Source organism: Chiloscyllium punctatum, chromosome 24 (genome assembly GCF_047496795.1).
Source record: "Chiloscyllium punctatum isolate Juve2018m chromosome 24, sChiPun1.3, whole genome shotgun sequence".
NCBI lineage: Eukaryota > Metazoa > Chordata > Chondrichthyes > Orectolobiformes > Hemiscylliidae > Chiloscyllium > Chiloscyllium punctatum.
In genome coordinates this window covers 15,423,437-15,495,525 of record NC_092762.1, presented here as the reverse complement: position 1 = coordinate 15,495,525, position 72,089 = coordinate 15,423,437, and the positions used below count along the sequence as shown (strand labels likewise).

The window sequence follows — 72,089 nt, the reverse complement described above, 5'->3', positions numbered from 1 at the left end:
CACTTGGACACTTCGGTCAAATAACCATGAGCTGCTAGACATTACTACAATTTCGATTCTTGCTTTGCTAAATGATTTCACACATTGCTCGAAACAGGACGACTTTCACGTTTACACGGAACACGAAACACACCTGACTACAGGGAAAATGCACAAAGCTGAGCAGGCCGTGTTCCACATCAAACCGTGCAGCATTTATTCAGTCACTGTGTCTGTTTTGCAGAAGAAGGGTTAAAAGAATGTTTTCCACCCTAAAACCGGAGGTCGCATTGCAATCCGAGAACGACAGATCACATTGTGAGCATGCTGTGACCTCGGGGCCGGTCGAGACGCCACTTTCCGTGCCTTTTACTTTAACCGTGCAATTTGCTGCAGAGATGTTCACTCCTGGACATGAGCCACGTGGATACCAACTGAGTCGGAAACCTGTGCGGGAATCGACGAGAAGCGATTCAATAAATTTAGCTAACTTCCATGGTGCTTATTGGAAATGCAGTTTCTGTTCAAGTCAATCGAAAAGGCAGTTTCTGAACATAGTAACAGAAATCAAAAGGTAATTACCTCACCCCACCCCCACTCCGGAAGAGGTGCTAACTGCCCTTGAGTGCTTTTTGATCTCGATGTGAAGAGCTCACACGCCTCTGAGTCACCTTCAAGTCTCTGTTTGCGGAGTGAATCACAAAGAAGGACTTTTACCAGAGCTGCAACCGCCTCACTTCCCCACTCGCTCTCCCCTTTTACATTTTCCTGCTCGTCAGTGATTTAAAGAAAACCAAATGGATGCGATGTCATTCTGTAGCCTCTCTGTCGATTCCTCCGTTTCAGTTCCAACATGGCTTAGATCTCGGGGCGCACCTTAATATTAGCGGCGCTATGAAAGCACAAGTTCAAAGGTTCCTCTGAGAGTGTAAATTATTTCATTGCTGTTGCTGATTGAATGAGCCACTAACGTGCGAACTGCCCCAAAATATGATTCAGGAATCTGGTACCAACTCTCGCGCGTTGAATAACGACAGACAGCTTCCAAATGAGGCCTTTCAGAGACGACTTTGGGGTACATTTGACAGACAGACAAGTTCAGGAATCCGTGGTGCGCTGTGACACCAGCGCAGCAGCTTCTTCCCTGCCTTTGAACCGGGCCGCCTGCGCAAGGAATGCAAATGCGGTACTGCTATTCGTGGAAGGATCAGAACGCGGCAAGGACACTCTCAAACAGAATGGCATATGCATCAGAACCAGGTTGGAGAAAAACTTTATAATGCTTTACACAGTAATTAAATGGAGTTGCCTTACATTTCACGACGAGAGCAGATTCTTTCAAGCAAATTCGAAGGCATGTTTGCAGATGGGAAAGCAAGCAAGAAAGCTCCGTTCTTGTCCATGTAAAAGGCTGCAGTTGACGAACAAAGCAGTTTCGGCCCAGCTTCGAACTGGGGACCTTTCGCGTGTTAGGCGAGCGTGATGACCACTACACTACAGAAACCAACTGCGGTCGCCGCACTGCGGCGCAGTGGCATCCAGCACTGAAAGTTGAAGCCATTCTCCGTTTCACCTTTCTGTTTCCAATCGCTCGTTGTTGTCCAGCGTAATTGACATCTTGAAAACGTTAAAAAAGACACGTGAAATTGATGACAATATATAGACAATGATTTCGTCAATGTTTGGACCGTAGGGCGAGGTGGAATAAGCTGGGACGACTTTCCCTGCAGCGTAACGGCTGCGATATGATCTTATGGAAGGGTTGTAAACTGAGTATTTCTGTGTTTTACCCAAATTGGGGTGAGTTGAAAACTCGAGAGCATAGGTTTAAGGTGAGTGGGCTGAAATTGACAAACGACCTGAGGCACATTTCCCACACAGAAGGTTGTGCGTGTATGGAATGAGCTCCCAGAGGAAGTGGAGGAGGCTATTACACTCAGAAAATTGCAAAGGTAATCGGATGAGTTTCTGGACAGGATGGGTTTAGAGGGATTGGGGCCAAATGCTGGGGAACGGGACATGTTTAATTTTGGTTATGTGGTGAGCATGGATGAGATACACCTAAATATCTGTTTCCACGCCGTGTACCCCCATAACGTCTTGTTGCTAACACTGGCTTTAAAGGATTACTTTTTAGCGGAGTTTTCCATCGCAGTCTGTGGCACAATCGTTTAGTCTGTTCGACTGCTCACGGGAAAGGTAGTATTGTGAAACACTGCAGAAACGAACGACTTCCTTAATTTTGCCCCGACTGACCATACTCCGTGAAATTTTCCCAGACCTCAATTGAGGAGTTTTGCTGCTCGAAGTTACCTCAGAAACCCTGTTAACTCGTAATGTGCTGAGCGAATCGCAAAACAGAAAGCATTTTTCACGGAACACAAACAAAACTGGCATGCCGAATGCATTTTCAGACAGAGAGATGCATGAATGCTAAATGTGTCACAGTCCGAGGGCATGAGTCATAAAGTAATCTCACAACTAACAACAGGGCAATTCCAAACTACTCTTTCAAACATACTGCAGCGTTAGTGCACCACCACTTTCCAGACAATGCTGAAAAGAGAGATAGAAAGAACATCATAAGAACGGGCCATAAAAAGTGAATTTCACCAATCACAGTCTCGATTAGATTACCTTTTCCTTCTGATGTCTCCAGGACGGAAATGAAGGAAATGGGAGAAATTCAATAACATATGACACCGAAATTCATTGGAACGATTTTCCCATTGGACAGAAAACCAAATAACGACGAGTCGAGTCACCGCAGGACTTTGTTTCACAACAGCGATGAAATAATAGTCTCCATTCGGTTCCAGTAAAAGCACAAATTGCCTGGAACAGCAGAGGTGTTTGCGATTTTCCGCGCGGGAGGCGAACGCGATCATGACAGCAGAGACACTTGGACACTTCGGTCAAATAACCATGAGCTGCTAGACATTACTACAATTTCGATTCTTGCTTTGCTAAATGATTTCACACATTGCTCGAAACAGGACGACTTTCACGTTTACACGGAACACGAAACACACCTGACTACAGGGAAAATGCACAAAGCTGAGCAGGCAGTGTTCCACATCAAACCGTGCAGCATTTATTCAGTCACTGTGTCTGTTTTGCAGAAGAAGGGTTAAAAGAATGTTTTCCACCCTAAAACCGGAGGTCGCATTACAATCCGAGAACGACAGATCACATTGTGAGCATGCTCTGACCTCGGGGCCGGTTCGAGACGCCACTTTCCGTGCCTTTTACTTTAACCGTGCAATTTGCTGCAGAGATGTTCACTCCTGGACATGAGCCACGTGGATACCAACTGAGTCGGAAACCTGTGCGGGAATCGACGAGAAGCGATTCAATAAATTTAGCTAACTTCCATGGTGCTTATTGGAAATGCAGTTTCTGTTCAAGTCAATCGAAAAGGCAGTTTCTGAACATAGTAACAGAAATCAAAAGGTAATTACCTCACCCCACCCCCACTCCGGAAGAGGTGCTAACTGCCCTTGAGTGCTTTTTGATCTCGATGTGAAGAGCTCACACGCCTCTGAGTCACCTTCAAGTCTCTGTTTGCGGAGTGAATCACAAAGAAGGACTTTTACCAGAGCTGCAACCGCCTCACTTCCCCACTCGCTCTCCCCTTTTACATTTTCCTGCTCGTCAGTGATTTAAAGAAAACCAAATGGATGCGATGTCATTCTGTAGCCTCTCTGTCGATTCCTCCGTTTCAGTTCCAACATGGCTTAGATCTCGGGGCGCACCTTAATATTAGCGGCGCTATGAAAGCACAAGTTCAAAGGTTCCTCTGAGAGTGTAAATTATTTCATTGCTGTTGCTGATTGAATGAGCCACTAACGTGCGAACTGCCCCAAAATATGATTCAGGAATCTGGTACCAACTCTCGCGCGTTGAATAACGACAGACAGCTTCCAAATGAGGCCTTTCAGAGACGACTTTGGGGTACATTTGACAGACAGACAAGTTCAGGAATCCGTGGTGCGCTGTGACACCAGCGCAGCAGCTTCTTCCCTGCCTTTGAACCGGGCCGCCTGCGCAAGGAATGCAAATGCGGTACTGCTTTTCGTGGAAGGATCAGAACGCGGCAAGGACACTCTCAAACAGAATGGCATATGCATCAGAACCAGGTTGGAGAAAAACTTTATAATGCTTTACACAGTAATTAAATGGAGTTGCCTTACATTTCACGACGAGAGCAGATTCTTTCAAGCAAATTCGAAGGCAGGTTTGCAGATGGGAAAGCAAGCAAGAAAGCTCCGTTCTTGTCCATGTAAAAGGCTGCAGTTGACGAACAAAGCAGTTTCTGCCCAGTTTCGAACTGGGGACCTTTCGCGTATTAGGCGAACGTGATAACCACTACACTACAGAAACCAGCCGCGGTGGCCGCCCTGCGGCGCAGTGGCATCCAGCACTGAAAGTTGAAGCCATTCTCCGTTTCACCTTTCTATTTCCAATCGCTCGTTGTTGTCCAGCGTAATTGACATCTTGAAAACGATAAAAAAAAACGACACGTGAAATTGATGACAATATATAGACAATGATTTCGTCAATGTTTGGACCGTAGGGCGAGGTGGAATAAGCTGGGACGACTTTCCCTGCAGCGTAACGGCTGCGATATGATCTTATGGAAGGGTTGTAAACTGAGTATTTCTGTGTTTTACCCAAATTGGGGTGAGTTGAAAACTCGAGAGCATAGGTTTAAGGTGAGTGGACTGAAATTGACAAACGACCTGAGGCACATTTCCCACACAGAAGGTTGTGCGTGTATGGAATGAGCTCCCAGAGGAAGTGGAGGAGGCTATTACACTTAGAAAATTGCAAAGGTAATCGGATGAGTTTCTGGACAGGATGGGTTTAGAGGGATTGGGGCCAAATGCTGGGGAACAGGACTTGTTTAATTTTGGTTATGTGGTGAGCATGGATGAGATACACCTAAATATCTGTTTCCACGCCGTGTACCCCCATAACGTCTTGTTGCTAACACTGGCTTTAAAGGATTACTTTTTAGCGGAGTTTTCCATCGCAGTCTGTGGCACAATCGTTTAGTCTGTTCGACTGCTCACGGGAAAGGTAGTATTGTGAAACACTGCAGATACGAACGACTTCCTTAATTTTGCCCCGACTGACCATACTCCGTGAAATTTTCCCAGACCTCAATTGAGGAGTTTTGCTGCTCGAAGTTACCTCAGAAACCCTGTTAACTCGTAATGTGCTGAGCGAATCGCAAAACAGAAAGCATTTTTCACGGAACACAAACAAAACTGGCATGCCGAATGCATTTTCAGACAGAGAGATGCATGAATGCTAAATGTGTCACAGTCCGAGGGCATGAGTCATAAAGTAATCTCACAACTAACAACAGGGCAATTCCAAACTACTCTTTCAAACATACTGCAGCGTTAGTGCACCACCACTTTCCAGACAATGCTGAAAAGAGAGATAGAAAGAACATCATAAGAACGGGCCATAAAAAGTGAATTTCACCAATCACAGTCTCGATTAGATTACCTTTTCCTTCTGATGTCTCCAGGACGGAAATGAAGGAAATGGGAGAAATTCAATAACATATGACACCGAAATTCATTGGAACGATTTTCCCATTGGACAGAAAACCAAATAACGACGAGTCGAGTCACCGCAGGACTTTGTTTCACAACAGCGATGAAATAATAGTCTCCATTCGGTTCCAGTAAAAGCACAAATTGCCTGGAACAGCAGAGGTGTTTGCGATTTTCCGCGCGGGAGGCGAACGCGATCATGACAGCAGAGACACTTGGACACTTCGGTCAAATAACCATGAGCTGCTAGACATTACTACAATTTCGATTCTTGCTTTGCTAAATGATTTCACACATTGCTCGAAACAGGACGACTTTCACGTTTACACGGAACACGAAACACACCTGACTACAGGGAAAATGCACAAAGCTGAGCAGGCCGTGTTCCACATCAAACCGTGCAGCATTTATTCAGTCACTGTGTCTGTTTTGCAGAAGAAGGGTCCCAAAGAATGTTCTCCACCCTAAAACCGGAGGTCGCATTACAATCCGAGAACGACAGATCACATTGTGAGCATGCTTTGACCTCGGGGCCGGTTCGAGACGCCACTTTCAGTGCCTTTTACTTTAACCGTGCAATTTGCTGCAGAGATGTTCACTCCTGGACATGAGCCACGTGGATACCAACTGAGTCGGAAACCTGTGCGGGAATCGACGAGAAGCGATTCAATAAATTTTGTTAACTTCCATGGTGCTTATTGGAAATGCAGTTTCTGTTCAAGTCAATCGAAAAGGCAGTTTCTGAACATAGTAACAGAAGTCAAAAGGTAATTACCTCACCCCACCCCCACTCCGGAAGAGGTGCTAACTGCCCTTGAGTGCTTTTTGATCTCGATGTGAAGAGCTCACACGCCTCTGAGTCACCTTCAAGTCTCTGTTTGCGGAGTGAATCACAAAGAAGGACTTTTACCAGAGCTGCAACCGCCTCACTTCCCCACTCGCTCTCCCCTTTTACATTTTCCTGCTCGTCAGTGATTTAAAGAAAACCAAATGGATGCGATGTCATTCTGTAGCCTCTCTGTCGATTCCTCCGTTTCAGTTCCAACATGGCTTAGATCTCGGAGCGCACCTTAATATTAGCGGCGCTATGAAAGCACAAGTTCAAAGGTTCCTCTGAGAGTGTAAATTATTTCATTGCTGTTGCTGATTGAATGAGCCACTAACGTGCGAACTGCCCCAAAATATGATTCAGGAATCTGGTACCAACTCTCGCGCGTTGAATAACGACAGACAGCTTCCAAATGAGGCCTTTCAGAGACGACTTTGGGGTACATTTGACAGACAGACAAGTTCAGGAATCCGTGGTGCGCTGTGACACCAGCGCAGCAGCTTCTTCCCTGCCTTTGAACCGGGCCGCCTGCGCAAGGAATGCAAATGCGGTACTGCTATTCGTGGAAGGATCAGAACGCGGCAAGGACACTCTCAAACAGAATGGCATATGCATCAGAACCAGGTTGGAGAAAAACTTTATAATGCTTTACACAGTAATTAAATGGAGTTGCCTTACATTTCACGACGAGAGCAGATTCTTTCAAGCAAATTCGAAGGCAAGTTTGCAGATGGGAAAGCAAGCAAGAAAGCTCCGTTCTTGTCCATGTAAAAGGCTGCAGTTGACGAACAAAGCAGTTTCGGCCCAGCTTCGAACTGGGGACCTTTCGCGTGGTAGGCGAACGTGATAACCACTACACTACAGAAACCAGCCGCGGTCGCCGCCCTGCGGCGCAGTGGCATCCAGCACTGAAAGTTGAAGCCATTCTCCGTTTCACCTTTCTGTTTCCAATCGCTCGTTGTTGTCCAGCGTAATTGACATCTTGAAAACGTTAAAAAAGACACGTGAAATTGATGACAATATATAGACAATGATTTCGTCAATGTTTGGACCGTAGGGCGAGGTGGAATAAGCTGGGACGACTTTCCCTGCAGCGTAACGGCTGCGATATGATCTTATGGAAGGGTTGTAAACTGAGTATTTCTGTGTTTTACCCAAATTGGGGTGAGTTGAAAACTCGAGAGCATAGGTTTAAGGTGAGTGGGCTGAAATTGACAAACGACCTGAGGCACATTTCCCACACAGAAGGTTGTGCGTGTATGGAATGAGCTCCCAGAGGAAGTGGAGGAGGCTATTACACTCAGAAAATTGCAAAGGTAATCGGATGAGTTTCTGGACAGGATGGGTTTAGAGGGATTGGGGCCAAATGCTGGGGAACGGGACTTGTTTAATATTGGTTATGTGGTGAGCATGGATGAGATACACCTAAATATCTGTTTCCACGCCGTGTACCCCCATAACGTCTTGTTGCTAACACTGGCTTTAAAGGATTACTTTTTAGCGGAGTTTTCCATCGCAGTCTGTGGCACAATCGTTTAGTCTGTTCGACTTCTCACGGGAAAGGTAGTATTGTGAAACACTGCAGAAACGAACGACTTCCTTAATTTTGCCCCGACTGACCATACTCCGTGAAATTTTCCCAGACCTCAATTGAGGAGTTTTGCTGCTCGAAGTTACCTCAGAAACCCTGTTAACTCGTAATGTGCTGAGCGAATCGCAAAACAGAAAGCATTTAACACGGAACACAAACAAAACTGGCATGCCGAATGCATTTTCAGACAGAGAGATGCATGAATGCTAAATGTGACACAGTCCGAGGGCATGAGTCATAAAGTAATCTCACAACTAACAACAGGGCAATTCCAAACTACTCTTTCAAACATACTGCAGCGTTAGTGCACCACCAACTTTCCAGACAATGCTGAAAAGAGAGATAGAAAGAACATCATAAGAACGGGCCATAAAAAGTGAATTTCACCAATAACAGTCCCGATTAGATTACCTTTTCCTTCTGATGACTCCAGGACGGAAATGGGAGAAATTCAATAACATATGACACCCAAATTCATTGGAACGATTTTCCCATTGGACAGAAAACCAAATAACGACGAGTCGAGTCACCGTAGGACTTTGTTTCACAACAGCGATGAAATAATAGTCTCCATTCGGTTCCAGTAAAAGCACAAATTGCCTGGAACAGCAGAGGTGTTTGCGATTTTCCGCGCGGGAGGCGAACGCGATCATGACAGCAGAGACACTTGGACACTTCGGTCAAATAACCATGAGCTGCTAGACATTACTACAATTTCGATTCTTGCTTTGCTAAATGATTTCACACATTGCTCGAAACAGGACGACTTTCACGTTTACACGGAACACGAAACACACCTGACTACAGGGAAAATGCACAAAGCTGAGCAGGCCGTGTTCCACATCAAACCGTGCAGCATTTATTCAGTCACTGTGTCTGTTTTGCAGAAGAAGGGTCCCAAAGAATGTTCTCCACCCTAAAACCGGAGGTCGCATTACAATCCGAGAACGACAGATCACATTGTGAGCATGCTCTGACCTCGGGGCCGGTTCGAGATGCCACTTTCCGTGCCTTTTACTTTAACCGTGCAATTTGCTGCAGAGATGTTCACTCCTGGACATGAGCCACGTGGATACCAACTGAGTCGGAAACCTGTGCGGGAATCGATGAGAAGCGATTCAATAAATTTTGTTAACTTCCATGGTGCTTATTGGAAATGCAGTTTCTGTTCAAGTCAATCGAAAAGGCAGTTTCTGAACATAGTAACAGAAGTCAAAAGGTAATTACCTCACCCCACCCCCACTCCGGAAGAGGTGCTAACTGCCCTTGAGTGCTTTTTGATCTCGATGTGAAGAGCTCACACGCCTCTGAGTCACCTTCAAGTCTCTGTTTGCGGAGTGAATCACAAAGAAGGACTTTTACCAGAGCTGCAACCGCCTCACTTCCCCACTCGCTCTCCCCGTTTACATTTTCCTGCTCGTCAGTGATTTAAGGAAAACCAAATGGATGCGATGTCATTCTGTAGCCTCTCTGTCGATTCCTCCGTTTCAGTTCCAACATGGCTTAGATCTCGGGGCGCACCTTAATATTAGCGGCTATATGAAAACACAAGTTCAAAGGTTCCTCTGAGAGTGTAAATTATTTCATTGCTGTTGCTGATTGAATGAGCCACTAACGTGCGAACTGCCCCAAAATATGATTCAGGAATCTGGAACCAACTCTCGCGCGTTGAATAACGACAGACAGCTTCCAAATGAGGCCTTTCAGAGACGACTTTGGGGTACATTTGACAGACAGACAAGTTCAGGAATCTGTGGTGCGCTGTGACACCAGCGCAGCAGCTTCTTCCCTGCCTTTGAACCGGGCCGCCTGCGCAAGGAATGCCAATGCGGTACTGCTTTTCGTGGAAGGATCAGAACGCGGCAAGGACACTCTCAAACAGAATGGCTAATGCATCAGAAGCAGGTTGGAGAAAAACTTTATAATGCTTTACACAGTAATTAAATGGAGTTGCCTTACATTTCACGACGAGAGCAGATTCTTTCAAGCAAATTCGAAGGCATGTTTGCAGATGGGAAAGCAAGCAAGAAAGCTCCGTTCTTGTCCATGTAAAAGGCTGCAGTTGACGAACAAAGCAGTTTCGGCCCAGCTTCGAACTGGGGACCTTTCGCGTGTTAGGCGAGCGTGATGACCACTACACTACAGAAACCAACTGCGGTCGCCGCACTGCGGCGCAGTGGCATCCAGCACTGAAAGTTGAAGCCATTCTCCGTTTCACCTTTCTGTTTCCAATCGCTCGTTGTTGTCCAGCGTAATTGACATCTTGAAAACGTTAAAAAAGACACGTGAAATTGATGACAATATATAGACAATGATTTCGTCAATGTTTGGACCGTAGGGCGAGGTGGAATAAGCTGGGACGACTTTCCCTGCAGCGTAACGGCTGCGATATGATCTTATGGAAGGGTTGTAAACTGAGTATTTCTGTGTTTTACCCAAATTGGGGTGAGTTGAAAACTCGAGAGCATAGGTTTAAGGTGAGTGGGCTGAAATTGACAAACGACCTGAGGCACATTTCCCACACAGAAGGTTGTGCGTGTATGGAATGAGCTCCCAGAGGAAGTGGAGGAGGCTATTACACTCAGAAAATTGCAAAGGTAATCGGATGAGTTTCTGGACAGGATGGGTTTAGAGGGATTGGGGCCAAATGCTGGGGAACGGGACATGTTTAATTTTGGTTATGTGGTGAGCATGGATGAGATACACCTAAATATCTGTTTCCACGCCGTGTACCCCCATAACGTCTTGTTGCTAACACTGGCTTTAAAGGATTACTTTTTAGCGGAGTTTTCCATCGCAGTCTGTGGCACAATCGTTTAGTCTGTTCGACTGCTCACGGGAAAGGTAGTATTGTGAAACACTGCAGAAACGAACGACTTCCTTAATTTTGCCCCGACTGACCATACTCCGTGAAATTTTCCCAGACCTCAATTGAGGAGTTTTGCTGCTCGAAGTTACCTCAGAAACCCTGTTAACTCGTAATGTGCTGAGCGAATCGCAAAACAGAAAGCATTTTTCACGGAACACAAACAAAACTGGCATGCCGAATGCATTTTCAGACAGAGAGATGCATGAATGCTAAATGTGTCACAGTCCGAGGGCATGAGTCATAAAGTAATCTCACAACTAACAACAGGGCAATTCCAAACTACTCTTTCAAACATACTGCAGCGTTAGTGCACCACCACTTTCCAGACAATGCTGAAAAGAGAGATAGAAAGAACATCATAAGAACGGGCCATAAAAAGTGAATTTCACCAATCACAGTCTCGATTAGATTACCTTTTCCTTCTGATGTCTCCAGGACGGAAATGAAGGAAATGGGAGAAATTCAATAACATATGACACCGAAATTCATTGGAACGATTTTCCCATTGGACAGAAAACCAAATAACGACGAGTCGAGTCACCGCAGGACTTTGTTTCACAACAGCGATGAAATAATAGTCTCCATTCGGTTCCAGTAAAAGCACAAATTGCCTGGAACAGCAGAGGTGTTTGCGATTTTCCGCGCGGGAGGCGAACGCGATCATGACAGCAGAGACACTTGGACACTTCGGTCAAATAACCATGAGCTGCTAGACATTACTACAATTTCGATTCTTGCTTTGCTAAATGATTTCACACATTGCTCGAAACAGGACGACTTTCACGTTTACACGGAACACGAAACACACCTGACTACAGGGAAAATGCACAAAGCTGAGCAGGCAGTGTTCCACATCAAACCGTGCAGCATTTATTCAGTCACTGTGTCTGTTTTGCAGAAGAAGGGTTAAAAGAATGTTTTCCACCCTAAAACCGGAGGTCGCATTACAATCCGAGAACGACAGATCACATTGTGAGCATGCTCTGACCTCGGGGCCGGTTCGAGACGCCACTTTCCGTGCCTTTTACTTTAACCGTGCAATTTGCTGCAGAGATGTTCACTCCTGGACATGAGCCACGTGGATACCAACTGAGTCGGAAACCTGTGCGGGAATCGACGAGAAGCGATTCAATAAATTTAGCTAACTTCCATGGTGCTTATTGGAAATGCAGTTTCTGTTCAAGTCAATCGAAAAGGCAGTTTCTGAACATAGTAACAGAAATCAAAAGGTAATTACCTCACCCCACCCCCACTCCGGAAGAGGTGCTAACTGCCCTTGAGTGCTTTTTGATCTCGATGTGAAGAGCTCACACGCCTCTGAGTCACCTTCAAGTCTCTGTTTGCGGAGTGAATCACAAAGAAGGACTTTTACCAGAGCTGCAACCGCCTCACTTCCCCACTCGCTCTCCCCTTTTACATTTTCCTGCTCGTCAGTGATTTAAAGAAAACCAAATGGATGCGATGTCATTCTGTAGCCTCTCTGTCGATTCCTCCGTTTCAGTTCCAACATGGCTTAGATCTCGGGGCGCACCTTAATATTAGCGGCGCTATGAAAGCACAAGTTCAAAGGTTCCTCTGAGAGTGTAAATTATTTCATTGCTGTTGCTGATTGAATGAGCCACTAACGTGCGAACTGCCCCAAAATATGATTCAGGAATCTGGTACCAACTCTCGCGCGTTGAATAACGACAGACAGCTTCCAAATGAGGCCTTTCAGAGACGACTTTGGGGTACATTTGACAGACAGACAAGTTCAGGAATCCGTGGTGCGCTGTGACACCAGCGCAGCAGCTTCTTCCCTGCCTTTGAACCGGGCCGCCTGCGCAAGGAATGCAAATGCGGTACTGCTTTTCGTGGAAGGATCAGAACGCGGCAAGGACACTCTCAAACAGAATGGCATATGCATCAGAACCAGGTTGGAGAAAAACTTTATAATGCTTTACACAGTAATTAAATGGAGTTGCCTTACATTTCACGACGAGAGCAGATTCTTTCAAGCAAATTCGAAGGCAGGTTTGCAGATGGGAAAGCAAGCAAGAAAGCTCCGTTCTTGTCCATGTAAAAGGCTGCAGTTGACGAACAAAGCAGTTTCTGCCCAGTTTCGAACTGGGGACCTTTCGCGTATTAGGCGAACGTGATAACCACTACACTACAGAAACCAGCCGCGGTGGCCGCCCTGCGGCGCAGTGGCATCCAGCACTGAAAGTTGAAGCCATTCTCCGTTTCACCTTTCTATTTCCAATCGCTCGTTGTTGTCCAGCGTAATTGACATCTTGAAAACGATAAAAAAAAACGACACGTGAAATTGATGACAATATATAGACAATGATTTCGTCAATGTTTGGACCGTAGGGCGAGGTGGAATAAGCTGGGACGACTTTCCCTGCAGCGTAACGGCTGCGATATGATCTTATGGAAGGGTTGTAAACTGAGTATTTCTGTGTTTTACCCAAATTGGGGTGAGTTGAAAACTCGAGAGCATAGGTTTAAGGTGAGTGGACTGAAATTGACAAACGACCTGAGGCACATTTCCCACACAGAAGGTTGTGCGTGTATGGAATGAGCTCCCAGAGGAAGTGGAGGAGGCTATTACACTTAGAAAATTGCAAAGGTAATCGGATGAGTTTCTGGACAGGATGGGTTTAGAGGGATTGGGGCCAAATGCTGGGGAACAGGACTTGTTTAATTTTGGTTATGTGGTGAGCATGGATGAGATACACCTAAATATCTGTTTCCACGCCGTGTACCCCCATAACGTCTTGTTGCTAACACTGGCTTTAAAGGATTACTTTTTAGCGGAGTTTTCCATCGCAGTCTGTGGCACAATCGTTTAGTCTGTTCGACTGCTCACGGGAAAGGTAGTATTGTGAAACACTGCAGATACGAACGACTTCCTTAATTTTGCCCCGACTGACCATACTCCGTGAAATTTTCCCAGACCTCAATTGAGGAGTTTTGCTGCTCGAAGTTACCTCAGAAACCCTGTTAACTCGTAATGTGCTGAGCGAATCGCAAAACAGAAAGCATTTTTCACGGAACACAAACAAAACTGGCATGCCGAATGCATTTTCAGACAGAGAGATGCATGAATGCTAAATGTGTCACAGTCCGAGGGCATGAGTCATAAAGTAATCTCACAACTAACAACAGGGCAATTCCAAACTACTCTTTCAAACATACTGCAGCGTTAGTGCACCACCACTTTCCAGACAATGCTGAAAAGAGAGATAGAAAGAACATCATAAGAACGGGCCATAAAAAGTGAATTTCACCAATCACAGTCTCGATTAGATTACCTTTTCCTTCTGATGTCTCCAGGACGGAAATGAAGGAAATGGGAGAAATTCAATAACATATGACACCGAAATTCATTGGAACGATTTTCCCATTGGACAGAAAACCAAATAACGACGAGTCGAGTCACCGCAGGACTTTGTTTCACAACAGCGATGAAATAATAGTCTCCATTCGGTTCCAGTAAAAGCACAAATTGCCTGGAACAGCAGAGGTGTTTGCGATTTTCCGCGCGGGAGGCGAACGCGATCATGACAGCAGAGACACTTGGACACTTCGGTCAAATAACCATGAGCTGCTAGACATTACTACAATTTCGATTCTTGCTTTGCTAAATGATTTCACACATTGCTCGAAACAGGACGACTTTCACGTTTACACGGAACACGAAACACACCTGACTACAGGGAAAATGCACAAAGCTGAGCAGGCCGTGTTCCACATCAAACCGTGCAGCATTTATTCAGTCACTGTGTCTGTTTTGCAGAAGAAGGGTCCCAAAGAATGTTCTCCACCCTAAAACCGGAGGTCGCATTACAATCCGAGAACGACAGATCACATTGTGAGCATGCTTTGACCTCGGGGCCGGTTCGAGACGCCACTTTCAGTGCCTTTTACTTTAACCGTGCAATTTGCTGCAGAGATGTTCACTCCTGGACATGAGCCACGTGGATACCAACTGAGTCGGAAACCTGTGCGGGAATCGACGAGAAGCGATTCAATAAATTTTGTTAACTTCCATGGTGCTTATTGGAAATGCAGTTTCTGTTCAAGTCAATCGAAAAGGCAGTTTCTGAACATAGTAACAGAAGTCAAAAGGTAATTACCTCACCCCACCCCCACTCCGGAAGAGGTGCTAACTGCCCTTGAGTGCTTTTTGATCTCGATGTGAAGAGCTCACACGCCTCTGAGTCACCTTCAAGTCTCTGTTTGCGGAGTGAATCACAAAGAAGGACTTTTACCAGAGCTGCAACCGCCTCACTTCCCCACTCGCTCTCCCCTTTTACATTTTCCTGCTCGTCAGTGATTTAAAGAAAACCAAATGGATGCGATGTCATTCTGTAGCCTCTCTGTCGATTCCTCCGTTTCAGTTCCAACATGGCTTAGATCTCGGAGCGCACCTTAATATTAGCGGCGCTATGAAAGCACAAGTTCAAAGGTTCCTCTGAGAGTGTAAATTATTTCATTGCTGTTGCTGATTGAATGAGCCACTAACGTGCGAACTGCCCCAAAATATGATTCAGGAATCTGGTACCAACTCTCGCGCGTTGAATAACGACAGACAGCTTCCAAATGAGGCCTTTCAGAGACGACTTTGGGGTACATTTGACAGACAGACAAGTTCAGGAATCCGTGGTGCGCTGTGACACCAGCGCAGCAGCTTCTTCCCTGCCTTTGAACCGGGCCGCCTGCGCAAGGAATGCAAATGCGGTACTGCTATTCGTGGAAGGATCAGAACGCGGCAAGGACACTCTCAAACAGAATGGCATATGCATCAGAACCAGGTTGGAGAAAAACTTTATAATGCTTTACACAGTAATTAAATGGAGTTGCCTTACATTTCACGACGAGAGCAGATTCTTTCAAGCAAATTCGAAGGCAAGTTTGCAGATGGGAAAGCAAGCAAGAAAGCTCCGTTCTTGTCCATGTAAAAGGCTGCAGTTGACGAACAAAGCAGTTTCGGCCCAGCTTCGAACTGGGGACCTTTCGCGTGGTAGGCGAACGTGATAACCACTACACTACAGAAACCAGCCGCGGTCGCCGCCCTGCGGCGCAGTGGCATCCAGCACTGAAAGTTGAAGCCATTCTCCGTTTCACCTTTCTGTTTCCAATCGCTCGTTGTTGTCCAGCGTAATTGACATCTTGAAAACGTTAAAAAAGACACGTGAAATTGATGACAATATATAGACAATGATTTCGTCAATGTTTGGACCGTAGGGCGAGGTGGAATAAGCTGGGACGACTTTCCCTGCAGCGTAACGGCTGCGATATGATCTTATGGAAGGGTTGTAAACTGAGTATTTCTGTGTTTTACCCAAATTGGGGTGAGTTGAAAACTCGAGAGCATAGGTTTAAGGTGAGTGGGCTGAAATTGACAAACGACCTGAGGCACATTTCCCACACAGAAGGTTGTGCGTGTATGGAATGAGCTCCCAGAGGAAGTGGAGGAGGCTATTACACTCAGAAAATTGCAAAGGTAATCGGATGAGTTTCTGGACAGGATGGGTTTAGAGGGATTGGGGCCAAATGCTGGGGAACGGGACTTGTTTAATATTGGTTATGTGGTGAGCATGGATGAGATACACCTAAATATCTGTTTCCACGCCGTGTACCCCCATAACGTCTTGTTGCTAACACTGGCTTTAAAGGATTACTTTTTAGCGGAGTTTTCCATCGCAGTCTGTGGCACAATCGTTTAGTCTGTTCGACTTCTCACGGGAAAGGTAGTATTGTGAAACACTGCAGAAACGAACGACTTCCTTAATTTTGCCCCGACTGACCATACTCCGTGAAATTTTCCCAGACCTCAATTGAGGAGTTTTGCTGCTCGAAGTTACCTCAGAAACCCTGTTAACTCGTAATGTGCTGAGCGAATCGCAAAACAGAAAGCATTTAACACGGAACACAAACAAAACTGGCATGCCGAATGCATTTTCAGACAGAGAGATGCATGAATGCTAAATGTGACACAGTCCGAGGGCATGAGTCATAAAGTAATCTCACAACTAACAACAGGGCAATTCCAAACTACTCTTTCAAACATACTGCAGCGTTAGTGCACCACCAACTTTCCAGACAATGCTGAAAAGAGAGATAGAAAGAACATCATAAGAACGGGCCATAAAAAGTGAATTTCACCAATAACAGTCCCGATTAGATTACCTTTTCCTTCTGATGACTCCAGGACGGAAATGGGAGAAATTCAATAACATATGACACCCAAATTCATTGGAACGATTTTCCCATTGGACAGAAAACCAAATAACGACGAGTCGAGTCACCGTAGGACTTTGTTTCACAACAGCGATGAAATAATAGTCTCCATTCGGTTCCAGTAAAAGCACAAATTGCCTGGAACAGCAGAGGTGTTTGCGATTTTCCGCGCGGGAGGCGAACGCGATCATGACAGCAGAGACACTTGGACACTTCGGTCAAATAACCATGAGCTGCTAGACATTACTACAATTTCGATTCTTGCTTTGCTAAATGATTTCACACATTGCTCGAAACAGGACGACTTTCACGTTTACACGGAACACGAAACACACCTGACTACAGGGAAAATGCACAAAGCTGAGCAGGCCGTGTTCCACATCAAACCGTGCAGCATTTATTCAGTCACTGTGTCTGTTTTGCAGAAGAAGGGTCCCAAAGAATGTTCTCCACCCTAAAACCGGAGGTCGCATTACAATCCGAGAACGACAGATCACATTGTGAGCATGCTCTGACCTCGGGGCCGGTTCGAGATGCCACTTTCCGTGCCTTTTACTTTAACCGTGCAATTTGCTGCAGAGATGTTCACTCCTGGACATGAGCCACGTGGATACCAACTGAGTCGGAAACCTGTGCGGGAATCGATGAGAAGCGATTCAATAAATTTTGTTAACTTCCATGGTGCTTATTGGAAATGCAGTTTCTGTTCAAGTCAATCGAAAAGGCAGTTTCTGAACATAGTAACAGAAGTCAAAAGGTAATTACCTCACCCCACCCCCACTCCGGAAGAGGTGCTAACTGCCCTTGAGTGCTTTTTGATCTCGATGTGAAGAGCTCACACGCCTCTGAGTCACCTTCAAGTCTCTGTTTGCGGAGTGAATCACAAAGAAGGACTTTTACCAGAGCTGCAACCGCCTCACTTCCCCACTCGCTCTCCCCGTTTACATTTTCCTGCTCGTCAGTGATTTAAGGAAAACCAAATGGATGCGATGTCATTCTGTAGCCTCTCTGTCGATTCCTCCGTTTCAGTTCCAACATGGCTTAGATCTCGGGGCGCACCTTAATATTAGCGGCTATATGAAAACACAAGTTCAAAGGTTCCTCTGAGAGTGTAAATTATTTCATTGCTGTTGCTGATTGAATGAGCCACTAACGTGCGAACTGCCCCAAAATATGATTCAGGAATCTGGAACCAACTCTCGCGCGTTGAATAACGACAGACAGCTTCCAAATGAGGCCTTTCAGAGACGACTTTGGGGTACATTTGACAGACAGACAAGTTCAGGAATCTGTGGTGCGCTGTGACACCAGCGCAGCAGCTTCTTCCCTGCCTTTGAACCGGGCCGCCTGCGCAAGGAATGCCAATGCGGTACTGCTTTTCGTGGAAGGATCAGAACGCGGCAAGGACACTCTCAAACAGAATGGCTAATGCATCAGAAGCAGGTTGGAGAAAAACTTTATAATGCTTTACACAGTAATTAAATGGAGTTGCCTTACATTTCACTACGAGAGCAGATTCTTTCAAACAAATTCGAAGGCAAGTTTGCAGATGGGAAAGCAAGCAAGAAAGCTCCGTTCTTGTCCATGTAAAAGGCTGCAGTTGACGAACAAAGCAGTTTCGGCCCAGTCTCGAACTGGGGACCTTTCACGTGTTAGGCGAGCGTGAAGACCACTACACTACAGAAACCAACCGCGGTCGTCGCCCTGCGGCGCAGTGGCATCCAGCACTGAAAGTTGAAGCCATTCTCCGTTTCACCTTTCTGTTTCCAATCGCTCGTTGTTGTCCAGCGTAATTGACACGTGAAATTGATGACAATATATAGACAATGATTTCGTCAATGTTTGGACCGTAGGGCGAGGTGGAATAAGCTGGGACGACTTGCCATGCAGCGTAACGGCTGCGATATGATCTTATGGAAGGGTTGTAAACTGAGTATTTCTGTGTTTTACCCAAATTGGGGTGAGTTGAAAACTCGAGAGCATCGGTTTAAGGTGAGTGGGCTGAAATTGACAAACGACCTGAGGCACATTTCCCACACAGAAGGTTGTGCGTGTATGGAATGAGCTCCCAGAGGAAGTGGAGGAGGCTATTACACTCAGAAAATTGCAAAGGTAATCGGATGAGTTTCTGGACAGGATGGGTTTCGAGGGATTGGGGCCAAATGCTGGGGAACGGGACTTGTTTAATTTTGGTTATGTGGTGAGCATGGATGAGATACACCTAAATATCTGTTTCCACGCCGTGTACCCCCATAACGTCGTGTTGCTAACACTGGCTGTAAAGGATTACTTTTTAGCGGAGTTTTCCATCGCAGTCTGTGGCACAATCGTTTAGTCTGTTCGACTTCTCACGGGAAAGGTAGTATTGTGAAACACTGCAGAAACGAACGACTTCCTTAATTTTGCCCCGACTGACCATACTCCGTGAAATTTTCCCAGACCTCAATTGAGGAGTTTTGCTGCTCGAAGTTACCTCAGAAACCCTGTTAACTCGTAATGTGCTGAGCGAATCGCAAAACAGAAAGCATTTAACACGGAACACAAACAAAACTGGCATGCCGAATGCATTTTCAGACAGAGAGATGCATGAATGCTAAATGTGACACAGTCCGAGGGCATGAGTCATAAAGTAATCTCACAACTAACAACAGGGCAATTCCAAACTACTCCTTCAAACATACTGCAGCGTTAGTGCACCACCAACTTTCCAGACAATGCTGAAAAGAGAGACAGAAAGAACATCATAAGAACGGGCCATAAAAAGTGAATTTCACCAATAACAGTCCCGAATAGATTACCTTTTCCTTCTGATGACTCCAGGACGGAAATGGGAGAAATTCAATAACATATGACACCGAAATTCATTGGAACGATTTTCCCATTGGACAGAAAACCAAATAACGACGAGTCGAGTCACCGCAGGACTTTGTTTCACAACAGCGATGAAATAATAGTCTCCATTCGGTTCCAGTAAAAGCACAAATTGCCTGGAACAGCAGAGCTGTTTGCGATTTTCCGCGCGGGAGGCGAACGCGATCATGACAGCAGAGACACTTGGACACTTCGGTCAAATAACCATGAGCTGCTAGACATTACTACAATTTCGATTCTTGCTTTGCTAAATGATTTCACACATTGCTCGAAACAGGACGACTTTCACGTTTACACGGAACACGAAACACACCTGACTACAGGGAAAATGCACAAAGCTGAGCAGGCCGTGTTCCACATCAAACCGTGCAGCATTTATTCAGTCACTGTGTCTGTTTTGCAGAAGAAGGGTCCCAAAGAATGTTCTCCACCCTAAAACCGGAGGTCGCATTACAATCCGAGAACGACAGATCACATTGTGAGCATGCTCTGACCTCGGGGCCGGTTCGAGACGCCACTTTCCGTGCCTTTTACTTTAACCGTGCAATTTGCTGCAGAGATGTTCACTCCTGGACATGAGCCACGTGGATACCAACTGAGTCGGAAACCTGTGCGGGAATCGACGAGAAGCGATTCAATAAATTTTGTTAACTTCCATGGTGCTTATTGGAAATGCAGTTTCTGTTCAAGTCAATCGAAAAGGCAGTTTCTGAACATAGTAACAGAAGTCAAAAGGTAATTACCTCACCCCACCCCCACTCCGGAAGAGGTGCTAACTGCCCTTGAGTGCTTTTTGATCTCGATGTGAAGAGCTCACACGCCTCTGAGTCACCTTCAAGTCTCTGTTTGCGGAGTGAATCACAAAGAAGGACTTTTACCAGAGCTGCAACCGCCTCACTTCCCCACTCGCTCACCCCGTTTACATTTTCCTGCTCGTCAGTGATTTAAGGAAAACCAAATGGATGCGATGTCATTCTGTAGCCTCTCTGTCGATTCCTCCGTTTCAGTTCCAACATGGCTTAGATCTCGGGGCGCACCTTAATATTAGCGGCGCTATGAAAGCACAAGTTCAAAGGTTCCTCTGAGAGTGTAAATTATTTCATTGCTGTTGCTGATTGAATGAGCCACTAACGTGCGAACTGCCCCAAAATATGATTCAGGAATCTGGTACCAACTCTCGCGCGTTGAATAACGACAGACAGCTTCCAAATGAGGCCTTTCAGAGACGACTTTGGGGTACATTTGACAGACAGACAAGTTCAGGAATCCGTGGTGCGCTGTGACACCAGCGCAGCAGCTTCTTCCCTGCCTTTGAACCGGGCCGCCTGCGCAAGGAATGCCAATGCGGTACTGCTTTTCGTGGAAGGATCAGAACGCGGCAAGGACACTCTCAAACAGAATGGCATATGCATCAGAACCAGGTTGGAGAAAAACTTTATAATGCTTTACACAGTAATTAAATGGAGTTGCCTTACATTTCACTACGAGAGCAGATTCTTTCAAGCAAATTCGAAGGCAAGTTTGCAGATGGGAAAGCAAGCAAGAAAGCTCCGTTCTTGTCCATGTAAAAGGCTGCAGTTGACGAACAAAGCAGTTTCTGCCCAGTTTCGAACTGGGGACCTTTCGCGTGTTAGGCGAGCGTGAAGACCACTACACTACAGAAACCAGCCGCGGTCGCCGCCCTGCGGCGCAGTGGCATCCAGCACTGAAAGTTGACGCCATTCTCCGTTTCACCTTTCTGTTTCCAATCGCTCGTTGTTGTCCAGCGTAATTGACATCTTGAAAACGTTAAAAAAGACACGTGAAATTGATGACAATATATAGACAATGATTTCGTCAATGTTTGGACCGTAGGGCGAGGTGGAATAAGCTGGGACGACTTTCCCTGCAGCGTAACGGCTGCGATATGATCTTATGGAAGGGTTGTAAACTGAGTATTTCTGTGTTTTACCCAAATTGGGGTGAGTTGAAAACTCGAGAGCATCGGTTTAAGGTGAGTGGGCTGAAATTGACAAACGACCTGAGGCACATTTCCCACACAGAAGGTTGTGCGTGTATGGAATGAGCTCCCAGAGGAAGTGGAGGAGGCTATTACACTCAGAAAATTGCAAAGGTAATCGGATGAGTTTCTGGACAGGATGGGTTTAGAGGGATTGGGGCCAAATGCTGGGGAACGGGACTTGTTTAATTTTGGTTATGTGGTGAGCATGGATGAGATACACCTAAATATCTGTTTCCACGCCGTGTACCCCCATAACGTCGTGTTGCTAACACTGGCTGTAAAGGATTACTTTTTAGCGGAGTTTTCCATCGCAGTCTGTGGCACAATCGTTTAGTCTGTTCGACTTCTCACGGGAAAGGTAGTATTGTGAAACACTGCAGAAACGAACGACTTCCTTAATTTTGCCCCGACTGACCATACTCCGTGAAATTTTCCCAGACCTCAATTGAGGAGTTTTGCTGCTCGAAGTTACCTCAGAAACCCTGTTAACTCGTAATGTGCTGAGCGAATCGCAAAACAGAAAGCATTTAACACGGAACACAAACAAAACTGGCATGCCGAATGCATTTTCAGACAGAGAGATGCATGAATGCTAAATGTGACACAGTCCGAGGGCATGAGTCATAAAGTAATCTCACAACTAACAACAGGGCAATTCCAAACTACTCCTTCAAACATACTGCAGCGTTAGTGCACCACCAACTTTCCAGACAATGCTGAAAAGAGAGACAGAAAGAACATCATAAGAACGGGCCATAAAAAGTGAATTTCACCAATAACAGTCCCGAATAGATTACCTTTTCCTTGTGATGACTCCAGGACGGAAATGGGAGAAATTCAATAACATATGACACCGAAATTCATTGGAACGATTTTCCCATTGGACAGAAAACCAAATAACGACGAGTCGAGTCACCGCAGGACTTTGTTTCACAACAGCGATGAAATAATAGTCTCCATTCGGTTCCAGTAAAAGCACAAATTGCCTGGAACAGCAGAGCTGTTTGCGATTTTCCGCGCGGGAGGCGAACGCGATCATGACAGCAGAGACACTTGGACACTTCGGTCAAATAACCATGAGCTGCTAGACATTACTACAATTTCGATTCTTGCTTTGCTAAATGATTTCACACATTGCTCGAAACAGGACGACTTTCACGTTTACACGGAACACGAAACACACCTGACTACAGGGAAAATGCACAAAGCTGAGCAGGCCGTGTTCCACATCAAACCGTGCAGCATTTATTCAGTCACTGTGTCTGTTTTGCAGAAGAAGGGTCCCAAAGAATGTTCTCCACCCTAAAACCGGAGGTCGCATTACAATCCGAGAACGACAGATCACATTGTGAGCATGCTCTGACCTCGGGGCCGGTTCGAGACGCCACTTTCCGTGCCTTTTACTTTAACCGTGCAATTTGCTGCAGAGATGTTCACTCCTGGACATGAGCCACGTGGATACCAACTGAGTCGGAAACCTGTGCGGGAATCGACGAGAAGCGATTCAATAAATTTTGTTAACTTCCATGGTGCTTATTGGAAATGCAGTTTCTGTTCAAGTCAATCGAAAAGGCAGTTTCTGAACATAGTAACAGAAGTCAAAAGGTAATTACCTCACCCCACCCCCACTCCGGAAGAGGTGCTAACTGCCCTTGAGTGCTTTTTGATCTCGATGTGAAGAGCTCACACGCCTCTGAGTCACCTTCAAGTCTCTGTTTGCGGAGTGAATCACAAAGAAGGACTTTTACCAGAGCTGCAACCGCCTCACTTCCCCACTCGCTCACCCCGTTTACATTTTCCTGCTCGTCAGTGATTTAAGGAAAACCAAATGGATGCGATGTCATTCTGTAGCCTCTCTGTCGATTCCTCCGTTTCAGTTCCAACATGGCTTAGATCTCGGGGCGCACCTTAATATTAGCGGCGCTATGAAAGCACAAGTTCAAAGGTTCCTCTGAGAGTGTAAATTATTTCATTGCTGTTGCTGATTGAATGAGCCACTAACGTGCGAACTGCCCCAAAATATGATTCAGGAATCTGGTACCAACTCTCGCGCGTTGAATAACGACAGACAGCTTCCAAATGAGGCCTTTCAGAGACGACTTTGGGGTACATTTGACAGACAGACAAGTTCAGGAATCCGTGGTGCGCTGTGACACCAGCGCAGCAGCTTCTTCCCTGCCTTTGAACCGGGCCGCCTGCGCAAGGAATGCCAATGCGGTACTGCTTTTCGTGGAAGGATCAGAACGCGGCAAGGACACTCTCAAACAGAATGGCATATGCATCAGAACCAGGTTGGAGAAAAACTTTATAATGCTTTACACAGTAATTAAATGGAGTTGCCTTACATTTCACTACGAGAGCAGATTCTTTCAAGCAAATTCGAAGGCAAGTTTGCAGATGGGAAAGCAAGCAAGAAAGCTCCGTTCTTGTCCATGTAAAAGGCTGCAGTTGACGAACAAAGCAGTTTCTGCCCAGTTTCGAACTGGGGACCTTTCGCGTGTTAGGCGAGCGTGAAGACCACTACACTACAGAAACCAGCCGCGGTCGCCGCCCTGCGGCGCAGTGGCATCCAGCACTGAAAGTTGACGCCATTCTCCGTTTCACCTTTCTGTTTCCAATCGCTCGTTGTTGTCCAGCGTAATTGACATCTTGAAAACGTTAAAAAAGACACGTGAAATTGATGACAATATATAGACAATGATTTCGTCAATGTTTGGACCGTAGGGCGAGGTGGAATAAGCTGGGACGACTTTCCCTGCAGCGTAACGGCTGCGATATGATCTTATGGAAGGGTTGTAAACTGAGTATTTCTGTGTTTTACCCAAATTGGGGTGAGTTGAAAACTCGAGAGCATCGGTTTAAGGTGAGTGGGCTGAAATTGACAAACGACCTGAGGCACATTTCCCACACAGAAGGTTGTGCGTGTATGGAATGAGCTCCCAGAGGAAGTGGAGGAGGCTATTACACTCAGAAAATTGCAAAGGTAATCGGATGAGTTTCTGGACAGGATGGGTTTAGAGGGATTGGGGCCAAATGCTGGGGAACGGGACTTGTTTAATTTTGGTTATGTGGTGAGCATGGATGAGATACACCTAAATATCTGTTTCCACGCCGTGTACCCCCATAACGTCGTGTTGCTAACACTGGCTGTAAAGGATTACTTTTTAGCGGAGTTTTCCATCGCAGTCTGTGGCACAATCGTTTAGTCTGTTCGACTTCTCACGGGAAAGGTAGTATTGTGAAACACTGCAGAAACGAACGACTTCCTTAATTTTGCCCCGACTGACCATACTCCGTGAAATTTTCCCAGACCTCAATTGAGGAGTTTTGCTGCTCGAAGTTACCTCAGAAACCCTGTTAACTCGTAATGTGCTGAGCGAATCGCAAAACAGAAAGCATTTAACACGGAACACAAACAAAACTGGCATGCCGAATGCATTTTCAGACAGAGAGATGCATGAATGCTAAATGTGACACAGTCCGAGGGCATGAGTCATAAAGTAATCTCACAACTAACAACAGGGCAATTCCAAACTACTCCTTCAAACATACTGCAGCGTTAGTGCACCACCAACTTTCCAGACAATGCTGAAAAGAGAGACAGAAAGAACATCATAAGAACGGGCCATAAAAAGTGAATTTCACCAATAACAGTCCCGAATAGATTACCTTTTCCTTCTGATGACTCCAGGACGGAAATGGGAGAAATTCAATAACATATGACACCGAAATTCATTGGAACGATTTTCCCATTGGACAGAAAACCAAATAACGACGAGTCGAGTCACCGCAGGACTTTGTTTCACAACAGCGATGAAATAATAGTCTCCATTCGGTTCCAGTAAAAGCACAAATTGCCTGGAACAGCAGAGCTGTTTGCGATTTTCCGCGCGGGAGGCGAACGCGATCATGACAGCAGAGACACTTGGACACTTCGGTCAAATAACCATGAGCTGCTAGACATTACTACAATTTCGATTCTTGCTTTGCTAAATGATTTCACACATTGCTCGAAACAGGACGACTTTCACGTTTACACGGAACACGAAACACACCTGACTACAGGGAAAATGCACAAAGCTGAGCAGGCCGTGTTCCACATCAAACCGTGCAGCATTTATTCAGTCACTGTGTCTGTTTTGCAGAAGAAGGGTCCCAAAGAATGTTCTCCACCCTAAAACCGGAGGTCGCATTACAATCCGAGAACGACAGATCACATTGTGAGCATGCTCTGACCTCGGGGCCGGTTCGAGACGCCACTTTCCGTGCCTTTTACTTTAACCGTGCAATTTGCTGCAGAGATGTTCACTCCTGGACATGAGCCACGTGGATACCAACTGAGTCGGAAACCTGTGCGGGAATCGACGAGAAGCGATTCAATAAATTTTGTTAACTTCCATGGTGCTTCTTGGAAATGCAGTTTCTGTTCAAGTCAATCGAAAAGGCAGTTTCTGAACATAGTAACAGAAGTCAAAAGGTAATTACCTGACCCCACCCCCACTCCGGAAGAGGTGCTAACTGCCCCTGAGTGCTTTTTGATCTCGATGTGAAGAGCTCACACGCCTCTGAGTCACCTTCAAGTCTCTGTTTGCGGAGTGAATCACAAAGAAGGACTTTTACCAGAGCTGCAACCGCCTCACTTCCCCACTCGCTCACCCCGTTTACATTTTCCTGCTCGTCAGTGATTTAAGGAAAACCAAATGGGTACGATGTCATTCTGTAGCCTCTCTGTCGATTCCTCCGTTTCAGTTCCAACATGGCTTAGATCTCGGGGCGCACCTTAATATTAGCGGCGCTATGAAAGCACAAGTTCAAAGGTTCCTCTGAGAGTGTAAATTATTTCATTGCTGTTGCTGATTGAATGAGCCACTAACGTGCGAACTGCCCCAAAATATGATTCAGGAATCTGGTACCAACTCTCGCGCGTTGAATAACGACAGACAGCTTCCAAATGAGGCCTTTCAGAGACGACTTTGGGGTACATTTGACAGACAGACAATTTCAGGAATCCGTGGTGCGCTGTGACACCAGCGCAGCAGCTTCTTCCCTGCCTTTGAACCGGGCCGCCTGCGCAAGGAATGCCAATGCGGTACTGCTTTTCGTGGAAGGATCAGAACGCGGCAAGGACACTCTCAAACAGAATGGCATATGCATCAGAACCAGGTTGGAGAAAAACTTTATAATGCTTTACACAGTAATTAAATGGAGTTGCCTTACATTTCACTACGAGAGCAGATTCTTTCAAGCAAATTCGAAGGCAAGTTTGCAGATGGGAAAGCAAGCAAGAAAGCTCCGTTCTTGTCCATGTAAAAGGCTGCAGTTGACGAACAAAGCAGTTTCGGCCCAGCTTCGAACTGGGGACCTTTCGCGTGTTAGGCGAGCGTGATAACCACAACACTACAGAAACCAACTACGGTCGCCGCCCTGCGGCGCAGTGGCATGCAGCACTGAAAGTTGAAGCCATTCTCCGTTTCACCTTTCTGTTTCCAATCGCTCGTTGTTGTCCAGCGTAATTGAAATCTTGAAAACGTTAAAAAAGACACGTGAAATTGATGACAATATATAGACAATGATTTCGTCAATGTTTGGACCGTAGGGCGAGGTGGAATAAGCTGGGACGACTTTCCCTGCAGCGTAACGGCTGCGATATGATCTTATGGAAGGGTTGTAAACTGAGTATTTCTGTGTTTTACCCAAATTGGGGTGAGTTGAAAACTCGAGAGCATAGGTTTAAGGTGAGTGGGCTGAAATTGACAAACGACCTGAGGCACATTTCCCACACAGAAGGTTGTGCGTGTATGGAATGAGCTCCCAGAGGAAGTGGAGGAGGCTATTACACTCAGAAAATTGCAAAGGTAATCGGATGAGTTTCTGGACAGGATGGGTTTAGAGGGATTGGGGCCAAATGCTGGGGAACGGGACTTGTTTAATTTTGGTTATGTGGTGAGCATGGATGAGATACACCTAAATATCTGTTTCCACGCCGTGTACCCCCATAACGTCTTGTTGCTAACACTGGCTTTAAAGGATTACTTTTTAGCGGAGTTTTCCATCGCAGTCTGTGGCACAATCGTTTAGTCTGTTCGACTGCTCACGGGAAAGGTAGTATTGTGAAACACTGCAGAAACGAACGACTTCCTTAATTTTGCCCCGACTGACCATACTCCGTGAAATTTTCCCAGACCTCAATTGAGGAGTTTTGCTGCTCGAAGTTACCTCAGAAACCCTGTTAACTCGCAATGTGCTGAGCGAATCGCAAAACAGAAAGCATTTTTCACGGAACACAAACAAAACTGGCATGCCGAATGCATTTTCAGACAGAGAGATGCATGAATGCTAAATGTGTCACAGTCCGAGGGCATGAGTCATAAAGTAATCTCACAACTAACAACAGGGCAATTCCAAACTACTCTTTCAAACATACTGCAGCGTTAGTGCACCACCACTTTCCAGACAATGCTGAAAAGAGAGATAGAAAGAACATCATAAGAACGGGCCATAAAAAGTGAATTTCACCAATCACAGTCTCGATTAGATTACCTTTTCCTTCTGATGTCTCCAGGACGGAAATGAAGGAAATGGGAGAAATTCAATAACATATGACACCGAAATTCATTGGAACGATTTTCCCATTGGACAGAAAACCAAATAACGACGAGTCGAGTCACCGCAGGACTTTGTTTCACAACAGCGATGAAATAATAGTCTCCATTCGGTTCCAGTAAAAGCACAAATTGCCTGGAACAGCAGAGGTGTTTGCGATTTTCCGCGCGGGAGGCGAACGCGATCATGACAGCAGAGACACTTGGACACTTCGGTCAAATAACCATGAGCTGCTAGACATTACTACAATTTCGATTCTTGCTTTGCTAAATGATTTCACACATTGCTCGAAACAGGACGACTTTCACGTTTACACGGAACACGAAACACACCTGACTACAGGGAAAATGCACAAAGCTGAGCAGGCAGTGTTCCACATCAAACCGTGCAGCATTTATTCAGTCACTGTGTCTGTTTTGCAGAAGAAGGGTTAAAAGAATGTTTTCCACCCTAAAACCGGAGGTCGCATTACAATCCGAGAACGACAGATCACATTGTGAGCATGCTCTGACCTCGGGGCCGTTTCGAGACGCCACTTTCCGTGCCTTTTACTTTAAGCGTGCAATTTGCTGCAGAGATGTTCACTCCTGGACATGAGCCACGTGGATACCAACTGAGTCGGAAACCTGTGCGGGAATCGACGAGAAGCGATTCAATAAATTTAGCTAACTTCCATGGTGCTTATTGGAAATGCAGTTTCTGTTCAAGTCAATCGAAAAGGCAGTTTCTGAACATAGTAACAGAAATCAAAAGGTAATTACCTCACCCCACCCCCACTCCGGAAGAGGTGCTAACTGCCCTTGAGTGCTTTTTGATCTCGATGTGAAGAGCTCACACGCCTCTGAGTCACCTTCAAGTCTCTGTTTGCGGAGTGAATCACAAAGAAGGACTTTTACCAGAGCTGCAACCGCCTCACTTCCCCACTCGCTCTCCCCTTTTACATTTTCCTGCTCGTCAGTGATTTAAAGAAAACCAAATGGATGCGATGTCATTCTGTAGCCTCTCTGTCGATTCCTCCGTTTCAGTTCCAACATGGCTTAGATCTCGGGGCGCACCTTAATATTAGCGGCGCTATGAAAGCACAAGTTCAAAGGTTCCTCTGAGAGTGTAAATTATTTCATTGCTGTTGCTGATTGAATGAGCCACTAACGTGCGAACTGCCCCAAAATATGATTCAGGAATCTGGTACCAACTCTCGCGCGTTGAATAACGACAGACAGCTTCCAAATGAGGCCTTTCAGAGACGACTTTGGGGTACATTTGACAGACAGACAAGTTCAGGAATCCGTGGTGCGCTGTGACACCAGCGCAGCAGCTTCTTCCCTGCCTTTGAACCGGGCCGCCTGCGCAAGGAATGCAAATGCGGTACTGCTTTTCGTGGAAGGATCAGAACGCGGCAAGGACACTCTCAAACAGAATGGCATATGCATCAGAACCAGGTTGGAGAAAAACTTTATAATGCTTTACACAGTAATTAAATGGAGTTGCCTTACATTTCACGACGAGAGCAGATTCTTTCAAGCAAATTCGAAGGCAGGTTTGCAGATGGGAAAGCAAGCAAGAAAGCTCCGTTCTTGTCCATGTAAAAGGCTGCAGTTGACGAACAAAGCAGTTTCTGCCCAGTTTCGAACTGGGTACCTTTCGCGTATTAGGCGAACGTGAGAACCACTACACTACAGAAACCAGCCGCGGTGGCCGCCCTGCGGCGCAGTGGCATCCAGCACTGAAAGTTGAAGCCATTCTCCGTTTCACCTTTCTATTTCCAATCGCTCGTTGTTGTCCAGCGTAATTGACATCTTGAAAACGATAAAAAAATACGACACGTGAAATTGATGACAATATATAGACAATGATTTCGTCAATGTTTGGACCGTAGGGCGAGGTGGAATAAGCTGGGACGACTTTCCCTGCAGCGTAACGGCTGCGATATGATCTTATGGAAGGGTTGTAAACTGAGTATTTCTGTGTTTTACCCAAATTGGGGTGAGTTGAAAACTCTAGAGCATAGGTTTAAGGTGAGTGGACTGAAATTGACAAACGACCTGAGGCACATTTCCCACACAGAAGGTTGTGCGTGTATGGAATGAGCTCCCAGAGGAAGTGGAGGAGGCTATTACACTTAGAAAATTGCAAAGGTAATCGGATGAGTTTCTGGACAGGATGGGTTTAGAGGGATTGGGGCCAAATGCTGGGGAACGGGACTTGTTTAATTTTGGTTATGTGGTGAGCATGGATGAGATACACCTAAATATCTGTTTCCACGCTGTGTACCCCCATAACGTCTTGTTGCTAACACTGGCTTTAAAGGATTACTTTTCAGCGGAGTTTTCCATCGCAGTCTGTGGCACAATCGTTTAGTCTGTTCGACTGCTCACGGGAAAGGTAGTATTGTGAAACACTGCAGATACGAACGACTTCCTTAATTTTGCCCCGACTGACCATACTCCGTGAAATTTTCCCAGACCTCAATTGAGGAGTTTTGCTGCTCGAAGTTACCTCAGAAACCCTGTTAACTCGTAATGTGCTGAGCGAATCGCAAAACAGAAAGCATTTTTCACGGAACACAAACAAAACTGGCATGCCGAATGCATTTTCAGACAGAGAGATGCATGAATGCTAAATGTGTCACAGTCCGAGGGCATGAGTCATAAAGTAATCTCACAACTAACAACAGGGCAATTCCAAACTACTCTTTCAAACATACTGCAGCGTTAGTGCACCACCACTTTCCAGACAATGCTGAAAAGAGAGATAGAAAGAACATCATAAGAACGGGCCATAAAAAGTGAATTTCACCAATAACAGTCCCGATTAGATTACCTTTTCCTTCTGATGACTCCAGGACGGAAATGGGAGAAATTCAATAACATATGACACCGAAATTCATTGGAACGATTTTCCCATTGGACAGAAAACCAAATAACGACGAGTCGAGTCACCGCAGGACTTTGTTTCACAACGGCGATGAAATAATAGTCTCCATTCGGTTCCAGTAAAAGCACAAATCGCTTTGGAACAGCAGAGCTGTTTGCGATTTTCCGCGCGGGAGGCGAACGCGATCATGACAGCAGAGACACTTGGACACTTCGGTCAAACAACCATGAGCTGCTAGACATTACTACAATTTCGATTCTTGCTTTGCTAAATGATTTCACACATTGCTCGAAACAGGACGACTTTCACGTTTACACGGAACACGAAACACACCTGACTACAGGGAAAATGCACAAAGCTGAGCAGGCCGTGTTCCACATCAAACCGTGCAGCATTTATTCAGTCACTGTGTCTGTTTTGCAGAAGAAGGGTCCCAAAGAATGTTCTCCACCCTAAAACCGGAGGTCGCATTACAATCCGAGAACGACAGATCACATTGTGAGCATGCTCTGACCTCGGGGCCGGTTCGAGACGCCACTTTCCGTGCCTTTTACTTTAACCGTGCAATTTGCTGCAGAGATGTTCACTCCTGGACATGAGCCACGTGGATACCAACTGAGTCGGAAACCTGTGCGGGAATCGACGAGAAGCGATTCAATAAATTTAGCTAACTTCCATGGTGCTTATTGGAAATGCAGTTTCTGTTCAAGTCAATCGAAAAGGCAGTTTCTGAACATAGTAACAGAAATCAAAAGGTAATTACCTCACCCCACCCCCACTCCGGAAGAGGTGCTAACTGCCCTTGAGTGCTTTTTGATCTCGATGTGAAGAGCTCACACGCCTCTGAGTCACCTTCAAGTCTCTGTTTGCGGAGTGAATCACAAAGAAGGACTTTTACCAGAGCTGCAACCGCCTCACTTCCCCACTCGCTCTCCCCTTTTACATTTTCCTGCTCGTCAGTGATTTAAAGAAAACCAAATGGATGCGATGTCATTCTGTAGCCTCTCTGTCGATTCCTCCGTTTCAGTTCCAACATGGCTTAGATCTCGGGGCGCACCTTAATATTAGCGGCGCTATGAAAGCACAAGTTCAAAGGTTCCTCTGAGAGTGTAAATTATTTCATTGCTGTTGCTGATTGAATGAGCCACTAACGTGCGAACTGCCCCAAAATATGATTCAGGAATCTGGTACCAACTCTCGCGCGTTGAATAACGACAGACAGCTTCCAAATGAGGCCTTTCAGAGACGACTTTGGGGTACATTTGACAGACAGACAAGTTCAGGAATCCGTGGTGCGCTGTGACACCAGCGCAGCAGCTTCTTCCCTGCCTTTGAACCGGGCCGCCTGCGCAAGGAATGCAAATGCGGTACTGCTATTCGTGGAAGGATCAGAACGCGGCAAGGACACTCTCAAACAGAATGGCATATGCATCAGAACCAGGTTGGAGAAAAACTTTATAATGCTTTACACAGTAATTAAATGGAGTTGCCTTACATTTCACGACGAGAGCAGATTCTTTCAAGCAAATTCGAAGGCATGTTTGCAGATGGGAAAGCAAGCAAGAAAGCTCCGTTCTTGTCCATGTAAAAGGCTGCAGTTGACGAACAAAGCAGTTTCGGCCCAGCTTCGAACTGGGGACCTTTCGCGTGTTAGGCGAGCGTGATGACCACTACACTACAGAAACCAACTGCATTCGCCGCCCTGCGGCGCAGTGGCATCCAGCACTGAAAGTTGAAGCCATTCTCCGTTTCACCTTTCTGTTTCCAATCGCTCGTTGTTGTCCAGCGTAATTGACATCTTGAAAACGTTAAAAAAGACACGTGAAATTGATGACAATATATAGACAATGATTTCGTCAATGTTTGGACCGTAGGGCGAGGTGGAATAAGCTGGGACGACTTTCCCTGCAGCGTAACGGCTGCGATATGATCTTATGGAAGGGTTGTAAACTGAGTATTTCTGTGTTTTACCCAAATTGGGGTGAGTTGAAAACTCGAGAGCATAGGTTTAAGGTGAGTGGGCTGAAATTGACAAACGACCTGAGGCACATTTCCCACACAGAAGGTTGTGCGTGTATGGAATGAGCTCCCAGAGGAAGTGGAGGAGGCTATTACACTCAGAAAATTGCAAAGGTAATCGGATGAGTTTCTGGACAGGATGGGTTTAGAGGGATTGGGGCCAAATGCTGGGGAACGGGACTTGTTTAATTTTGGTTATGTGGTGAGCATGGATGAGATACACCTAAATATCTGTTTCCACGCCGTGTACCCCCATAACGTCTTGTTGCTAACACTGGCTTTAAAGGATTACTTTTTAGCGGAGTTTTCCATCGCAGTCTGTGGCACAATCGTTTAGTCTGTTCGACTGCTCACGGGAAAGGTAGTATTGTGAAACACTGCAGAAACGAACGACTTCCTTAATTTTGCCCCGACTGACCATACTCCGTGAAATTTTCCCAGACCTCAATTGAGGAGTTTTGCTGCTCGAAGTTACCTCAGAAACCCTGTTAACTCGTAATGTGCTGAGCGAATCGCAAAACAGAAAGCATTTTTCACGGAACACAAACAAAACTGGCATGCCGAATGCATTTTCAGACAGAGAGATGCATGAATGCTAAATGTGTCACAGTCCGAGGGCATGAGTCATAAAGTAATCTCACAACTAACAACAGGGCAATTCCAAACTACTCTTTCAAACATACTGCAGCGTTAGTGCACCACCACTTTCCAGACAATGCTGAAAAGAGAGATAGAAAGAACATCATAAGAACGGGCCATAAAAAGTGAATTTCACCAATCACAGTCTCGATTAGATTACCTTTTCCTTCTGATGTCTCCAGGACGGAAATGAAGGAAATGGGAGAAATTCAATAACATATGACACCGAAATTCATTGGAACGATTTTCCCATTGGACAGAAAACCAAATAACGACGAGTCGAGTCACCGCAGGACTTTGTTTCACAACAGCGATGAAATAATAGTCTCCATTCGGTTCCAGTAAAAGCACAAATTGCCTGGAACAGCAGAGGTGTTTGCGATTTTCCGCGCGGGAGGCGAACGCGATCATGACAGCAGAGACACTTGGACACTTCGGTCAAATAACCATGAGCTGCTAGACATTACTACAATTTCGATTCTTGCTTTGCTAAATGATTTCACACATTGCTCGAAACAGGACGACTTTCACGTTTACACGGAACACGAAACACACCTGACTACAGGGAAAATGCACAAAGCTGAGCAGGCAGTGTTCCACATCAAACCGTGCAGCATTTATTCAGTCACTGTGTCTGTTTTGCAGAAGAAGGGTTAAAAGAATGTTTTCCACCCTAAAACCGGAGGTCGCATTACAATCCGAGAACGACAGATCACATTGTGAGCATGCTCTGACCTCGGGGCCGTTTCGAGACGCCACTTTCCGTGCCTTTTACTTTAACCGTGCAATTTGCTGCAGAGATGTTCACTCCTGGACATGAGCCACGTGGATACCAACTGAGTCGGAAACCTGTGCGGGAATCGACGAGAAGCGATTCAATAAATTTAGCTAACTTCCATGGTGCTTATTGGAAATGCAGTTTCTGTTCAAGTCAATCGAAAAGGCAGTTTCTGAACATAGTAACAGAAATCAAAAGGTAATTACCTCACCCCACCCCCACTCCGGAAGAGGTGCTAACTGCCCTTGAGTGCTTTTTGATCTCGATGTGAAGAGCTCACACGCCTCTGAGTCACCTTCAAGTCTCTGTTTGCGGAGTGAATCACAAAGAAGGACTTTTACCAGAGCTGCAACCGCCTCACTTCCCCACTCGCTCTCCCCTTTTACATTTTCCTGCTCGTCAGTGATTTAAAGAAAACCAAATGGATGCGATGTCATTCTGTAGCCTCTCTGTCGATTCCTCCGTTTCAGTTCCAACATGGCTTAGATCTCGGGGCGCACCTTAATATTAGCGGCGCTATGAAAGCACAAGTTCAAAGGTTCCTCTGAGAGTGTAAATTATTTCATTGCTGTTGCTGATTGAATGAGCCACTAACGTGCGAACTGCCCCAAAATATGATTCAGGAATCTGGTACCAACTCTCGCGCGTTGAATAACGACAGACAGCTTCCAAATGAGGCCTTTCAGAGACGACTTTGGGGTACATTTGACAGACAGACAAGTTCAGGAATCCGTGGTGCGCTGTGACACCAGCGCAGCAGCTTCTTCCCTGCCTTTGAACCGGGCCGCCTGCGCAAGGAATGCAAATGCGGTACTGCTTTTCGTGGAAGGATCAGAACGCGGCAAGGACACTCTCAAACAGAATGGCATATGCATCAGAACCAGGTTGGAGAAAAACTTTATAATGCTTTACACAGTAATTAAATGGAGTTGCCTTACATTTCACGACGAGAGCAGATTCTTTCAAGCAAATTCGAAGGCAGGTTTGCAGATGGGAAAGCAAGCAAGAAAGCTCCGTTCTTGTCCATGTAAAAGGCTGCAGTTGACGAACAAAGCAGTTTCTGCCCAGTTTCGAACTGGGGACCTTTCGCGTATTAGGCGAACGTGATAACCACTACACTACAGAAACCAGCCGCGGTGGCCGCCCTGCGGCGCAGTGGCATCCAGCACTGAAAGTTGAAGCCATTCTCCGTTTCACCTTTCTATTTCCAATCGCTCGTTGTTGTCCAGCGTAATTGACATCTTGAAAACGATAAAAAAAAACGACACGTGAAATTGATGACAATATATAGACAATGATTTCGTCAATGTTTGGACCGTAGGGCGAGGTGGAATAAGCTGGGACGACTTTCCCTGCAGCGTAACGGCTGCGATATGATCTAATGGAAGGGTTGTAAACTGAGTATTTCTGTGTTTTACCCAAATTGGGGTGAGTTGAAAACTCGAGAGCATAGGTTTAAGGTGAGTGGGCTGAAATTGACAAAGGACCTGAGGCACATTTCCCACACAGAAGGTTGTGCGTGTATGGAATGAGCTCCCAGAGGAAGTGGAGGAGGCTATTACACTCAGAAAATTGCAAAGGTAATCGGATGAGTTTCTGGACAGGATGGGTTTAGAGGGATTGGGGCCAAATGCTGGGGAACGGGACTTGTTTAATTTTGGTTATGTGGTGAGCGTGGATGAGATACACCTAAATATCTGTTTCCACGCCGTGTACCCCCATAACGTCTTGTTGCTAACACTGGCTTTAAAGGATTACTTTTTAGCGGAGTTTTCCATCGCAGTCTGTGGCACAATCGTTTAGTCTGTTCGACTGCTCACGGGAAAGGTAGTATTGTGAAACACTGCAGAAACGAACGACTTCCTTAATTTTGCCCCGACTGACCATACTCCGTGAAATTTTCCCAGACCTCAATTGAGGAGTTTTCCTGCTCGAAGTTACCTCAGAAACCCTGTTAACTCGTAATGTGCTGAGCGAATCGCAAAACAGAAAGCATTTTTCACGGAACACAAACAAAACTGGCATGCCGAATGCATTTTCAGACAGAGAGATGCATGAATGCTAAATGTGTCACAGTCCGAGGGCATGAGTCATAAAGTAATCTCACAACTAACAACAGGGCAATTCCAAACTACTCTTTCAAACATACTGCAGCGTTAGTGCACCACCACTTTCCAGACAATGCTGAAAAGAGAGATAGAAAGAACATCATAAGAACGGGCCATAAAAAGTGAATTTCACCAATCACAGTCTCGATTAGATTACCTTTTCCTTCTGATGTCTCCAGGACGGAAATGAAGGAAATGGGAGAAATTCAATAACATATGACACCGAAATTCATTGGAACGATTTTCCCATTGGACAGAAAACCAAATAACGACGAGTCGAGTCACCGCAGGACTTTGTTTCACAACAGCGATGAAATAATAGTCTCCATTCGGTTCCAGTAAAAGCACAAATTGCCTGGAACAGCAGAGCTGTTTGCGATTTTCCGCGCAGGAGGCGAACGCGATCATGACAGCAGAGACACTTGGACACTTTGGTCAAATAACCATGAGCTGCTAGACCTTACTACAATTTCGATTCTTGCTTTGCTAAATGATTTCACACATTGCTCGAAACAGGACGACTTTCACGTTTACACGGAACACGAAACACACCTGACTACAGGGAAAATGCACAAAGCTGAGCAGGCCGTGTTCCACATCAAACCGTGCAGCATTTATTCAGTCACTGTGTCTGTTTTGCAGAAGAAGGGTCCCAAAGAATGTTCTCCACCCTAAAACCGGAGGTCGCATTACAATCCGAGAACGACACATCACATTGTGAGCATGCTCTGACCTCGGGGCCGGTTCGAGACGCCACTTTCAGTGCCTTTTACTTTAACCGTGCAATTTGCTGCAGAGATGTTCACTCCTGGACATGAGCCATGTGGATACCAACTGAGTCGGAAACCTGTGCGGGAATCGACGAGAAGCGATTCAATAAATTTTGCTAACTTCCATGGTGCTTATTGGAAATGCAGTTTCTGTTCAAGTCAATCGAAAAGGCAGTTTCTGAACATAGTAACAGAAGTCAAAAGGTAATTACCTCACCCCACCCCCACTCCGCACGAGGTGCTAACTGCCCTTGAGTGCTTTTTGATCTCGATGTGAAGAGCTCACACGCCTCTGAGTCACCTTCAAGTCTCTGTTTGCGGAGTGAATCACAAAGAAGGACTTTTACCAGAGCTGCAACCGCCTCACTTCCCCACTCGCTCTCCCCTTTTACATTTTCCTGCTCGTCAGTGATTTAAAGAAAACCAAATGGATGCGATGTCATTCTGTAGCCTCTCTGTCGACTCCTCCGTTTCAGTTCCAACATGGCTTAGATCTCGGGGCGCACCTTAATATTAGCGGCGCTATGAAAGCACAAGTTCAAAGGTTCCTCTGAGAGTGTAAATTATTTCATTGCTGTTGCTGATTGAATGAGCCACTAACGTGCGAACTGCCCCAAAATATGATTCAGGAATCTGGTACCAACTCTCGCGCGTTGAATAACGACAGACAGCTTCCAAATGAGGCCTTTCAGAGACGACTTTGGGGTACATTTGACAGAAAGACAAGTTCAGGAATCCGTGGTGCGCTGTGACACCAGCGCAGCAGCTTCTTCCCTGCCTTTGAACCGGGCCGCCTGCGCAAGGAATGCAAATGCGGTACTGCTTTTCGTGGAAGGATCAGAACGCGGCAAGGACACTCTCAAACAGAATGGCATATGCATCAGAACCAGGTAGGAGAAAACCTTTATAATGCTTTACACAGTAATTAAATGGAGTTGCCTTACATTTCACTACGAGAGCAGATTCTTTCAAGCAAATTCGAAGGCAGGTTTGCAGATGGGAAAGCAAGCAAGAAAGCTCCGTTCTTGTCCCTGTAAAAGGCTGCAGTTGAGGAACAAAGCAGTTCCTGCCCAGGTTCGAACTGGGGACCTTTCGCGTGTTAGGCGAACGTGATGACCACTACACTACAGAAACCAGCCGCGGTCGCCGCCCTCCGGCGCAGTGGCATCCAGCACTGAAAGTTGAAGCCATTCTCCGTTTCACCTTTCTGTTTCCAATCGCTCGTTGTTGTCCAGCGTAATTGACATCTTGACAACGTTCAAAAAAGACACGTGAAATTGATGACAATATATAGACAATGATTTCGTCAATGTTTGGACCGTAGGGCGAGGTGGAATAAGCTGGGACGACTTTCCCTGCAGCGTAACGGCTGCGATATGATCTTATGGAAGGGTTGTAAACTGAGTATTTCTGTGTTTTACCCAAATTGGGGTGAGTTGAAAACTCGAGAGCATAGGTTTAAGGTGAGTGGGCTGAAATTGACAAACGACCTGAGGCACATTTCCCACACAGAAGGTTGTGCGTGTATGGAATGAGCTCCCAGAGGAAGTGGAGGAGGCTATTACACTTAGAAAATTGCAAAGGTAATCGGATGAGTTTCTGGACAGGATGGGTTTCGAGGGATTGGGGCCAAATGCTGGGGAACGGGACTTGTTTAATTTTGGTTATGTGGTGAGCATGGATGAGATACACCTAAATATCTGTTTCCACGCCGTGTACCCCCATAACGTCTTGTTGCTAACACTGGCTTTAAAGGATTACTTTTTAGCGGAGTTTTCCATCGCAGTCTGAGGCACAATCGTTTAGTCTGTTCGACTGCTCACGGGAAAGGTAGTATTGTGAAACACTGCAGATACGAACGACTTCCTTAATTTTGCCCCGACTGACCATACTCCGTGAAATTTTCCCAGACCTCAATTGAGGAGTTTTGCTGCTCGAAGTTACCTCAGAAACCCTGTTAACTCGTAATGTGCTGAGCGAATCGCAAAACAGAAAGCATATTTCACGGAACACAAACAAAACTGGCATGCCGAATGCATTTTCAGACAGAGAGATGCATGAATGCTAAATGTGTCACAGTCCGAGGGCATGAGTCATAAAGTAATCTCACAACTAACAACAGGGCAATTCCAAACTACTCTTTCAAACATACTGCAGCGTTAGTGCACCACCACTTTCCAGACAATGCTGAAAAGAGAGATAGAAAGAACATCATAAGAACGGGCCATAAAAAGTGAATTTCACCAATCACAGTCTCGATTAGATTACCTTTTCCTTCTGATGTCTCCAGGACGGAAATGAAGGAAATGGGAGAAATTCAATAACATATGACACCGAAATTCATTGGAACGATTTTCCCATTGGACAGAAAACCAAATAACGACGAGTCGAGTCACCGCAGGACTTTGTTTCACAACAGCGATGAAATAATAGTCTCCATTCGGTTCCAGTAAAAGCACAAATTGCCTGGAACAGCAGAGCTGTTTGCGATTTTCCGCGCGGGAGGCGAACGCGATCATGACAGCAGAGACACTTGGACACTTCGGTCAAATAACCATGAGCTGCTAGACATTACTACAATTTCGATTCTTGCTTTGCTAAATGATTTCACACATTGCTCGAAACAGGACGACTTTCACGTTTACACGGAACACGAAACACACCTGACTACAGGGAAAATGCACAAAGCTGAGCAGGCCGTGTTCCACATCAAACCGTGCAGCATTTATTCAGTCACTGTGTCTGTTTTGCAGAAGAAGGGTTAAAAGAATGTTTTCCACCCTAAAACCGGAGGTCGCATTGCAATCCGAGAACGACAGATCACATTGTGAGCATGCTGTGACCTCGGGGCCGGTCGAGACGCCACTTTCCGTGCCTTTTACTTTAACCGTGCAATTTGCTGCAGAGATGTTCACTCCTGGACATGAGCCACGTGGATACCAACTGAGTCGGAAACCTGTGCGGGAATCGACGAGAAGCGATTCAATAAATTTAGCTAACTTCCATGGTGCTTATTGGAAATGCAGTTTCTGTTCAAGTCAATCGAAAAGGCAGTTTCTGAACATAGTAACAGAAATCAAAAGGTAATTACCTCACCCCACCCCCACTCCGGAAGAGGTGCTAACTGCCCTTGAGTGCTTTTTGATCTCGATGTGAAGAGCTCACACGCCTCTGAGTCACCTTCAAGTCTCTGTTTGCGGAGTGAATCACAAAGAAGGACTTTTACCAGAGCTGCAACCGCCTCACTTCCCCACTCGCTCTCCCCTTTTACATTTTCCTGCTCGTCAGTGATTTAAAGAAAACCAAATGGATGCGATGTCATTCTGTAGCCTCTCTGTCGATTCCTCCGTTTCAGTTCCAACATGGCTTAGATCTCGGGGCGCACCTTAATATTAGCGGCGCTATGAAAGCACAAGTTCAAAGGTTCCTCTGAGAGTGTAAATTATTTCATTGCTGTTGCTGATTGAATGAGCCACTAACGTGCGAACTGCCCCAAAATATGATTCAGGAATCTGGTACCAACTCTCGCGCGTTGAATAACGACAGACAGCTTCCAAATGAGGCCTTTCAGAGACGACTTTGGGGTACATTTGACAGACAGACAAGTTCAGGAATCCGTGGTGCGCTGTGACACCAGCGCAGCAGCTTCTTCCCTGCCTTTGAACCGGGCCGCCTGCGCAAGGAATGCAAATGCGGTACTGCTATTCGTGGAAGGATCAGAACGCGGCAAGGACACTCTCAAACAGAATGGCATATGCATCAGAACCAGGTTGGAGAAAAACTTTATAATGCTTTACACAGTAATTAAATGGAGTTGCCTTACATTTCACGACGAGAGCAGATTCTTTCAAGCAAATTCGAAGGCATGTTTGCAGATGGGAAAGCAAGCAAGAAAGCTCCGTTCTTGTCCATGTAAAAGGCTGCAGTTGACGAACAAAGCAGTTTCGGCCCAGCTTCGAACTGGGGACCTTTCGCGTGTTAGGCGAGCGTGATGACCACTACACTACAGAAACCAACTGCGGTCGCCGCACTGCGGCGCAGTGGCATCCAGCACTGAAAGTTGAAGCCATTCTCCGTTTCACCTTTCGGTTTCCAATCGCTCGTTGTTGTCCAGCGTAATTGACATCTTGAAAACGTTAAAAAAGACACGTGAAATTGATGACAATATATAGACAATGATTTCGTCAATGTTTGGACCGTAGGGCGAGGTGGAATAAGCTGGGACGACTTTCCCTGCAGCGTAACGGCTGCGATATGATCTTATGGAAGGGTTGTAAACTGAGTATTTCTGTGTTTTACCCAAATTGGGGTGAGTTGAAAACTCGAGAGCATAGGTTTAAGGTGAGTGGGCTGAAATTGACAAACGACCTGAGGCACATTTCCCACACAGAAGGTTGTGCGTGTATGGAATGAGCTCCCAGAGGAAGTGGAGGAGGCTATTACACTCAGAAAATTGCAAAGGTAATCGGATGAGTTTCTGGACAGGATGGGTTTAGAGGGATTGGGGCCAAATGCTGGGGAACGGGACATGTTTAATTTTGGTTATGTGGTGAGCATGGATGAGATACACCTAAATATCTGTTTCCACGCCGTGTACCCCCATAACGTCTTGTTGCTAACACTGGCTTTAAAGGATTACTTTTTAGCGGAGTTTTCCATCGCAGTCTGTGGCACAATCGTTTAGTCTGTTCGACTGCTCACGGGAAAGGTAGTATTGTGAAACACTGCAGAAACGAACGACTTCCTTAATTTTGCCCCGACTGACCATACTCCGTGAAATTTTCCCAGACCTCAATTGAGGAGTTTTGCTGCTCGAAGTTACCTCAGAAACCCTGTTAACTCGTAATGTGCTGAGCGAATCGCAAAACAGAAAGCATTTTTCACGGAACACAAACAAAACTGGCATGCCGAATGCATTTTCAGACAGAGAGATGCATGAATGCTAAATGTGTCACAGTCCGAGGGCATGAGTCATAAAGTAATCTCACAACTAACAACAGGGCAATTCCAAACTACTCTTTCAAACATACTGCAGCGTTAGTGCACCACCACTTTCCAGACAATGCTGAAAAGAGAGATAGAAAGAACATCATAAGAACGGGCCATAAAAAGTGAATTTCACCAATCACAGTCTCGATTAGATTACCTTTTCCTTCTGATGTCTCCAGGACGGAAATGAAGGAAATGGGAGAAATTCAATAACATATGACACCGAAATTCATTGGAACGATTTTCCCATTGGACAGAAAACCAAATAACGACGAGTCGAGTCACCGCAGGACTTTGTTTCACAACAGCGATGAAATAATAGTCTCCATTCGGTTCCAGTAAAAGCACAAATTGCCTGGAACAGCAGAGGTGTTTGCGATTTTCCGCGCGGGAGGCGAACGCGATCATGACAGCAGAGACACTTGGACACTTCGGTCAAATAACCATGAGCTGCTAGACATTACTACAATTTCGATTCTTGCTTTGCTAAATGATTTCACACATTGCTCGAAACAGGACGACTTTCACGTTTACACGGAACACGAAACACACCTGACTACAGGGAAAATGCACAAAGCTGAGCAGGCAGTGTTCCACATCAAACCGTGCAGCATTTATTCAGTCACTGTGTCTGTTTTGCAGAAGAAGGGTTAAAAGAATGTTTTCCACCCTAAAACCGGAGGTCGCATTACAATCCGAGAACGACAGATCACATTGTGAGCATGCTCTGACCTCGGGGCCGGTTCGAGACGCCACTTTCCGTGCCTTTTACTTTAACCGTGCAATTTGCTGCAGAGATGTTCACTCCTGGACATGAGCCACGTGGATACCAACTGAGTCGGAAACCTGTGCGGGAATCGACGAGAAGCGATTCAATAAATTTAGCTAACTTCCATGGTGCTTATTGGAAATGCAGTTTCTGTTCAAGTCAATCGAAAAGGCAGTTTCTGAACATAGTAACAGAAATCAAAAGGTAATTACCTCACCCCACCCCCACTCCGGAAGAGGTGCTAACTGCCCTTGAGTGCTTTTTGATCTCGATGTGAAGAGCTCACACGCCTCTGAGTCACCTTCAAGTCTCTGTTTGCGGAGTGAATCACAAAGAAGGACTTTTACCAGAGCTGCAACCGCCTCACTTCCCCACTCGCTCTCCCCTTTTACATTTTCCTGCTCGTCAGTGATTTAAAGAAAACCAAATGGATGCGATGTCATTCTGTAGCCTCTCTGTCGATTCCTCCGTTTCAGTTCCAACATGGCTTAGATCTCGGGGCGCACCTTAATATTAGCGGCGCTATGAAAGCACAAGTTCAAAGGTTCCTCTGAGAGTGTAAATTATTTCATTGCTGTTGCTGATTGAATGAGCCACTAACGTGCGAACTGCCCCAAAATATGATTCAGGAATCTGGTACCAACTCTCGCGCGTTGAATAACGACAGACAGCTTCCAAATGAGGCCTTTCAGAGACGACTTTGGGGTACATTTGACAGACAGACAAGTTCAGGAATCCGTGGTGCGCTGTGACACCAGCGCAGCAGCTTCTTCCCTGCCTTTGAACCGGGCCGCCTGCGCAAGGAATGCAAATGCGGTACTGCTTTTCGTGGAAGGATCAGAACGCGGCAAGGACACTCTCAAACAGAATGGCATATGCATCAGAACCAGGTTGGAGAAAAACTTTATAATGCTTTACACAGTAATTAAATGGAGTTGCCTTACATTTCACGACGAGAGCAGATTCTTTCAAGCAAATTCGAAGGCAGGTTTGCAGATGGGAAAGCAAGCAAGAAAGCTCCGTTCTTGTCCATGTAAAAGGCTGCAGTTGACGAACAAAGCAGTTTCTGCCCAGTTTCGAACTGGGGACCTTTCGCGTATTAGGCGAACGTGATAACCACTACACTACAGAAACCAGCCGCGGTGGCCGCCCTGCGGCGCAGTGGCATCCAGCACTGAAAGTTGAAGCCATTCTCCGTTTCACCTTTCTATTTCCAATCGCTCGTTGTTGTCCAGCGTAATTGACATCTTGAAAACGATAAAAAAAAACGACACGTGAAATTGATGACAATATATAGACAATGATTTCGTCAATGTTTGGACCGTAGGGCGAGGTGGAATAAGCTGGGACGACTTTCCCTGCAGCGTAACGGCTGCGATATGATCTTATGGAAGGGTTGTAAACTGAGTATTTCTGTGTTTTACCCAAATTGGGGTGAGTTGAAAACTCGAGAGCATAGGTTTAAGGTGAGTGGACTGAAATTGACAAACGACCTGAGGCACATTTCCCACACAGAAGGTTGTGCGTGTATGGAATGAGCTCCCAGAGGAAGTGGAGGAGGCTATTACACTTAGAAAATTGCAAAGGTAATCGGATGAGTTTCTGGACAGGATGGGTTTAGAGGGATTGGGGCCAAATGCTGGGGAACAGGACTTGTTTAATTTTGGTTATGTGGTGAGCATGGATGAGATACACCTAAATATCTGTTTCCACGCCGTGTACCCCCATAACGTCTTGTTGCTAACACTGGCTTTAAAGGATTACTTTTTAGCGGAGTTTTCCATCGCAGTCTGTGGCACAATCGTTTAGTCTGTTCGACTGCTCACGGGAAAGGTAGTATTGTGAAACACTGCAGATACGAACGACTTCCTTAATTTTGCCCCGACTGACCATACTCCGTGAAATTTTCCCAGACCTCAATTGAGGAGTTTTGCTGCTCGAAGTTACCTCAGAAACCCTGTTAACTCGTAATGTGCTGAGCGAATCGCAAAACAGAAAGCATTTTTCACGGAACACAAACAAAACTGGCATGCCGAATGCATTTTCAGACAGAGAGATGCATGAATGCTAAATGTGTCACAGTCCGAGGGCATGAGTCATAAAGTAATCTCACAACTAACAACAGGGCAATTCCAAACTACTCTTTCAAACATACTGCAGCGTTAGTGCACCACCACTTTCCAGACAATGCTGAAAAGAGAGATAGAAAGAACATCATAAGAACGGGCCATAAAAAGTGAATTTCACCAATCACAGTCTCGATTAGATTACCTTTTCCTTCTGATGTCTCCAGGACGGAAATGAAGGAAATGGGAGAAATTCAATAACATATGACACCGAAATTCATTGGAACGATTTTCCCATTGGACAGAAAACCAAATAACGACGAGTCGAGTCACCGCAGGACTTTGTTTCACAACAGCGATGAAATAATAGTCTCCATTCGGTTCCAGTAAAAGCACAAATTGCCTGGAACAGCAGAGGTGTTTGCGATTTTCCGCGCGGGAGGCGAACGCGATCATGACAGCAGAGACACTTGGACACTTCGGTCAAATAACCATGAGCTGCTAGACATTACTACAATTTCGATTCTTGCTTTGCTAAATGATTTCACACATTGCTCGAAACAGGACGACTTTCACGTTTACACGGAACACGAAACACACCTGACTACAGGGAAAATGCACAAAGCTGAGCAGGCCGTGTTCCACATCAAACCGTGCAGCATTTATTCAGTCACTGTGTCTGTTTTGCAGAAGAAGGGTCCCAAAGAATGTTCTCCACCCTAAAACCGGAGGTCGCATTACAATCCGAGAACGACAGATCACATTGTGAGCATGCTTTGACCTCGGGGCCGGTTCGAGACGCCACTTTCAGTGCCTTTTACTTTAACCGTGCAATTTGCTGCAGAGATGTTCACTCCTGGACATGAGCCACGTGGATACCAACTGAGTCGGAAACCTGTGCGGGAATCGACGAGAAGCGATTCAATAAATTTTGTTAACTTCCATGGTGCTTATTGGAAATGCAGTTTCTGTTCAAGTCAATCGAAAAGGCAGTTTCTGAACATAGTAACAGAAGTCAAAAGGTAATTACCTCACCCCACCCCCACTCCGGAAGAGGTGCTAACTGCCCTTGAGTGCTTTTTGATCTCGATGTGAAGAGCTCACACGCCTCTGAGTCACCTTCAAGTCTCTGTTTGCGGAGTGAATCACAAAGAAGGACTTTTACCAGAGCTGCAACCGCCTCACTTCCCCACTCGCTCTCCCCTTTTACATTTTCCTGCTCGTCAGTGATTTAAAGAAAACCAAATGGATGCGATGTCATTCTGTAGCCTCTCTGTCGATTCCTCCGTTTCAGTTCCAACATGGCTTAGATCTCGGAGCGCACCTTAATATTAGCGGCGCTATGAAAGCACAAGTTCAAAGGTTCCTCTGAGAGTGTAAATTATTTCATTGCTGTTGCTGATTGAATGAGCCACTAACGTGCGAACTGCCCCAAAATATGATTCAGGAATCTGGTACCAACTCTCGCGCGTTGAATAACGACAGACAGCTTCCAAATGAGGCCTTTCAGAGACGACTTTGGGGTACATTTGACAGACAGACAAGTTCAGGAATCCGTGGTGCGCTGTGACACCAGCGCAGCAGCTTCTTCCCTGCCTTTGAACCGGGCCGCCTGCGCAAGGAATGCAAATGCGGTACTGCTATTCGTGGAAGGATCAGAACGCGGCAAGGACACTCTCAAACAGAATGGCATATGCATCAGAACCAGGTTGGAGAAAAACTTTATAATGCTTTACACAGTAATTAAATGGAGTTGCCTTACATTTCACGACGAGAGCAGATTCTTTCAAGCAAATTCGAAGGCAAGTTTGCAGATGGGAAAGCAAGCAAGAAAGCTCCGTTCTTGTCCATGTAAAAGGCTGCAGTTGACGAACAAAGCAGTTTCGGCCCAGCTTCGAACTGGGGACCTTTCGCGTGGTAGGCGAACGTGATAACCACTACACTACAGAAACCAGCCGCGGTCGCCGCCCTGCGGCGCAGTGGCATCCAGCACTGAAAGTTGAAGCCATTCTCCGTTTCACCTTTCTGTTTCCAATCGCTCGTTGTTGTCCAGCGTAATTGACATCTTGAAAACGTTAAAAAAGACACGTGAAATTGATGACAATATATAGACAATGATTTCGTCAATGTTTGGACCGTAGGGCGAGGTGGAATAAGCTGGGACGACTTTCCCTGCAGCGTAACGGCTGCGATATGATCTTATGGAAGGGTTGTAAACTGAGTATTTCTGTGTTTTACCCAAATTGGGGTGAGTTGAAAACTCGAGAGCATAGGTTTAAGGTGAGTGGGCTGAAATTGACAAACGACCTGAGGCACATTTCCCACACAGAAGGTTGTGCGTGTATGGAATGAGCTCCCAGAGGAAGTGGAGGAGGCTATTACACTCAGAAAATTGCAAAGGTAATCGGATGAGTTTCTGGACAGGATGGGTTTAGAGGGATTGGGGCCAAATGCTGGGGAACGGGACTTGTTTAATATTGGTTATGTGGTGAGCATGGATGAGATACACCTAAATATCTGTTTCCACGCCGTGTACCCCCATAACGTCTTGTTGCTAACACTGGCTTTAAAGGATTACTTTTTAGCGGAGTTTTCCATCGCAGTCTGTGGCACAATCGTTTAGTCTGTTCGACTTCTCACGGGAAAGGTAGTATTGTGAAACACTGCAGAAACGAACGACTTCCTTAATTTTGCCCCGACTGACCATACTCCGTGAAATTTTCCCAGACCTCAATTGAGGAGTTTTGCTGCTCGAAGTTACCTCAGAAACCCTGTTAACTCGTAATGTGCTGAGCGAATCGCAAAACAGAAAGCATTTAACACGGAACACAAACAAAACTGGCATGCCGAATGCATTTTCAGACAGAGAGATGCATGAATGCTAAATGTGACACAGTCCGAGGGCATGAGTCATAAAGTAATCTCACAACTAACAACAGGGCAATTCCAAACTACTCTTTCAAACATACTGCAGCGTTAGTGCACCACCAACTTTCCAGACAATGCTGAAAAGAGAGATAGAAAGAACATCATAAGAACGGGCCATAAAAAGTGAATTTCACCAATAACAGTCCCGATTAGATTACCTTTTCCTTCTGATGACTCCAGGACGGAAATGGGAGAAATTCAATAACATATGACACCCAAATTCATTGGAACGATTTTCCCATTGGACAGAAAACCAAATAACGACGAGTCGAGTCACCGTAGGACTTTGTTTCACAACAGCGATGAAATAATAGTCTCCATTCGGTTCCAGTAAAAGCACAAATTGCCTGGAACAGCAGAGGTGTTTGCGATTTTCCGCGCGGGAGGCGAACGCGATCATGACAGCAGAGACACTTGGACACTTCGGTCAAATAACCATGAGCTGCTAGACATTACTACAATTTCGATTCTTGCTTTGCTAAATGATTTCACACATTGCTCGAAACAGGACGACTTTCACGTTTACACGGAACACGAAACACACCTGACTACAGGGAAAATGCACAAAGCTGAGCAGGCCGTGTTCCACATCAAACCGTGCAGCATTTATTCAGTCACTGTGTCTGTTTTGCAGAAGAAGGGTCCCAAAGAATGTTCTCCACCCTAAAACCGGAGGTCGCATTACAATCCGAGAACGACAGATCACATTGTGAGCATGCTCTGACCTCGGGGCCGGTTCGAGATGCCACTTTCCGTGCCTTTTACTTTAACCGTGCAATTTGCTGCAGAGATGTTCACTCCTGGACATGAGCCACGTGGATACCAACTGAGTCGGAAACCTGTGCGGGAATCGATGAGAAGCGATTCAATAAATTTTGTTAACTTCCATGGTGCTTATTGGAAATGCAGTTTCTGTTCAAGTCAATCGAAAAGGCAGTTTCTGAACATAGTAACAGAAGTCAAAAGGTAATTACCTCACCCCACCCCCACTCCGGAAGAGGTGCTAACTGCCCTTGAGTGCTTTTTGATCTCGATGTGAAGAGCTCACACGCCTCTGAGTCACCTTCAAGTCTCTGTTTGCGGAGTGAATCACAAAGAAGGACTTTTACCAGAGCTGCAACCGCCTCACTTCCCCACTCGCTCTCCCCGTTTACATTTTCCTGCTCGTCAGTGATTTAAGGAAAACCAAATGGATGCGATGTCATTCTGTAGCCTCTCTGTCGATTCCTCCGTTTCAGTTCCAACATGGCTTAGATCTCGGGGCGCACCTTAATATTAGCGGCTATATGAAAACACAAGTTCAAAGGTTCCTCTGAGAGTGTAAATTATTTCATTGCTGTTGCTGATTGAATGAGCCACTAACGTGCGAACTGCCCCAAAATATGATTCAGGAATCTGGAACCAACTCTCGCGCGTTGAATAACGACAGACAGCTTCCAAATGAGGCCTTTCAGAGACGACTTTGGGGTACATTTGACAGACAGACAAGTTCAGGAATCTGTGGTGCGCTGTGACACCAGCGCAGCAGCTTCTTCCCTGCCTTTGAACCGGGCCGCCTGCGCAAGGAATGCCAATGCGGTACTGCTTTTCGTGGAAGGATCAGAACGCGGCAAGGACACTCTCAAACAGAATGGCTAATGCATCAGAAGCAGGTTGGAGAAAAACTTTATAATGCTTTACACAGTAATTAAATGGAGTTGCCTTACATTTCACTACGAGAGCAGATTCTTTCAAACAAATTCGAAGGCAAGTTTGCAGATGGGAAAGCAAGCAAGAAAGCTCCGTTCTTGTCCATGTAAAAGGCTGCAGTTGACGAACAAAGCAGTTTCGGCCCAGTCTCGAACTGGGGACCTTTCACGTGTTAGGCGAGCGTGAAGACCACTACACTACAGAAACCAACCGCGGTCGTCGCCCTGCGGCGCAGTGGCATCCAGCACTGAAAGTTGAAGCCATTCTCCGTTTCACCTTTCTGTTTCCAATCGCTCGTTGTTGTCCAGCGTAATTGACACGTGAAATTGATGACAATATATAGACAATGATTTCGTCAATGTTTGGACCGTAGGGCGAGGTGGAATAAGCTGGGACGACTTGCCATGCAGCGTAACGGCTGCGATATGATCTTATGGAAGGGTTGTAAACTGAGTATTTCTGTGTTTTACCCAAATTGGGGTGAGTTGAAAACTCGAGAGCATCGGTTTAAGGTGAGTGGGCTGAAATTGACAAACGACCTGAGGCACATTTCCCACACAGAAGGTTGTGCGTGTATGGAATGAGCTCCCAGAGGAAGTGGAGGAGGCTATTACACTCAGAAAATTGCAAAGGTAATCGGATGAGTTTCTGGACAGGATGGGTTTCGAGGGATTGGGGCCAAATGCTGGGGAACGGGACTTGTTTAATTTTGGTTATGTGGTGAGCATGGATGAGATACACCTAAATATCTGTTTCCACGCCGTGTACCCCCATAACGTCGTGTTGCTAACACTGGCTGTAAAGGATTACTTTTTAGCGGAGTTTTCCATCGCAGTCTGTGGCACAATCGTTTAGTCTGTTCGACTTCTCACGGGAAAGGTAGTATTGTGAAACACTGCAGAAACGAACGACTTCCTTAATTTTGCCCCGACTGACCATACTCCGTGAAATTTTCCCAGACCTCAATTGAGGAGTTTTGCTGCTCGAAGTTACCTCAGAAACCCTGTTAACTCGTAATGTGCTGAGCGAATCGCAAAACAGAAAGCATTTAACACGGAACACAAACAAAACTGGCATGCCGAATGCATTTTCAGACAGAGAGATGCATGAATGCTAAATGTGACACAGTCCGAGGGCATGAGTCATAAAGTAATCTCACAACTAACAACAGGGCAATTCCAAACTACTCCTTCAAACATACTGCAGCGTTAGTGCACCACCAACTTTCCAGACAATGCTGAAAAGAGAGACAGAAAGAACATCATAAGAACGGGCCATAAAAAGTGAATTTCACCAATAACAGTCCCGAATAGATTACCTTTTCCTTCTGATGACTCCAGGACGGAAATGGGAGAAATTCAATAACATATGACACCGAAATTCATTGGAACGATTTTCCCATTGGACAGAAAACCAAATAACGACGAGTCGAGTCACCGCAGGACTTTGTTTCACAACAGCGATGAAATAATAGTCTCCATTCGGTTCCAGTAAAAGCACAAATTGCCTGGAACAGCAGAGCTGTTTGCGATTTTCCGCGCGGGAGGCGAACGCGATCATGACAGCAGAGACACTTGGACACTTCGGTCAAATAACCATGAGCTGCTAGACATTACTACAATTTCGATTCTTGCTTTGCTAAATGATTTCACACATTGCTCGAAACAGGACGACTTTCACGTTTACACGGAACACGAAACACACCTGACTACAGGGAAAATGCACAAAGCTGAGCAGGCCGTGTTCCACATCAAACCGTGCAGCATTTATTCAGTCACTGTGTCTGTTTTGCAGAAGAAGGGTCCCAAAGAATGTTCTCCACCCTAAAACCGGAGGTCGCATTACAATCCGAGAACGACAGATCACATTGTGAGCATGCTCTGACCTCGGGGCCGGTTCGAGACGCCACTTTCCGTGCCTTTTACTTTAACCGTGCAATTTGCTGCAGAGATGTTCACTCCTGGACATGAGCCACGTGGATACCAACTGAGTCGGAAACCTGTGCGGGAATCGACGAGAAGCGATTCAATAAATTTTGTTAACTTCCATGGTGCTTATTGGAAATGCAGTTTCTGTTCAAGTCAATCGAAAAGGCAGTTTCTGAACATAGTAACAGAAGTCAAAAGGTAATTACCTCACCCCACCCCCACTCCGGAAGAGGTGCTAACTGCCCTTGAGTGCTTTTTGATCTCGATGTGAAGAGCTCACACGCCTCTGAGTCACCTTCAAGTCTCTGTTTGCGGAGTGAATCACAAAGAAGGACTTTTACCAGAGCTGCAACCGCCTCACTTCCCCACTCGCTCACCCCGTTTACATTTTCCTGCTCGTCAGTGATTTAAGGAAAACCAAATGGATGCGATGTCATTCTGTAGCCTCTCTGTCGATTCCTCCGTTTCAGTTCCAACATGGCTTAGATCTCGGGGCGCACCTTAATATTAGCGGCGCTATGAAAGCACAAGTTCAAAGGTTCCTCTGAGAGTGTAAATTATTTCATTGCTGTTGCTGATTGAATGAGCCACTAACGTGCGAACTGCCCCAAAATATGATTCAGGAATCTGGTACCAACTCTCGCGCGTTGAATAACGACAGACAGCTTCCAAATGAGGCCTTTCAGAGACGACTTTGGGGTACATTTGACAGACAGACAAGTTCAGGAATCCGTGGTGCGCTGTGACACCAGCGCAGCAGCTTCTTCCCTGCCTTTGAACCGGGCCGCCTGCGCAAGGAATGCCAATGCGGTACTGCTTTTCGTGGAAGGATCAGAACGCGGCAAGGACACTCTCAAACAGAATGGCATATGCATCAGAACCAGGTTGGAGAAAAACTTTATAATGCTTTACACAGTAATTAAATGGAGTTGCCTTACATTTCACTACGAGAGCAGATTCTTTCAAGCAAATTCGAAGGCAAGTTTGCAGATGGGAAAGCAAGCAAGAAAGCTCCGTTCTTGTCCATGTAAAAGGCTGCAGTTGACGAACAAAGCAGTTTCTGCCCAGTTTCGAACTGGGGACCTTTCGCGTGTTAGGCGAGCGTGAAGACCACTACACTACAGAAACCAGCCGCGGTCGCCGCCCTGCGGCGCAGTGGCATCCAGCACTGAAAGTTGACGCCATTCTCCGTTTCACCTTTCTGTTTCCAATCGCTCGTTGTTGTCCAGCGTAATTGACATCTTGAAAACGTTAAAAAAGACACGTGAAATTGATGACAATATATAGACAATGATTTCGTCAATGTTTGGACCGTAGGGCGAGGTGGAATAAGCTGGGACGACTTTCCCTGCAGCGTAACGGCTGCGATATGATCTTATGGAAGGGTTGTAAACTGAGTATTTCTGTGTTTTACCCAAATTGGGGTGAGTTGAAAACTCGAGAGCATCGGTTTAAGGTGAGTGGGCTGAAATTGACAAACGACCTGAGGCACATTTCCCACACAGAAGGTTGTGCGTGTATGGAATGAGCTCCCAGAGGAAGTGGAGGAGGCTATTACACTCAGAAAATTGCAAAGGTAATCGGATGAGTTTCTGGACAGGATGGGTTTAGAGGGATTGGGGCCAAATGCTGGGGAACGGGACTTGTTTAATTTTGGTTATGTGGTGAGCATGGATGAGATACACCTAAATATCTGTTTCCACGCCGTGTACCCCCATAACGTCGTGTTGCTAACACTGGCTGTAAAGGATTACTTTTTAGCGGAGTTTTCCATCGCAGTCTGTGGCACAATCGTTTAGTCTGTTCGACTTCTCACGGGAAAGGTAGTATTGTGAAACACTGCAGAAACGAACGACTTCCTTAATTTTGCCCCGACTGACCATACTCCGTGAAATTTTCCCAGACCTCAATTGAGGAGTTTTGCTGCTCGAAGTTACCTCAGAAACCCTGTTAACTCGTAATGTGCTGAGCGAATCGCAAAACAGAAAGCATTTAACACGGAACACAAACAAAACTGGCATGCCGAATGCATTTTCAGACAGAGAGATGCATGAATGCTAAATGTGACACAGTCCGAGGGCATGAGTCATAAAGTAATCTCACAACTAACAACAGGGCAATTCCAAACTACTCCTTCAAACATACTGCAGCGTTAGTGCACCACCAACTTTCCAGACAATGCTGAAAAGAGAGACAGAAAGAACATCATAAGAACGGGCCATAAAAAGTGAATTTCACCAATAACAGTCCCGAATAGATTACCTTTTCCTTCTGATGACTCCAGGACGGAAATGGGAGAAATTCAATAACATATGACACCGAAATTCATTGGAACGATTTTCCCATTGGACAGAAAACCAAATAACGACGAGTCGAGTCACCGCAGGACTTTGTTTCACAACAGCGATGAAATAATAGTCTCCATTCGGTTCCAGTAAAAGCACAAATTGCCTGGAACAGCAGAGCTGTTTGCGATTTTCCGCGCGGGAGGCGAACGCGATCATGACAGCAGAGACACTTGGACACTTCGGTCAAATAACCATGAGCTGCTAGACATTACTACAATTTCGATTCTTGCTTTGCTAAATGATTTCACACATTGCTCGAAACAGGACGACTTTCACGTTTACACGGAACACGAAACACACCTGACTACAGGGAAAATGCACAAAGCTGAGCAGGCCGTGTTCCACATCAAACCGTGCAGCATTTATTCAGTCACTGTGTCTGTTTTGCAGAAGAAGGGTCCCAAAGAATGTTCTCCACCCTAAAACCGGAGGTCGCATTACAATCCGAGAACGACAGATCACATTGTGAGCATGCTCTGACCTCGGGGCCGGTTCGAGACGCCACTTTCCGTGCCTTTTACTTTAACCGTGCAATTTGCTGCAGAGATGTTCACTCCTGGACATGAGCCACGTGGATACCAACTGAGTCGGAAACCTGTGCGGGAATCGACGAGAAGCGATTCAATAAATTTTGTTAACTTCCATGGTGCTTATTGGAAATGCAGTTTCTGTTCAAGTCAATCGAAAAGGCAGTTTCTGAACATAGTAACAGAAGTCAAAAGGTAATTACCTCACCCCACCCCCACTCCGGAAGAGGTGCTAACTGCCCTTGAGTGCTTTTTGATCTCGATGTGAAGAGCTCACACGCCTCTGAGTCACCTTCAAGTCTCTGTTTGCGGAGTGAATCACAAAGAAGGACTTTTACCAGAGCTGCAACCGCCTCACTTCCCCACTCGCTCACCCCGTTTACATTTTCCTGCTCGTCAGTGATTTAAGGAAAACCAAATGGATGCGATGTCATTCTGTAGCCTCTCTGTCGATTCCTCCGTTTCAGTTCCAACATGGCTTAGATCTCGGGGCGCACCTTAATATTAGCGGCGCTATGAAAGCACAAGTTCAAAGGTTCCTCTGAGAGTGTAAATTATTTCATTGCTGTTGCTGATTGAATGAGCCACTAACGTGCGAACTGCCCCAAAATATGATTCAGGAATCTGGTACCAACTCTCGCGCGTTGAATAACGACAGACAGCTTCCAAATGAGGCCTTTCAGAGACGACTTTGGGGTACATTTGACAGACAGACAAGTTCAGGAATCCGTGGTGCGCTGTGACACCAGCGCAGCAGCTTCTTCCCTGCCTTTGAACCGGGCCGCCTGCGCAAGGAATGCCAATGCGGTACTGCTTTTCGTGGAAGGATCAGAACGCGGCAAGGACACTCTCAAACAGAATGGCATATGCATCAGAACCAGGTTGGAGAAAAACTTTATAATGCTTTACACAGTAATTAAATGGAGTTGCCTTACATTTCACTACGAGAGCAGATTCTTTCAAGCAAATTCGAAGGCAAGTTTGCAGATGGGAAAGCAAGCAAGAAAGCTCCGTTCTTGTCCATGTAAAAGGCTGCAGTTGACGAACAAAGCAGTTTCTGCCCAGTTTCGAACTGGGGACCTTTCGCGTGTTAGGCGAGCGTGAAGACCACTACACTACAGAAACCAGCCGCGGTCGCCGCCCTGCGGCGCAGTGGCATCCAGCACTGAAAGTTGACGCCATTCTCCGTTTCACCTTTCTGTTTCCAATCGCTCGTTGTTGTCCAGCGTAATTGACATCTTGAAAACGTTAAAAAAGACACGTGAAATTGATGACAATATATAGACAATGATTTCGTCAATGTTTGGACCGTAGGGCGAGGTGGAATAAGCTGGGACGACTTTCCCTGCAGCGTAACGGCTGCGATATGATCTTATGGAAGGGTTGTAAACTGAGTATTTCTGTGTTTTACCCAAATTGGGGTGAGTTGAAAACTCGAGAGCATCGGTTTAAGGTGAGTGGGCTGAAATTGACAAACGACCTGAGGCACATTTCCCACACAGAAGGTTGTGCGTGTATGGAATGAGCTCCCAGAGGAAGTGGAGGAGGCTATTACACTCAGAAAATTGCAAAGGTAATCGGATGAGTTTCTGGACAGGATGGGTTTAGAGGGATTGGGGCCAAATGCTGGGGAACGGGACTTGTTTAATTTTGGTTATGTGGTGAGCATGGATGAGATACACCTAAATATCTGTTTCCACGCCGTGTACCCCCATAACGTCGTGTTGCTAACACTGGCTGTAAAGGATTACTTTTTAGCGGAGTTTTCCATCGCAGTCTGTGGCACAATCGTTTAGTCTGTTCGACTTCTCACGGGAAAGGTAGTATTGTGAAACACTGCAGAAACGAACGACTTCCTTAATTTTGCCCCGACTGACCATACTCCGTGAAATTTTCCCAGACCTCAATTGAGGAGTTTTGCTGCTCGAAGTTACCTCAGAAACCCTGTTAACTCGTAATGTGCTGAGCGAATCGCAAAACAGAAAGCATTTAACACGGAACACAAACAAAACTGGCATGCCGAATGCATTTTCAGACAGAGAGATGCATGAATGCTAAATGTGACACAGTCCGAGGGCATGAGTCATAAAGTAATCTCACAACTAACAACAGGGCAATTCCAAACTACTCCTTCAAACATACTGCAGCGTTAGTGCACCACCAACTTTCCAGACAATGCTGAAAAGAGAGACAGAAAGAACATCATAAGAACGGGCCATAAAAAGTGAATTTCACCAATAACAGTCCCGAATAGATTACCTTTTCCTTCTGATGACTCCAGGACGGAAATGGGAGAAATTCAATAACATATGACACCGAAATTCATTGGAACGATTTTCCCATTGGACAGAAAACCAAATAACGACGAGTCGAGTCACCGCAGGACTTTGTTTCACAACAGCGATGAAATAATAGTCTCCATTCGGTTCCAGTAAAAGCACAAATTGCCTGGAACAGCAGAGCTGTTTGCGATTTTCCGCGCGGGAGGCGAACGCGATCATGACAGCAGAGACACTTGGACACTTCGGTCAAATAACCATGAGCTGCTAGACATTACTACAATTTCGATTCTTGCTTTGCTAAATGATTTCACACATTGCTCGAAACAGGACGACTTTCACGTTTACACGGAACACGAAACACACCTGACTACAGGGAAAATGCACAAAGCTGAGCAGGCCGTGTTCCACATCAAACCGTGCAGCATTTATTCAGTCACTGTGTCTGTTTTGCAGAAGAAGGGTCCCAAAGAATGTTCTCCACCCTAAAACCGGAGGTCGCATTACAATCCGAGAACGACAGATCACATTGTGAGCATGCTCTGACCTCGGGGCCGGTTCGAGACGCCACTTTCCGTGCCTTTTACTTTAACCGTGCAATTTGCTGCAGAGATGTTCACTCCTGGACATGAGCCACGTGGATACCAACTGAGTCGGAAACCTGTGCGGGAATCGACGAGAAGCGATTCAATAAATTTTGTTAACTTCCATGGTGCTTCTTGGAAATGCAGTTTCTGTTCAAGTCAATCGAAAAGGCAGTTTCTGAACATAGTAACAGAAGTCAAAAGGTAATTACCTGACCCCACCCCCACTCCGGAAGAGGTGCTAACTGCCCCTGAGTGCTTTTTGATCTCGATGTGAAGAGCTCACACGCCTCTGAGTCACCTTCAAGTCTCTGTTTGCGGAGTGAATCACAAAGAAGGACTTTTACCAGAGCTGCAACCGCCTCACTTCCCCACTCGCTCACCCCGTTTACATTTTCCTGCTCGTCAGTGATTTAAGGAAAACCAAATGGGTACGATGTCATTCTGTAGCCTCTCTGTCGATTCCTCCGTTTCAGTTCCAACATGGCTTAGATCTCGGGGCGCACCTTAATATTAGCGGCGCTATGAAAGCACAAGTTCAAAGGTTCCTCTGAGAGTGTAAATTATTTCATTGCTGTTGCTGATTGAATGAGCCACTAACGTGCGAACTGCCCCAAAATATGATTCAGGAATCTGGTACCAACTCTCGCGCGTTGAATAACGACAGACAGCTTCCAAATGAGGCCTTTCAGAGACGACTTTGGGGTACATTTGACAGACAGACAATTTCAGGAATCCGTGGTGCGCTGTGACACCAGCGCAGCAGCTTCTTCCCTGCCTTTGAACCGGGCCGCCTGCGCAAGGAATGCCAATGCGGTACTGCTTTTCGTGGAAGGATCAGAACGCGGCAAGGACACTCTCAAACAGAATGGCATATGCATCAGAACCAGGTTGGAGAAAAACTTTATAATGCTTTACACAGTAATTAAATGGAGTTGCCTTACATTTCACTACGAGAGCAGATTCTTTCAAGCAAATTCGAAGGCAAGTTTGCAGATGGGAAAGCAAGCAAGAAAGCTCCGTTCTTGTCCATGTAAAAGGCTGCAGTTGACGAACAAAGCAGTTTCGGCCCAGCTTCGAACTGGGGACCTTTCGCGTGTTAGGCGAGCGTGATAACCACAACACTACAGAAACCAACTACGGTCGCCGCCCTGCGGCGCAGTGGCATGCAGCACTGAAAGTTGAAGCCATTCTCCGTTTCACCTTTCTGTTTCCAATCGCTCGTTGTTGTCCAGCGTAATTGAAATCTTGAAAACGTTAAAAAAGACACGTGAAATTGATGACAATATATAGACAATGATTTCGTCAATGTTTGGACCGTAGGGCGAGGTGGAATAAGCTGGGACGACTTTCCCTGCAGCGTAACGGCTGCGATATGATCTTATGGAAGGGTTGTAAACTGAGTATTTCTGTGTTTTACCCAAATTGGGGTGAGTTGAAAACTCGAGAGCATAGGTTTAAGGTGAGTGGGCTGAAATTGACAAACGACCTGAGGCACATTTCCCACACAGAAGGTTGTGCGTGTATGGAATGAGCTCCCAGAGGAAGTGGAGGAGGCTATTACACTCAGAAAATTGCAAAGGTAATCGGATGAGTTTCTGGACAGGATGGGTTTAGAGGGATTGGGGCCAAATGCTGGGGAACGGGACTTGTTTAATTTTGGTTATGTGGTGAGCATGGATGAGATACACCTAAATATCTGTTTCCACGCCGTGTACCCCCATAACGTCTTGTTGCTAACACTGGCTTTAAAGGATTACTTTTTAGCGGAGTTTTCCATCGCAGTCTGTGGCACAATCGTTTAGTCTGTTCGACTGCTCACGGGAAAGGTAGTATTGTGAAACACTGCAGAAACGAACGACTTCCTTAATTTTGCCCCGACTGACCATACTCCGTGAAATTTTCCCAGACCTCAATTGAGGAGTTTTGCTGCTCGAAGTTACCTCAGAAACCCTGTTAACTCGCAATGTGCTGAGCGAATCGCAAAACAGAAAGCATTTTTCACGGAACACAAACAAAACTGGCATGCCGAATGCATTTTCAGACAGAGAGATGCATGAATGCTAAATGTGTCACAGTCCGAGGGCATGAGTCATAAAGTAATCTCACAACTAACAACAGGGCAATTCCAAACTACTCTTTCAAACATACTGCAGCGTTAGTGCACCACCACTTTCCAGACAATGCTGAAAAGAGAGATAGAAAGAACATCATAAGAACGGGCCATAAAAAGTGAATTTCACCAATCACAGTCTCGATTAGATTACCTTTTCCTTCTGATGTCTCCAGGACGGAAATGAAGGAAATGGGAGAAATTCAATAACATATGACACCGAAATTCATTGGAACGATTTTCCCATTGGACAGAAAACCAAATAACGACGAGTCGAGTCACCGCAGGACTTTGTTTCACAACAGCGATGAAATAATAGTCTCCATTCGGTTCCAGTAAAAGCACAAATTGCCTGGAACAGCAGAGGTGTTTGCGATTTTCCGCGCGGGAGGCGAACGCGATCATGACAGCAGAGACACTTGGACACTTCGGTCAAATAACCATGAGCTGCTAGACATTACTACAATTTCGATTCTTGCTTTGCTAAATGATTTCACACATTGCTCGAAACAGGACGACTTTCACGTTTACACGGAACACGAAACACACCTGACTACAGGGAAAATGCACAAAGCTGAGCAGGCAGTGTTCCACATCAAACCGTGCAGCATTTATTCAGTCACTGTGTCTGTTTTGCAGAAGAAGGGTTAAAAGAATGTTTTCCACCCTAAAACCGGAGGTCGCATTACAATCCGAGAACGACAGATCACATTGTGAGCATGCTCTGACCTCGGGGCCGTTTCGAGACGCCACTTTCCGTGCCTTTTACTTTAAGCGTGCAATTTGCTGCAGAGATGTTCACTCCTGGACATGAGCCACGTGGATACCAACTGAGTCGGAAACCTGTGCGGGAATCGACGAGAAGCGATTCAATAAATTTAGCTAACTTCCATGGTGCTTATTGGAAATGCAGTTTCTGTTCAAGTCAATCGAAAAGGCAGTTTCTGAACATAGTAACAGAAATCAAAAGGTAATTACCTCACCCCACCCCCACTCCGGAAGAGGTGCTAACTGCCCTTGAGTGCTTTTTGATCTCGATGTGAAGAGCTCACACGCCTCTGAGTCACCTTCAAGTCTCTGTTTGCGGAGTGAATCACAAAGAAGGACTTTTACCAGAGCTGCAACCGCCTCACTTCCCCACTCGCTCTCCCCTTTTACATTTTCCTGCTCGTCAGTGATTTAAAGAAAACCAAATGGATGCGATGTCATTCTGTAGCCTCTCTGTCGATTCCTCCGTTTCAGTTCCAACATGGCTTAGATCTCGGGGCGCACCTTAATATTAGCGGCGCTATGAAAGCACAAGTTCAAAGGTTCCTCTGAGAGTGTAAATTATTTCATTGCTGTTGCTGATTGAATGAGCCACTAACGTGCGAACTGCCCCAAAATATGATTCAGGAATCTGGTACCAACTCTCGCGCGTTGAATAACGACAGACAGCTTCCAAATGAGGCCTTTCAGAGACGACTTTGGGGTACATTTGACAGACAGACAAGTTCAGGAATCCGTGGTGCGCTGTGACACCAGCGCAGCAGCTTCTTCCCTGCCTTTGAACCGGGCCGCCTGCGCAAGGAATGCAAATGCGGTACTGCTTTTCGTGGAAGGATCAGAACGCGGCAAGGACACTCTCAAACAGAATGGCATATGCATCAGAACCAGGTTGGAGAAAAACTTTATAATGCTTTACACAGTAATTAAATGGAGTTGCCTTACATTTCACGACGAGAGCAGATTCTTTCAAGCAAATTCGAAGGCAGGTTTGCAGATGGGAAAGCAAGCAAGAAAGCTCCGTTCTTGTCCATGTAAAAGGCTGCAGTTGACGAACAAAGCAGTTTCTGCCCAGTTTCGAACTGGGTACCTTTCGCGTATTAGGCGAACGTGAGAACCACTACACTACAGAAACCAGCCGCGGTGGCCGCCCTGCGGCGCAGTGGCATCCAGCACTGAAAGTTGAAGCCATTCTCCGTTTCACCTTTCTATTTCCAATCGCTCGTTGTTGTCCAGCGTAATTGACATCTTGAAAACGATAAAAAAATACGACACGTGAAATTGATGACAATATATAGACAATGATTTCGTCAATGTTTGGACCGTAGGGCGAGGTGGAATAAGCTGGGACGACTTTCCCTGCAGCGTAACGGCTGCGATATGATCTTATGGAAGGGTTGTAAACTGAGTATTTCTGTGTTTTACCCAAATTGGGGTGAGTTGAAAACTCTAGAGCATAGGTTTAAGGTGAGTGGACTGAAATTGACAAACGACCTGAGGCACATTTCCCACACAGAAGGTTGTGCGTGTATGGAATGAGCTCCCAGAGGAAGTGGAGGAGGCTATTACACTTAGAAAATTGCAAAGGTAATCGGATGAGTTTCTGGACAGGATGGGTTTAGAGGGATTGGGGCCAAATGCTGGGGAACGGGACTTGTTTAATTTTGGTTATGTGGTGAGCATGGATGAGATACACCTAAATATCTGTTTCCACGCTGTGTACCCCCATAACGTCTTGTTGCTAACACTGGCTTTAAAGGATTACTTTTTAGCGGAGTTTTCCATCGCAGTCTGTGGCACAATCGTTTAGTCTGTTCGACTGCTCACGGGAAAGGTAGTATTGTGAAACACTGCAGATACGAACGACTTCCTTAATTTTGCCCCGACTGACCATACTCCGTGAAATTTTCCCAGACCTCAATTGAGGAGTTTTGCTGCTCGAAGTTACCTCAGAAACCCTGTTAACTCGTAATGTGCTGAGCGAATCGCAAAACAGAAAGCATTTTTCACGGAACACAAACAAAACTGGCATGCCGAATGCATTTTCAGACAGAGAGATGCATGAATGCTAAATGTGTCACAGTCCGAGGGCATGAGTCATAAAGTAATCTCACAACTAACAACAGGGCAATTCCAAACTACTCTTTCAAACATACTGCAGCGTTAGTGCACCACCACTTTCCAGACAATGCTGAAAAGAGAGATAGAAAGAACATCATAAGAACGGGCCATAAAAAGTGAATTTCACCAATAACAGTCCCGATTAGATTACCTTTTCCTTCTGATGACTCCAGGACGGAAATGGGAGAAATTCAATAACATATGACACCGAAATTCATTGGAACGATTTTCCCATTGGACAGAAAACCAAATAACGACGAGTCGAGTCACCGCAGGACTTTGTTTCACAACGGCGATGAAATAATAGTCTCCATTCGGTTCCAGTAAAAGCACAAATCGCTTTGGAACAGCAGAGCTGTTTGCGATTTTCCGCGCGGGAGGCGAACGCGATCATGACAGCAGAGACACTTGGACACTTCGGTCAAACAACCATGAGCTGCTAGACATTACTACAATTTCGATTCTTGCTTTGCTAAATGATTTCACACATTGCTCGAAACAGGACGACTTTCACGTTTACACGGAACACGAAACACACCTGACTACAGGGAAAATGCACAAAGCTGAGCAGGCCGTGTTCCACATCAAACCGTGCAGCATTTATTCAGTCACTGTGTCTGTTTTGCAGAAGAAGGGTCCCAAAGAATGTTCTCCACCCTAAAACCGGAGGTCGCATTACAATCCGAGAACGACAGATCACATTGTGAGCATGCTCTGACCTCGGGGCCGGTTCGAGACGCCACTTTCCGTGCCTTTTACTTTAACCGTGCAATTTGCTGCAGAGATGTTCACTCCTGGACATGAGCCACGTGGATACCAACTGAGTCGGAAACCTGTGCGGGAATCGACGAGAAGCGATTCAATAAATTTTGTTAACTTCCATGGTGCTTATTGGAAATGCAGTTTCTGTTCAAGTCAATCGAAAAGGCAGTTTCTGAACATAGTAACAGAAGTCAAAAGGTAATTACCTCACCCCACCCCCACTCCGGAAGAGGTGCTAACTGCCCTTGAGTGCTTTTTGATCTCGATGTGAAGAGCTCACACGCCTCTGAGTCACCTTCAAGTCTCTGTTTGCGGAGTGAATCACAAAGAAGGACTTTTACCAGAGCTGCAACCGCCTCACTTCCCCACTCGCTCACCCCGTTTACATTTTCCTGCTCGTCAGTGATTTAAGGAAAACCAAATGGATGCGATGTCATTCTGTAGCCTCTCTGTCGTTTCCTCCGTTTCAGTTCCAACATGGCTTAGATCTCGGGGCGCACCTTAATATTAGCGGCGCTATGAAAGCACAAGTTCAAAGGTTCCTCTGAGAGTGTAAATTATTTCATTGCTGTTGCTGATTGAATGAGCCACTAACGTGCGAACTGCCCCAAAATATGATTCAGGAATCTGGTACCAACTCTCGCGCGTTGAATAACGACAGACAGCTTCCAAATGAGGCCTTTCAGAGACGACTTTGGGGTACATTTGACAGACAGACAAGTTCAGGAATCCGTGGTGCGCTGTGACACCAGCGCAGCAGCTTCTTCCCTGCCTTTGAACCGGGCCGCCTGCGCAAGGAATGCCAATGCGGTACTGCTTTTCGTGGAAGGATCAGAACGCGGCAAGGACACTCTCAAACAGAATGGCATATGCATCAGAACCAGGTTGGAGAAAAACTTTATAATGCTTTACACAGTAATTAAATGGAGTTGCCTTACATTTCACTACGAGAGCAGATTCTTTCAAGCAAATTCGAAGGCAAGTTTGCAGATGGGAAAGCAAGCAAGAAAGCTCCGTTCTTGTCCATGTAAAAGGCTGCAGTTGACGAACAAAGCAGTTTCTGCCCAGTTTCGAACTAGGGACCTTTCGCGTGTTAGGCGAGCGTGAAGACCACTACACTACAGAAACCAGCCGCGGTCGCCGCCCTGCGGCGCAGTGGCATCCAGCACTGAAAGTTGACGCCATTCTCCGTTTCACCTTTCTGTTTCCAATCGCTCGTTGTTGTCCAGCGTAATTGACATCTTGAAAACGTTAAAAAAGACACGTGAAATTGATGACAATATATAGACAATGATTTCGTCAATGTTTGGACCGTAGGGCGAGGTGGAATAAGCTGGGACGACTTTCCCTGCAGCGTAACGGCTGCGATATGATCTTATGGAAGGGTTGTAAACTGAGTATTTCTGTGTTTTACCCAAATTGGGGTGAGTTGAAAACTCGAGAGCATCGGTTTAAGGTGAGTGGGCTGAAATTGACAAACGACCTGAGGCACATTTCCCACACAGAAGGTTGTGCGTGTATGGAATGAGCTCCCAGAGGAAGTGGAGGAGGCTATTACACTCAGAAAATTGCAAAGGTAATCGGATGAGTTTCTGGACAGGATGGGTTTCGAGGGATTGGGGCCAAATGCTGGGGAACGGGACTTGTTTAATTTTGGTTATGTGGTGAGCATGGATGAGATACACCTAAATATCTGTTTCCACGCCGTGTACCCCCATAACGTCGTGTTGCTAACACTGGCTGTAAAGGATTACTTTTTAGCGGAGTTTTCCATCGCAGTCTGTGGCACAATCGTTTAGTCTGTTCGACTTCTCACGGGAAAGGTAGTATTGTGAAACACTGCAGAAACGAACGACTTCCTTAATTTTGCCCCGACTGACCATACTCCGTGAAATTTTCCCAGACCTCAATTGAGGAGTTTTGCTGCTCGAAGTTACCTCAGAAACCCTGTTAACTCGTAATGTGCTGAGCGAATCGCAAAACAGAAAGCATTTAACACGGAACACAAACAAAACTGGCATGCCGAATGCATTTTCAGACAGAGAGATGCATGAATGCTAAATGTGACACAGTCCGAGGGCATGAGTCATAAAGTAATCTCACAACTAACAACAGGGCAATTCCAAACTACTCCTTCAAACATACTGCAGCGTTAGTGCACCACCAACTTTCCAGACAATGCTGAAAAGAGAGACAGAAAGAACATCATAAGAACGGGCCATAAAAAGTGAATTTCACCAATAACAGTCCCGAATAGATTACCTTTTCCTTCTGATGACTCCAGGACGGAAATGGGAGAAATTCAATAACATATGACACCGAAATTCATTGGAACGATTTTCCCATTGGACAGAAAACCAAATAACGACGAGTCGAGTCACCGCAGGACTTTGTTTCACAACAGCGATGAAATAATAGTCTCCATTCGGTTCCAGTAAAAGCACAAATTGCCTGGAACAGCAGAGCTGTTTGCGATTTTCCGCGCGGGAGGCGAACGCGATCATGACAGCAGAGACACTTGGACACTTCGGTCAAATAACCATGAGCTGCTAGACATTACTACAATTTCGATTCTTGCTTTGCTAAATGATTTCACACATTGCTCGAAACAGGACGACTTTCACGTTTACACGGAACACGAAACACACCTGACTACAGGGAAAATGCACAAAGCTGAGCAGGCCGTGTTCCACATCAAACCGTGCAGCATTTATTCAGTCACTGTGTCTGTTTTGCAGAAGAAGGGTCCCAAAGAATGTTCTCCACCCTAAAACCGGAGGTCGCATTACAATCCGAGAACGACAGATCACATTGTGAGCATGCTCTGACCTCGGGGCCGGTTCGAGACGCCACTTTCCGTGCCTTTTACTTTAACCGTGCAATTTGCTGCAGAGATGTTCACTCCTGGACATGAGCCACGTGGATACCAACTGAGTCGGAAACCTGTGCGGGAATCGACGAGAAGCGATTCAATAAATTTTGTTAACTTCCATGGTGCTTATTGGAAATGCAGTTTCTGTTCAAGTCAATCGAAAAGGCAGTTTCTGAACATAGTAACAGAAGTCAAAAGGTAATTACCTCACCCCACCCCCACTCCGGAAGAGGTGCTAACTGCCCTTGAGTGCTTTTTGATCTCGATGTGAAGAGCTCACACGCCTCTGAGTCACCTTCAAGTCTCTGTTTGCGGAGTGAATCACAAAGAAGGACTTTTACCAGAGCTGCAACCGCCTCACTTCCCCACTCGCTCACCCCGTTTACATTTTCCTGCTCGTCAGTGATTTAAGGAAAACCAAATGGATGCGATGTCATTCTGTAGCCTCTCTGTCGATTCCTCCGTTTCAGTTCCAACATGGCTTAGATCTCGGGGCGCACCTTAATATTAGCGGCGCTATGAAAGCACAAGTTCAAAGGTTCCTCTGAGAGTGTAAATTATTTCATTGCTGTTGCTGATTGAATGAGCCACTAACGTGCGAACTGCCCCAAAATATGATTCAGGAATCTGGTACCAACTCTCGCGCGTTGAATAACGACAGACAGCTTCCAAATGAGGCCTTTCAGAGACGACTTTGGGGTACATTTGACAGACAGACAAGTTCAGGAATCCGTGGTGCGCTGTGACACCAGCGCAGCAGCTTCTTCCCTGCCTTTGAACCGGGCCGCCTGCGCAAGGAATGCCAATGCGGTACTGCTTTTCGTGGAAGGATCAGAACGCGGCAAGGACACTCTCAAACAGAATGGCATATGCATCAGAACCAGGTTGGAGAAAAACTTTATAATGCTTTACACAGTAATTAAATGGAGTTGCCTTACATTTCACTACGAGAGCAGATTCTTTCAAGCAAATTCGAAGGCAAGTTTGCAGATGGGAAAGCAAGCAAGAAAGCTCCGTTCTTGTCCATGTAAAAGGCTGCAGTTGACGAACAAAGCAGTTTCTGCCCAGTTTCGAACTGGGGACCTTTCGCGTGTTAGGCGAGCGTGAAGACCACTACACTACAGAAACCAGCCGCGGTCGCCGCCCTGCGGCGCAGTGGCATCCAGCACTGAAAGTTGACGCCATTCTCCGTTTCACCTTTCTGTTTCCAATCGCTCGTTGTTGTCCAGCGTAATTGACATCTTGAAAACGTTAAAAAAGACACGTGAAATTGATGACAATATATAGACAATGATTTCGTCAATGTTTGGACCGTAGGGCGAGGTGGAATAAGCTGGGACGACTTTCCCTGCAGCGTAACGGCTGCGATATGATCTTATGGAAGGGTTGTAAACTGAGTATTTCTGTGTTTTACCCAAATTGGGGTGAGTTGAAAACTCGAGAGCATCGGTTTAAGGTGAGTGGGCTGAAATTGACAAACGACCTGAGGCACATTTCCCACACAGAAGGTTGTGCGTGTATGGAATGAGCTCCCAGAGGAAGTGGAGGAGGCTATTACACTCAGAAAATTGCAAAGGTAATCGGATGAGTTTCTGGACAGGATGGGTTTAGAGGGATTGGGGCCAAATGCTGGGGAACGGGACTTGTTTAATTTTGGTTATGTGGTGAGCATGGATGAGATACACCTAAATATCTGTTTCCACGCCGTGTACCCCCATAACGTCGTGTTGCTAACACTGGCTGTAAAGGATTACTTTTTAGCGGAGTTTTCCATCGCAGTCTGTGGCACAATCGTTTAGTCTGTTCGACTTCTCACGGGAAAGGTAGTATTGTGAAACACTGCAGAAACGAACGACTACCTTAATTTTGCCCCGACTGACCATACTCCGTGAAATTTTCCCAGACCTCAATTGAGGAGTTTTGCTGCTCGAAGTTACCTCAGAAACCCTGTTAACTCGTAATGTGCTGAGCGAATCGCAAAACAGAAAGCATTTAACACGGAACACAAACAAAACTGGCATGCCGAATGCATTTTCAGACAGAGAGATGCATGAATGCTAAATGTGACACAGTCCGAGGGCATGAGTCATAAAGTAATCTCACAACTAACAACAGGGCAATTCCAAACTACTCCTTCAAACATACTGCAGCGTTAGTGCACCACCAACTTTCCAGACAATGCTGAAAAGAGAGACAGAAAGAACATCATAAGAACGGGCCATAAAAAGTGAATTTCACCAATAACAGTCCCGAATAGATTACCTTTTCCTTCTGATGACTCCAGGACGGAAATGGGAGAAATTCAATAACATATGACACCGAAATTCATTGGAACGATTTTCCCATTGGACAGAAAACCAAATAACGACGAGTCGAGTCACCGCAGGACTTTGTTTCACAACAGCGATGAAATAATAGTCTCCATTCGGTTCCAGTAAAAGCACAAATTGCCTGGAACAGCAGAGCTGTTTGCGATTTTCCGCGCGGGAGGCGAACGCGATCATGACAGCAGAGACACTTGGACACTTCGGTCAAATAACCATGAGCTGCTAGACATTACTACAATTTCGATTCTTGCTTTGCTAAATGATTTCACACATTGCTCGAAACAGGACGACTTTCACGTTTACACGGAACACGAAACACACCTGACTACAGGGAAAATGCACAAAGCTGAGCAGGCCGTGTTCCACATCAAACCGTGCAGCATTTATTCAGTCACTGTGTCTGTTTTGCAGAAGAAGGGTCCCAAAGAATGTTCTCCACCCTAAAACCGGAGGTCGCATTACAATCCGAGAACGACAGATCACATTGTGAGCATGCTCTGACCTCGGGGCCGGTTCGAGACGCCACTTTCCGTGCCTTTTACTTTAACCGTGCAATTTGCTGCAGAGATGTTCACTCCTGGACATGAGCCACGTGGATACCAACTGAGTCGGAAACCTGTGCGGGAATCGACGAGAAGCGATTCAATAAATTTTGTTAACTTCCATGGTGCTTCTTGGAAATGCAGTTTCTGTTCAAGTCAATCGAAAAGGCAGTTTCTGAACATAGTAACAGAAGTCAAAAGGTAATTACCTCACCCCACCCCCACTCCGGAAGAGGTGCTAACTGCCCCTGAGTGCTTTTTGATCTCGATGTGAAGAGCTCACACGCCTCTGAGTCACCTTCAAGTCTCTGTTTGCGGAGTGAATCACAAAGAAGGACTTTTACCAGAGCTGCAACCGCCTCACTTCCCCACTCGCTCACCCCGTTTACATTTTCCTGCTCGTCAGTGATTTAAGGAAAACCAAATGGATGCGATGTCATTCTGTAGCCTCTCTGTCGATTCCTCCGTTTCAGTTCCAACATGGCTTAGATCTCGGGGCGCACCTTAATATTAGCGGCGCTATGAAAGCACAAGTTCAAAGGTTCCTCTGAGAGTGTAAATTATTTCATTGCTGTTGCTGATTGAATGAGCCACTAACGTGCGAACTGCCCCAAAATATGATTCAGGAATCTGGTACCAACTCTCGCGCGTTGAATAACGACAGACAGCTTCCAAATGAGGCCTTTCAGAGACGACTTTGGGGTACATTTGACAGACAGACAAGTTCAGGAATCCGTGGTGCGCTGTGACACCAGCGCAGCAGCTTCTTCCCTGCCTTTGAACCGGGCCGCCTGCGCAAGGAATGCCAATGCGGTACTGCTTTTCGTGGAAGGATCAGAACGCGGCAAGGACACTCTCAAACAGAATGGCATATGCATCAGAACCAGGTTGGAGAAAAACTTTATAATGCTTTACACAGTAATTAAATGGAGTTGCCTTACATTTCACTACGAGAGCAGATTCTTTCAAGCAAATTCGAAGGCAAGTTTGCAGATGGGAAAGCAAGCAAGAAAGCTCCGTTCTTGTCCATGTAAAAGGCTGCAGTTGACGAACAAAGCAGTTTCTGCCCAGTTTCGAACTGGGGACCTTTCGCGTGTTAGGCGAGCGTGAAGACCACTACACTACAGAAACCAGCCGCGGTCGCCGCCCTGCGGCGCAGTGGCATCCAGCACTGAAAGTTGACGCCATTCTCCGTTTCACCTTTCTGTTTCCAATCGCTCGTTGTTGTCCAGCGTAATTGACATCTTGAAAACGTTAAAAAAGACACGTGAAATTGATGACAATATATAGACAATGATTTCGTCAATGTTTGGACCGTAGGGCGAGGTGGAATAAGCTGGGACGACTTTCCCTGCAGCGTAACGGCTGCGATATGATCTTATGGAAGGGTTGTAAACTGAGTATTTCTGTGTTTTACCCAAATTGGGGTGAGTTGAAAACTCGAGAGCATAGGTTTAAGGTGAGTGGGCTGAAATTGACAAACGACCTGAGGCACATTTCCCACACAGAAGGTTGTGCGTGTATGGAATGAGCTCCCAGAGGAAGTGGAGGAGGCTATTACACTCAGAAAATTGCAAAGGTAATCGGATGAGTTTCTGGACAGGATGGGTTTCGAGGGATTGGGGCCAAATGCTGGGGAACGGGACTTGTTTAATTTTGGTTATGTGGTGAGCATGGATGAGATACACCTAAATATCTGTTTCCACGCCGTGTACCCCCATAACGTCGTGTTGCTAACACTGGCTGTAAAGGATTACTTTTTAGCGGAGTTTTCCATCGCAGTCTGTGGCACAATCGTTTAGTCTGTTCGACTTCTCACGGGAAAGGTAGTATTGTGAAACACTGCAGAAACGAACGACTTCCTTAATTTTGCCCCGACTGACCATACTCCGTGAAATTTTCCCAGACCTCAATTGAGGAGTTTTGCTGCTCGAAGTTACCTCAGAAACCCTGTTAACTCGTAATGTGCTGAGCGAATCGCAAAACAGAAAGCATTTAACACGGAACACAAACAAAACTGGCATGCCGAATGCATTTTCAGACAGAGAGATGCATGAATGCTAAATGTGACACAGTCCGAGGGCATGAGTCATAAAGTAATCTCACAACTAACAACAGGGCAATTCCAAACTACTCCTTCAAACATACTGCAGCGTTAGTGCACCACCAACTTTCCAGACAATGCTGAAAAGAGAGACAGAAAGAACATCATAAGAACGGGCCATAAAAAGTGAATTTCACCAATAACAGTCCCGAATAGATTACCTTTTCCTTCTGATGACTCCAGGACGGAAATGGGAGGAATTCAATAACATATGACACCGAAATTCATTGGAACGATTTTCCCATTGGACAGAAAACCAAATAACGACGAGTCGAGTCACCGCAGGACTTTGTTTCACAACAGCGATGAAATAATAGTCTCCATTCGGTTCCAGTAAAAGCACAAATTGCCTGGAACAGCAGAGGTGTTTGCGATTTTCCGCGCGGGAGGCGAACGCGATCATGACAGCAGAGACACTTGGACACTTCGGTCAAATAACCATGAGCTGCTAGACATTACTACAATTTCGATTCTTGCTTTGCTAAATGATTTCACACATTGCTCGAAACAGGACGACTTTCACGTTTACACGGAACACGAAACACACCTGACTACAGGGAAAATGCACAAAGCTGAGCAGGCCGTGTTCCACATCAAACCGTGCAGCATTTATTCAGTCACTGTGTCTGTTTTGCAGAAGAAGGGT

General features: G+C 45.9%; 8 non-coding genes across 8 annotated transcripts; all 8 read right to left on the bottom strand.

The window, feature by feature from the left end:
- Positions 1 to 4,289: 4,289 nt before the first annotated feature.
- Positions 4,290 to 4,362, bottom strand: trnai-aau (transfer RNA isoleucine (anticodon AAU)). The gene has a single exon. It is a non-coding gene; the product is annotated as a tRNA-Ile (tRNA).
- Positions 4,363 to 7,173: 2,811 nt separating this feature from the next.
- Positions 7,174 to 7,246, bottom strand: trnag-acc (transfer RNA glycine (anticodon ACC)). Its single transcript has one exon. It is a non-coding gene; the product is annotated as a tRNA-Gly (tRNA).
- A 5,678-nt stretch (positions 7,247 to 12,924) lies between these two features.
- trnai-aau (transfer RNA isoleucine (anticodon AAU)) lies at positions 12,925 to 12,997 on the bottom strand. The gene has a single exon. It is a non-coding gene; the product is annotated as a tRNA-Ile (tRNA).
- Positions 12,998 to 15,808: 2,811 nt separating this feature from the next.
- On the bottom strand, positions 15,809 to 15,881 carry trnag-acc (transfer RNA glycine (anticodon ACC)). Its single transcript has one exon. It is a non-coding gene; the product is annotated as a tRNA-Gly (tRNA).
- Positions 15,882 to 35,907: 20,026 nt separating this feature from the next.
- Positions 35,908 to 35,980, bottom strand: trnai-aau (transfer RNA isoleucine (anticodon AAU)). The gene has a single exon. It is a non-coding gene; the product is annotated as a tRNA-Ile (tRNA).
- A 2,811-nt stretch (positions 35,981 to 38,791) lies between these two features.
- trnav-aac (transfer RNA valine (anticodon AAC)) lies at positions 38,792 to 38,864 on the bottom strand. Its single transcript has one exon. It is a non-coding gene; the product is annotated as a tRNA-Val (tRNA).
- A 5,685-nt stretch (positions 38,865 to 44,549) lies between these two features.
- trnai-aau (transfer RNA isoleucine (anticodon AAU)) lies at positions 44,550 to 44,622 on the bottom strand. The gene has a single exon. It is a non-coding gene; the product is annotated as a tRNA-Ile (tRNA).
- Positions 44,623 to 47,433: 2,811 nt separating this feature from the next.
- trnag-acc (transfer RNA glycine (anticodon ACC)) lies at positions 47,434 to 47,506 on the bottom strand. The gene has a single exon. It is a non-coding gene; the product is annotated as a tRNA-Gly (tRNA).
- Positions 47,507 to 72,089: the final 24,583 nt, after the last annotated feature.